General features: G+C 48.7%; 2 protein-coding genes across 3 annotated transcripts; one reads left to right on the top strand and one right to left on the bottom strand.

The window, feature by feature from the left end:
- Window positions 1-11083: 11083 nt before the first annotated feature.
- CFAP100 (cilia and flagella associated protein 100) lies at window positions 11084-36280 on the top strand. Of its 2 annotated transcripts, XM_005866939.2 has the most exons (17): window positions 11084-11775; window positions 12646-12752; window positions 14138-14218; window positions 19134-19234; window positions 21408-21609; window positions 23244-23311; window positions 23392-23555; window positions 23772-23852; window positions 25611-25786; window positions 26116-26148; window positions 26224-26332; window positions 29953-30004; window positions 30139-30290; window positions 31593-31728; window positions 32854-33059; window positions 33972-34065; window positions 34926-36280. In XM_005866939.2, exons 2-17 carry the CDS (start codon window positions 12725-12727, stop codon window positions 35037-35039), a joined length of 1797 nt encoding a protein of 598 aa, XP_005867001.1. In that variant the 5' UTR covers window positions 11084-11775; window positions 12646-12724; the 3' UTR covers window positions 35040-36280. The 2 variants fall into 2 exon arrangements, with proteins under 2 accessions (XP_005867001.1, XP_005867000.1); XM_005866938.2 differs by having other exon boundaries at window positions 26116-26332.
- ZXDC (ZXD family zinc finger C) lies at window positions 35488-60278 on the bottom strand. Its single transcript, XM_005866937.2, has 10 exons — window positions 60192-60278; window positions 60016-60094; window positions 58935-59065; window positions 57457-57627; window positions 53573-54156; window positions 52355-52414; window positions 51615-51699; window positions 40551-40720; window positions 38206-38307; window positions 35488-37135 (listed from the first exon to the last, which is right to left on the bottom strand). The coding sequence occupies exons 2-10, from the start codon at window positions 60039-60041 to the stop codon at window positions 37049-37051; spliced, it is 1416 nt and encodes a 471-aa protein (XP_005866999.1). The 5' UTR covers window positions 60042-60094; window positions 60192-60278; the 3' UTR covers window positions 35488-37048.
- Between the last annotated feature and the right edge of the window lie 2646 nt (window positions 60279-62924).

The raw sequence follows: 62924 nt of genomic DNA on the forward strand, positions 1-62924 counted from the left end.
CTGAGAAAAAAATAGACACCAATTGATGTCCAACAAAAGGAAAACTGATGATGAACTATGTCCCAAATGTGCAGTGGAATATATTTTTTTCCCTAAGAGCCACTATGGAGGAAACAAAACCATTTTTTTTCACCCACATCCAAGCCTCTGCCGTCCATATTATCCAGGCCACTTACACCTCCACCTGCCACCCCTCCTCTGCCCCCTGCTGTGTTCTGGAGGCCCCTTGAGTCTCACTCTGGGTGTCTGGTTTGGTTTGACCGATTGGAGGCTCTGGCAGGCAGGCAATGGGTGGTGGGAGCAGAGAGAGGTGGGGAGGCGGATCCTACTCTCACACCCCACCTCCCCACTGCAGTGCCCAGCTACTTCTGGTCCACCACCTCCCCACCCACTGTGCTCAGGGGAGGGGTGTAGGGCAGGGCACAGCCAGGCCTGGGAGTAACTGGGAGCTGCACGGCCCTTCACCTGCCCTGCCTCCGTCAAGAGCCCTGTCTTTCATTCCTTTTTCAGCCCATTTGAGTGCATTGTCTTGTCCCTCCAGGATGCTGGCTGGCTGACTGATGTGCCCCACAGCCCTTTTTTGCATACAACAGCAGAACAGTCTTCTCAAAAACCGACATCAGCCTCTCTCTTGCCTCAGCACTTCAGTGGATTCCCGTTGCTCCGAGAATACAAACACAAATCTTTATTACCATCTACAATAGTGTTGGTTACATTGTCAGTTACATTCCTTAGCTGATCAGGAGGTTAATTGATGGTTGCATTTCTTCCCTTTCTCTCTCCCTCTCCCCCCTCTTCCAAGGACACTAGAGCAGATTAGAAGGGGCAGGGAATGGAGAGCATTAGTGCTTACTGCCAGGGCCTGGGCTAGGGGGCCTGTGTGGTTGAGTCAGAGGTGATCTCTGGGCCTCCCCTTGGCCCTCTTTATGGCTCCTACCTTACCCCCATATCCATCCGGCTCACAGCTTAGCCTCCTGATAGTGACTCAAACATCCTGGCTCTATCCATTTTACTGATAATGACACTGAAGTCCAGAGATGGAGCATGGCCTGTCCAGGGCCACCTAAAAGGACCTCCAAGCCCCTGCACTGCCTGAGCACACAGGCGAGGTGCCCAGGGGCGCCCCAGTGGGACAGAGTGGGAGGGAGGGAGGAGCAGTAGGAAGGGAGGCACACTCCTGGGGAACTGAGAGTAGGTCGGAGCCTGGAGAGGACCTACTGACTCCTTGGGCTTTGAGACCAAGGCTCTATTCTGGGTGCTGGGCAGAGGGCAGCGAGCAAAACCAACACAGCCCCTGCTCTCAACATTTAGATAAATAACTGCCCGAAGGGAACTTTTTTTTTTTTTTTGCCCATTTTTTAAAATTTTATTTTATTGTTTAAAGTATTACAGAGAGTAGTGCATATGTCTCCTTTTTTTCCCCATTGACCTTCTTAGCTGATCAGGAGGTTAATTGATGGTTGCATTTCTTCCCTTTCTCTCTCCCTCTCCCCCCTCTTCCAAGGACACTAGAGCAGATTAGAAGGGGCAGGGAATGGAGAGCATTAGTGCTTACTGCCAGGGCCTGGGCTAGGGGGCCTGTGTGGTTGAGTCAGAGGTGATCTCTGGGCCTCCCCTTGGCCCTCTTTATGGCTCCTACCTTACCCCCATATCCATCCGGCTCACAGCTTAGCCTCCTGATAGTGACTCAAACATCCTGGCTCTATCCATTTTACTGATAATGACACTGAAGTCCAGAGATGGAGCATGGCCTGTCCAGGGCCACCTAAAAGGACCTCCAAGCCCCTGCACTGCCTGAGCACACAGGCGAGGTGCCCAGGGGCGCCCCAGTGGGACAGAGTGGGAGGGAGGGAGGAGCAGTAGGAAGGGAGGCACACTCCTGGGGAACTGAGAGTAGGTCGGAGCCTGGAGAGGACCTACTGACTCCTTGGGCTTAGAGACCGTGAGGATCAGAATACAAGGGCAAGGAAGGGCATCAAGGAGACACCAAGTACGACCAAGGCTCTATTCTGGGTGCTGGGCAGAGGGCAGCGAGCAAAACCAACACAGCCCCTGCTCTCAACATTTAGATAAATAACTGCCCGAAGGGAACTTTTTTTTTTTTTTTGCCCATTTTTTAAAATTTTATTTTATTGTTTAAAGTATTACAGAGAGTAGTGCATATGTCTCCTTTTTTTCCCCATGCCCTTACCCCACCCCACCCCCAGTGTCTTGTGTCCATTCTTGTAACGTGAATGAAGAAATCGGCTGGAGATAAGCAGAGGCAGTAGGAGGCTTAGCTATTAGTAGACTGGGATGTCAAGACAGGCATGTGAGTGGAGGCCTGAAGGATGATAGCACTTAACCAGGCTGAGAGTCACAGGAGAGCATCCGTGGCTGAGAGCCAGGCACGTGCAAAGGCCCTGAGGTGAGACAGACTGAGAGAAGGCCAGTGTGTCCACAGCACAGTCTGCTAAGGAGCCAGTGCAGGTGGTGCAGTGTAGGTCAGCAGGAAGCAGCGGGGGGGGGCCACAGAGATTCTTTCCCTCACTGACACTGACTCACTTATTCAGCACACACTCGTGTGCTGGTACTGTACATGGCCTGGGACAGGCCTTTCCCAAGTGTCGTCATCAGTGTTTGTGGCGTTTATTCCATGGTTTTGCCAGTGATTACTATCGCCTGTAGGATTGCTCTCTAAATCCCAGTCTTCTCTTTCAGCCACCTGTCTGCTGTCTCCACGTGGGTGCACCTCAGACACAACCAAACCTCAGTTATTCCCCTAATAGTTGTGGAACCCAGGGCACCCATCTCTCCGCACCCCAGCTCTATCCAGAGCTGTGGGCCTCGCTCAAACGTGCATGACCCCCAGGACTGAGCACAAGCTCTGTACACAGCAATGTCTGCCCCTGCAAACAGCAGCCCTGCCTCTCCCAGGCCTACGGGAGCACACCCATGGCACAGGTCCCTTTGGGAGGGTCAGGCCTGGGAACAGGCTCCCAGTTGTCTGGGCAGGGAACTCTGAGGCCCAGAAACCTGAGACGTCGCCCACAACACTCCCTCTTTTGGCCCGGCAGTGGCCTAGCGGCCTGTCGCCTGGTCCAGCAGATGCTCTTCCTGCCTCTCATTTCCACGGTTCCTGGGGCCGGGTCCAAGCCACCCCTCCCTCATCCTAGGACAGGGCAGCACCTCTTCCCACATCTACTCCTGTCCACTTCAATCCATCCAATTTTTGGAAATTTTAATTAGATTAAGTCTTTCCCACTTAAGCCGTTTCCCCTTGCACTTGGAACCACATGAAGAGTCCAACCCCTGTGGCCACACCACAACCCTGCTCTCAGCTCCAGCTCACTGGCCACGGTGCATGCAGCACAGCCACCATCCCCACAGCTCCTCCTGTCCAGGTGTGGGGACTGCTCGCCCCTTCCTCCCTGAGTCTGGGCCAGCCTGTGACTCATCTTGGTCCACAGACTGTGCTGCTCTGAGCCTGGGGCTCACCAGGCCTGGCCGCTTCCTCTCACACCCCTGCTCCGCTGCGTGGGACAGGCTCAAGCTAGCTCTGGGGAGCAGACACAGGCTCTCACCCGAGACCTCCAGGGGTTCCCACCTCCAGCCCACCTTCCAGTCGACCTCAGACGTGCCAGTGCATTCAGTTGGGCCCAGCCTGAGACCCACTTGGGAGAACAAAGACCAAATGGCTGACCCACGGAATTGTGAGCAAAACCAGGGGTCATTGTTTGAGCACTCCATGTTGGGGTGCTCTCTCTCAGTGCGGAAGCTGACACTGGTGCAGGTCCTCAAGCTGGCCAAGGCCTTCCCAACCTCGGGGCCTCCTCGCAGGCTTTGCCCACCTCCCCAGCCTCACCCTGATCATGCCAGCCCGGCTCCATCTCAGCTTTATTCCTCAAACACCTCCGTAAAAAGGCCTCGCTGACCTTCCTCTGTAAGCTCCCTGTTGTCTCTCTCCTCGCCCCTCTGTTCCTCCGTGGCCCCATCGTCCCTGCCATTGCACACACCCCGTGCCTTCCTCCTCTCGTCCTTGACCTCTCCGGGCCCGTGCTGGACTGTGGAGGTGAAGGGAGGGACCCCCCCCCCCCCCACCCCCAGTGACTCCCATTTCCTCCACAGTCAGGGCAAAGCCAGCAGCCCGGACAGGGCCTCCCGTCCTGTCCTTTCTCACTCGCTGTGTCTCATTCCTTCATCAGATGAACCTCCCTCTCCCCTGTTGGGCTGTAACTCCATGGGGACAGAGACCATCTCACAGCCCCAGCTCCTTCCTCATTCCTGGCACAGAACAGGAGCTGAATAAACATCTGCTGAGTGAATAAATGACTGAATAAATTATCTGGATCTGAGTCCTTCACATGGGAATGCATCAGTGAGCTGGAGTCCTGCTGAGTGACAAGCAGGCCCAGGGGCCTGGCAGTGAGAGCACTTGCAGAGCCCAGCACACTCTCCCACCTGCTCTGGGCCCGCCCAGGTGCTCAGGCCCTCACAAGCTCCTTCGCCTCATGGCCTATCCCAGCGAGTCCCTCACAATGTATCTAGGACTAGGCCACTTTTCACTCCGTGCACTGCTACCTCCCTGCCCCACAGTCAGGATCCTCCTTCTCCTGGACCATTGCCACGGCCTCGCGAAGGCCGCCTGAGAAGTTTTAGGGCACGGCATTGTCTAAAAAGCAGGGTGCAGGAACGCATGGCTAGGATGACCCATTGGTGAAAGGATGCAGGTCCAGCTGCAAAGCTGAGCGTTCTGAAGAGATGGCGGGCAGGACACGGTGGCTGGTGAAGGGAGACACTGCGGCCAACCTCATTTGTATCATTGGGACGTTAACACCCACAAAGTATTCGTGCATTTCCTGTCTATCTTTTTAAAAACAGCATTTTGAAGTGTCTATGAGTCCATGGGTGGGCGTGGAGTTGGCCCATACCGGGGTTGAGTTAGGTGGTGTTGCTATTGGTTGAAGAGGTGCTGTGATTAGAGTTAGAAGATTGGGGTTTGGGTTTAGGAATGGCATTTGCACAAAAACGCCCTGCAGAGTGGGAGTAAAGGCGCCTTGGATTAGTTAGTGTTTGGGGAGGATGGGGTTCAAAATGTGAGCCTGAATCAAGTTCAAAATAAATTCAGATTCTGATGGAGCCAAGGCAAGGAAGGGCTGGGGTGGGGTTGGAGTTTGAGATAGGATGTAGCTTTCCCAATAAAGTTGGAAATCAGGCGATTAGAAGGCGAGGGCGTGTGCCTCTGGCCAAAGGAACTGCTTAGGCTTTGAGACATCCCCATCCTTAACCCCACCACCCCAACACCTTCCTGCAGCTTGGGAAATGTGGCCGCCTCAGCTCTGCAGCCGCAGGAGCAGGGAGGACTCCTGACCCCGCGCTCAGCGCATCCCCACCAATCCCACCCCGGAGCCCACGAGCAGGGCCAAGGTCGTGGAAGCGCTGTTTGCAGGTCTCGCTTTGACGTGCACTCGCTGCGCAGCGTCTTCTCAACTTGTTTACAAGCCTGCGTCACCGGGGAACCTTTCACCGCTGCCTGGGACAAAAGGTTCCTCTTTTTAAAGTCCACTTTGGTCAGAAACAGCGTTCACCAGGGCCCAGTACTCCAACTGGTGCAGGGCGACACCCCGTGGTGGATTCAATCAGCGCACACACCCATTCACCCGTTCCCCATTCGCTCACGGACTGTACCCACACCTATGATCTGCCCATCATACATCATCTATGCGGAACATCCATTCACCGTCCACTGCAGGCCCCCCATCCATTCACCACATATAACTCAGCCACTCACACACTTCCCCTCCGCCCAGTTACCCATCCACTCACCCCTCCCCTGGATTTCCATCCTTCCATGTAAATGTTTATCTTTCTAGTCACTATCCATTCACCACCCACTACCCCGTGACTCATCTGACTAATATCTATGAAGCACTTTCTGTGTGCTAGACCCTCCACAAAGCACTGGGGTCAAGGGGTCACAGGACAGTTCCTGTCTTTATGGGACCCACAGGGCCGCAGAGGAGACCACCGCCCCCCGCCCCACACACACACACACACAGAGGCCCTTGTGAAATGGCCATAGCACTCACAGAACACTATGAGGACGTATCGCCCAGGCTTGGGGGCCAAGGACGGCTAAATGAGCAAACAATTTCTAAGCTGAGATTTAAAAGGGGCTGGGACAGGCCAGACAAAGAGGAGGGAGGAGGCCAGAGGCCAGTCCCCTTGGAGTTCACCTCAGCGTGGACTCTGAGCAGAGGCTGTGAGGAGCCAAGGGGAGAGAGGCCAGGCCCCCGGGGCCTTGTCAGCCCCTCCGAGGGCTTGGACGTGCCCCGGGTACCTGTGCCGCAGAAGAGTGTCTTCTACTTTTAAACCTCTTTATTTTTTACAGAAATAATACATTTCTACAACTTCCTTGTCCCAAATAGAGACCAGCAGGGAAAAAAGAAGAACCCGCAGTCCTGCCACGCAGAGCTAACACTGCGGTGTAGGTGCACATGTGCATCCGCCTGTGCATCCACGGGCAGCCCGTGCCGTGCGCCTCCGTGCTGGACGGCAGGGTGGCAATGAGCAAGGCCGCAGCCCTCGGGTCTCACAGATGCCCCACTGGGAGGATGTTTTGGAAAGGAGAGCTATGGGTATAGCAGACGCCATTGGGGACCAACCCATCGTCCATTCGAATCACCCCATCTCCTCGATAACACAACTGGTGGTGTCCAGTCACCTGCCCTTGTCCCTGGGGCCATAGGCCCTGAGGCAAGCTCTCCCGCAGTGTTCCCATGTCCACGCCTGGGTTGGCTTAGGCGCGCATAAACAATATTTTTGCTAGGCAGACATGACAAGCAGTGCTCTGGGGAGCCTCTCATTATCTGAGGTGATATTGCCTTATCATTTAAGTCACTTCCTGTGGGACTTCGTTTCTGGCATCAAAATGCAACCTAAGTGATATTAGGAACTACTGTTGAGAAGTTCCTTATCCTGGGCTCCTGAAGCTAAGTGACACCCTCCCATGGGGCACAGTCCAGAAGGTGTCACCCTGCCACCTCAATCTCACAGTGGCAGGAATGTCCTTCCCCTCATACCTGGGCCCTACCCCTGGCTGCCTCAGCACCGTGGTCCATCCATCTTGCCCTCTTCCTTCCCCTCGTTTCCTTCCTCCCTCCTGCTCTCCCTCCCTGCCTCCCTGCCTCCCACCCTCCCTCCTCTGTCTCTTTTGTTTCTCTATGCCCTGAAGCATAGTCTAGTCTCAGCCCCCCTTCCTGGCTGACCACAGTGCCATAACAGCCTGGGACCCCCACCCCACCCCACCCCCAAGCCTGAGGAGCCCAGGCACTGAAGCACCACCTCTGATCCAAGGCTAATGCCACTTTCCCACCCAGTGTGCTGTACCCTCAAGCCTCGCGATCTGACTCCTGGGCATTGGGTCTGGCTTTGATGACCTAGTCTCCACACTGTGGGTCAGTGCCAGTCTCGCCCCTAAGAGGGCAAGATAGGGCCTTGGCCAAGACCCTCATGTGTCGTCTTTCTCATCACCCATCCACACTCTGCCCACCCCCAGTACTTCCTGAAACTAACTTCTCTCACCCACCTGCCAACAGTCTTCTATTTGGCAAAGCCAATGAATACATTTCAATCTCTTAGCCACTGGAGAGCATTTCTTCTTTTTAGCGTATTTATTGGGCTATAATTCACATACCAAAAATTTTACCCATTTAATATGCATTTAGTAAAGAGTTGTGCCAACATCACCATAATCTAATTTTAAATATATGTTTATCGATTTCAGAGAGAGGAAGGGAGAGGGAGAGATAGAAACATCAATGATGAGAGAGAACCATTGATTGGCTGCCTCCTGCATTCCCCGCACTGGGAATCGAGCCTGAAACCTGGGCATGTGCCCTGACCAGGAATCAAACCGTGACTTTCGTTCATAGGTTGAGGCTCAACCACTGGGCCATGCTGGCTGGGCACCATAATCTAATTTTAGATACTTTCATCACCCAAAAGAAAAGCCTACATATCCCTTAACTGTCACTGCCACCTTATGCCAAACATCATTCGACCCCCAGCCCCTGGCAACCACTAACGTGCTGTCTCTATGGATTTGCTTACTCTGGACAGTTCATATAAATGAGAATCAAAGATATGGGGTCTTTAGTGACTGTCTTCTTTCACTTAGTACAGTGTTTTCAAGGTTCATCTGTGGTATGGTGTTTATCAGGACTTCATTTCTTTTTATTGCCAAGTAATATTACATTGTCTGGGCATGCCATCTTTAGTTTATCCACTCGTCCATTTATGGAAATTTCAGTGGTTTCTACTTCTTGGCTATTATGAAGAATGCCGCTATGAATATTCATGTACAAGTTTTTGTGTAGACATATGTTTCATCTTTCTTGGATACATACCTAGGAGTGAAATTGATGGATCATATGGTAACTCTATGTTTAACTTTGTGAGGACCTGCCAGACTGTTTTCCAAAGCGGCTGCACTATTTTACATTCTCACCAGCTGTGCATGAGGATTCCAATTTCTCCACATTCTCACCAACTAGTGATGTCTGTCTTTATTATGGCCATTCTAGTGGGGATAAAGTGGTACCTCATTGTGGCTTTGACTTGCATTTCCCTAAAGATTAGTGAAGTTGGGCATCTTTCATGTGCTTATCAGCCACTTGTGTACCTTCTTTGGAAAATATCTACTCAGCTTCTTTGCCAAGTAAAAAAGAAGGAAATCCTGCCATTTGTGACATGGACAGACCTGAGAGCTAAGTGGAATAAGTCACACAAAGAAAGACAAAAACTGTATGACCTCACTTATGTGTGAAACCAAAAAAAAAAAAAAAAAAAAAAAAAAACAAAAAGATGCGAAGAAAAGTTGTCCGAGGTAGGAGTTGGGAGAAAAGCAAAATGGATGAAGGGATTCAAAAGGTACAAAATTCTAGTTATAAAATAAACAAGTCCTTGGATGTGATGTACAGGATGGTGACTCTAGTTAACAACCCCTCAGACCGTAATATGATATTAGACAAGCATTCTCTGAGGCCCAAGAGATGCCAGGCTCTGTGTTATCCACACCAGGCCCCTCCCAGGTCATTATGGATATTCCCACTTTATAGATGAGGAAACTGGCCCAGAGCACTTCAATAACTTGCCCAAAGTCACATAGCCAGTGAGGGACAGAGCTGGGATTGGGGCCCAGCCCGGACTCATGCCACTGCCCCTCCTCTTAGCCATCATGCTCTCTCGCCTGTCTTATGAATATCAATCAGTCTTCGGTCTGGAGACAGAAGGACACATTTTCTAGGTGGTTTTCTTTCTAACCTTCTAAATGACTCACAGCTAAACCAAAGGCAGAAACACACTGACCAGAGAACGTGTCTTATTGTGAACTACGCCATTGGACTTCTTGGGCTTTTATCACAGTATATGCATAATTGCTTTTTGGTAATTATATAAAGTTATAGGACAATTCCCGGTGAGAGGCAGTGTGTGTCTGGCTAACAGCAAAGATGAACTCCCCTGCCCGCGAATCCTGTCTCTAGCACCCTGGCTCTGCTGGGCACATCTGTCAGCCTCACGGTGACTCGTCTCCTCCCTCGCGTGATGGTGACGGAATCACAGGACCTACTGCCCTGGGGGGTCTGCGTTAAAGGGGCTGCGGCACAGAGAACAGCGCCTGGCACACAGAAAGACCATGGGAGGGCTCATGGGAAATTCACAATGGTCCATAAACTTCCTGGTGATAGCAATGAATTGCAAGTATGCCTCGTCGCTCTTCTCTCTTTGGGTTACCTCTTTTCAAGATTCCTAAAAGTCTCATCAGAACTTCTGGTGCTTGAGGTAAATCATTTCAAAACTGTTTGTTAACTAGTGACTGAGGTAGGAAAGCAAAGTACTTGCTGAAATATAACTAAAAAAAAATCTAACTTCAGTTCACAGCTTCCTGTGCTGCTCCTCTGTGACAGTTAGAAGGGAGGTAAGACTGTAGAGACAGTCAGGGGCTAGATCAGGGGTCCTCAAACTTTTTAAACAGGGGGCCAGTTCACTGTCCCTCAGACCGTTGGAGGGCCAGACTATAGTTTAAAAAAAAACTATGAACAAATTCCTATGCACACTGCACATATCTTATTTTGAAGTAAAAAAACAAAACGGGAACAAATACAATATTTGTATTTGCATGTGGCCCGCGGGCCGTAGTTTGAGGACCCCTGGGCTAGATCATCGAGGACTTTGGGTGACAATGTAAAGAGCCTCTATCCTGGGGGTTAGAGGAGACACTTGTCTGTTTAGGGCAGTGGTCGGCAAACTGCGGCTCGCGAGCCACATGCGGCTCTTTGGCCCCTTGAGTGTGGCTCTTCCACAAAATACCATGTGCGGGCGCACGTACAGTGCGATTGAAACTTCGTGGCCCATGTGCAGAAGTCAGTTTTCGGCCTGGGCGAGTCTGTTTTGAAGAAGTACTGTTGATATTTGGCTCTGTTGACTAATGAGTTTGCCGACCACTGAGATAGACGAAACAAGTGTGGATGGAAGAGTTGGAAGGGGTCAGAACTCATGGAGAGGTCTCTGGCTGCTTTTTGGGGACCTGGGCCCAAAGTTTCTGGGAAAGAAATAAGACCCTAGTGCAGTGGTTCCCAATGTGGGGCACATGCCCCACAGGGGCAATTTGACTTTTAATGGGGGCAATTCGAGAATGACTTATTAACAGTGAATTTTTTGCATTTCTATGGTTCTAGGGGCTTCATATACAGTATATAAATATATATTGTAACATATTTATGCATTTCAGTTCTCTATTATGTTTTGAAACTTTGCCATTTTTTCATATCACTTCATATTATTTTTTTTTAACAATTTCTTAGTGATTTCTTCCTCAGTACTTCAACTGTCCTTTTGTTCTTTTGTTTCTCTTTCATGGATGCCATGTTCTTTGGAAGCTTGTTTAGACCAAGTTAATGGCCTTTTAGGCTTCCTCCACGTGAATAGGAGTTCACTTTTTGGATAATAAGAAATATAAGTCACTGAGGGCTCATCATGGGGGGGGGGGGCGTCAGGATTTTAGCGATGCTTAGGTGGGGCGTGGCCAAAGCCAGGTTGGGAGCCACTGCCCTCTGCCTGTAGCTCAGCAGCTGGCGGATCTGGCGAGATAAACTGGATCCCAGCTCTTTATCACCTTGGCCCCCCCTCTGTTGACTGACAGCTTGTTACTGTGTCTTCATTCCTTGCCTCACACAGCCTCCGGAGCAGTGGTTCCCAACCTCAGCCAGCTCGGGAGTCCCAGGAGGGCTGGCGACAACTCAGATGCTGCCTCCGCCCAGAGCTGCTGCCCACGGAGCCGGCGAACACTTGCTTCTCTAAGGAATTCCCGGCATTTCTGAAGCTGCAGGTCCCAGGACGACACTTTCAGAGCCGCCCCTGGAGGAAGTGAGGTCCGCGCTGCAGAAAGGACCCCTTACAGGCGAAGGCGCACTTTGAGTCAATGAATGGGGGGATGAAAACGAGCCGGAGGACAGTGAATACAATGAAGGACAGAGGAAGGACACTCGCGTTCACCAGACCCCATCTTGGGCCCGGCACCGACCCGGTGGCGCCCCAGGGAGTCTGGGCTTGGTCCTTACCCGACCCAGCGGCCCACAGGCCCCGCCCCGCAGCCCTCCTCCGCGGCTTTTGTGACGTCACGACCCCAGGGGTCAGGAGAATGGTTGCTGTGGCAACGTAAACCGAAGGCCGGCGCGCTCTGAGCCTTGGAACCGCGGCGCGGAAGCTTCGGATCAAGCCGGGTGCGCGAGGCTGGTGGGTGCGCCCGGGGCTGTGATGGGGGGCACGCGGGGTCAGGGTGAGCTCTGGACCAAAGCGCAAGACCCCTTTTGCAAGGCTCCCCGCCCCTCCCTCCTTGTCGCCATACTCGCTTTTCAGTCACCTAGACATCCCTCTGTCCTAGGTCCCCGCCGAGCTGGGTGGGGAGACAGGTCCTACTCACCCGGGCCTCCCTGGATTCCTGTCCGGGAGAACCGAGCAGGACTGTGGCTGGAAGGGCGCAAGCTTCGGAGTCAAGGAATTTTGGACTGGAATCCCAGCTTCGGCCCTTCCTGGCTGTGGGACTTAGGACACCTCTCCGGATCTCCACTTTGTTTCTTCCTTTGCAAAATGAAAAGACATTCAATGTTAAGGACGTGCCAGGCGCTTTGATACAGCTCAGAAAAGACACCTGTTCTCATGGAGCTTAATCCTAAGGGCAATACGCTAATTTTTTTTTAAAGAGATAAACGACAGTGGGTAATTGCAGAGAAAATAAAGTGAGGTCACATGGGGGTGCGGGTAAAGAACCCACTTTAGATGGGGGATGAGGAAGGCTTCTCTGAAGGGGTGACCTTTGAGCTCAGATCTGAAGAGAGTGAGGGAGCTGGGTGTGGGAGGACAGTTTGGGCTGAGGAGGCAGCAAATGCAAAGACCTTGGGGCAGAGCATGGTTGGTGTGTTCTAGCGACAGATAGAAGCCAGTCAGAGAGGGGGGAGAGGATGGGGTGGGGGATGGGAAGAGAGGGAGCTGCATGTGTTGGCCCCATGGTGAGCCCTCAGTAAATGCCAGCTGTTCTCAGCCCCGGGGTGGAGGGAGGCTGTGGACCTGGAGACCATCTGGCTCAAGCTTCGTGTCATTCCCCAGGTTGGAACCTCCTCTAGCCGAGGTCCGGTTTTGCAGCAAGCCCTTGTCCTCTGCAGGGACGTCCAAGGTCCTGTCTACTATGGTCTCCAAGGTCATGGCGAACACCAGTAAGTACCCAGTACCCAGCTGGCATGGGCTCTCTCCGGGCCCAAAGGCAGCCTTGGGACCTGGGACAGTGAGGTCTAGACTTAATCCAGGGTTCAGGTGATGCTAAATCAAGCCGTGAGGCAGAAATCAGTTTGCCAGGTTCCTTAGAAACCCCATGTACCAGAGTCCTAAGGTTGCCAGGACAAAGTACCAAACAGACTGGTGACTTAAACAGCAGAGATTTATTGTCTCATGGCCTGGCCCTTGGGGTATACCTATCTCCCAGGCCCTCCCTTTCCCTTCATCATCCCAGCTCACCCTCCCCCACACTGGTCCCAGAGGACCAGCTCCCTGAGCTTTCCACCAAAGCACACCTCTACGCTCTCCAGCAGCCCCCACCCATCTGCCCTCCCAGGCTGGCATAGACTGGAATCTCCAAGCTACAAAAGATTCCCGAGTTGGGGTTGAAGGAAGCGTGGGGCCAAATGCCTCCTTCCCTGTGGGTATCCGTGGAAGAGAGAACAAGGAAATGGGGGTCTCTGAGGGCCCAGCCCTGATGGAAGAACCTGGTCAGCTCACAGCAAAAGCACTGGCAGGCCAGGAAGAAGACGCGTAGGGCCGTGACCTCCCTGTATAACCCCGTGCTGCTCTTCGGGGATAAACTGAAGGGTGTGCAAGGGAAGGCGCCTTCTGTGTGCCAGGCGCGTGTGCTAGGAACTTCTGTGGCCATTTTCTTGCACGAACCTTACAACTTCCCAGCAAAGTAAGCATGATTATCTCAGATATGGAAACTGAGGCTCAGAGAAGCTGAGTGGCTTGCCAAGCCCACTCAGCAGACAGGTGAGGATGCTGGGGCCGGAGCCCTAAAGTGTGCCGAGCCGGCACGGCCATGGGTGAGCCTGGGCAGGGGCGGTGAAGGATGGAGAAAAGACAGACAAGAAAGCTGGGCGCTAGGTGGGACGTGTCTCTCTGATGGAGAGACAGCGCCACAGCCTGCAAGGCGAGTCTTTATTTTATAGCCAGATTCCACGGGACAAAGTAAGGGCGTAGTCAAGATGATTACAATGTGGGTTTCAAATCTACTCAATTACATGCACCTGATCAAACTTTGTTTACTTGCTGCACCTCCCGCAGCCCATATCACTCAGCCACGTGGGACCACAGGTTCGGACCATAGGTTCAAGCTTACAACCCTAGCCCCTGGCTATAATTGTGCTGGGACTTGCACGTGGTTTTTCCACGAGAGGATCGTGCCCTCTCATTAGTCCCAGGCTTGAACCTGTCTGAATGCTGTAGCCACTTTCCACACTAAAGCATGTCTGCGTCTCTCCCCGGCCTCACGCTGTGTTCACAGCTATCACAAAATATGTCATTTTCTGTGGCCCTCACTTTTGTGTCTCCCCAGAGAACCACCTGGACTCCACAGACGAGAGCTCTCCTTCAGTCATTGAAGAAAAGAAAAAGAAACATAAGAAAAAAGGCAAAGGTACCTCTGGAGCCGGGAGCTGAAGTCCCAGGTGGTGGGGCACACTCTCTCCCTCAGCGGCAGGTGCCTTCAGACCTGGTCTTCGGTGTGAAGGCAGAGGCCATGCTTCTGTGTCCATGAGGAGACGGGTTGCTGAGACCTGAAATCATGGGAACATAAAGTAGGATGTGTTCCTCCAGGAATGGGGATGTGGGAAGCAGGCCACAGCTCCATAAGGCTCCACCAACAGCAGTTCTACAAAATCATCCAGGCGGCCACATCCTACGTCTTTCTCCCACTGTATCTGTAGGGCTTTCAACCGCAAGGTTGTCACATGGTCACACACTGGCTGCTGCAGATGCAGCCATCACATCTCATTCCAGACAGGGAGAAGGATTGAAGAGAAGGGCAGAACTGCCTGCCTGCCACTTCAGCCCTCCCTCCCTGGGAAAAGATCCTTCCCAGAATCTCCACCCAACAATTTCTGACTACTTTTTTTGGGGGGGGGGGCAGGGGGAGTCACAGGGCCATTAGGATCTGCAAGGGAGGCTGGGAGTATAGCTTTCAGCTAGGCGCATGGCTGCCATCTATTAGGAAGAAGAAGGGTAGGTAGCTAGCTGCATATGCCTCATCCTCTGAGCCCCTGCTCTGTCACTCCGCACCCTAGCTTCCAGGACTCCCTCCTGGTTTCTGTGCTGCCCCCACCCACCCCCAAGACTCCTGGGCTTACAGGCCTGCCTGTCTGATCTTCCCGCAGAGCTGTGCAGATGTGAGCATGTTCCCTGAACCTGTCCTTCACAGGCCAGCTCCCACCTCTCAGCCCACCCCACCCCCATTTCCTCTTTCTTTTAATTATTAAAATCCCACCCTAGCTGGTTTGGCTTAGTGGATAGAGTGTCTGTCTGCAGACTGCAGGGCCCAAGTTCGATTTCGGTCAAGGGCACATGCCCTGGTTGTGGGCGTCTGTCTGCAGACTGCAGGGTCCCAGGTTCGATTTCGGTCAAGGGCACATGCCCTGGTTGTGGGCTCGATCCCCAGCGGGTGGCGTGCAGGAGGCAGCCGAGCAGTGATTCTCCTCATTGATGTTTCTATCTCTCCCTCTCCCTTCCTCTCTGAAATCAATAAAAATATATCTTTTTAAAATAAAATCCCAACCTGCCCACAAGTAGAGACTAAAGCCCAGTGAACTCACATGAACTCACATGCCTATCACCAGATTGGGCAGTGGGCAAGATTTTGCCACTTTTGCTTCATCTATCCCTTTTCTCCTTTTCTTTTCAGTCTTTGACAAAATATAGGTGTCCCAGAAAAATGTATACACACACTTTGATTATAAAGGCAGTGTTTATTAAAATACATGTCATTTTCAAAATTGAGCTATCAGCTGTTAAAGTGTATGTACATTTTTGGGGGGGATACCTTGTATTTTAAAGTAAAATCCAGATGTGTCATTTCATCCCTATATACCTCAGTGTGCATTTTTCAAAAACAGGAACATTTTCTTACAAGCCCACAATGAAGTGAACCAGACCACCATCAGATTTACCCAATTATCTAAGAAATGTCTCCCTCCAGAAGACTTCTTTAATCGGGATTCAAATGAGATTGGAACATCTTCGGTCGCTTTTGATCTAGCACAGCCACTCCCCCACGACCTTACATTTTCTGTGCCTTGAGTTGTTGAAAAACTGGTGTTAATTATCCTGTAGAAGGTCCTTTATGATGACTCTGCTTCCTGGTGCTGTCGTTGTAATGACAGGAACATCTCTGTTCCCCATATTTCTTTTAATTGGACACTAGATGTTTGATAGGATGGATCCATGTCCCTCTGTGTCCACAGACTCCTTCCTAGGTGGGCTGTGTGCTTCCTACCCCGTTTCATTAGAAGCCCACACACCCAGCTGCCTCCCCGTTGGCCAAACTCCAATGGTAGGTGCAGTGTTAGCCACCTGACCCTCCATCACAGCTCCCCCTCAGCCATTCACCCAATAGTTTCTTCTGCTTATGGGTGCTTGTCCCCTCACGTAAGGGTGAGGGCCCTGGGTTTTGGATTTGTTTTGTTTCTTCACTGAGATATAATTAATATGCAGTGAAAAGAACAAATCTCTAGTATACAGTTTGATAATTTTTTTTAGTTTTATTGCTTTTTAGAGAGGAAGGAGGGAGAGAGAGATAGACATCAATGTGAGAGAGAAACATCGATTGGCTGTCTCCAGCATGGACCCCAATGGGACCCAAACCCACAACCTGGGTATATGCTCTGACTGGGAATGGGGAGAGAGAGATAGACATCAATGTGAGAGAGAAGCATCGATTGGCTGTCTCCAGCATGGACCCCAACTGGGAACCAAACCCACAACCTGGGTATATGCTCTGACTGGGAATCGAACCCGCCACCTTTTGGTGTACAGGAAGACGCTCCAATCAACTGGGCTGCACCAGCTAGGGCCAGTTTGTACATTTTGACAGATGAATACAACTTCTTACCCTCCACCCACTCACCATCTGGAACATTTCCATCTGCTCAGTTCTCTTTCCCCCAAAGGCAGCTGTCTGTCAGGGAATCTGCTATCCAGGAATCACTTTATTCGATCTCGGGCCTCACGTGTATGGAACCACTCAGTGCTCTTTTGATCGGGCTTTCTTTACTCGCCATCATGTCTGTGAGACACATGCTGCGGGCGTCCCTGCTCTGTTGCTCTGTGTATTCTGTGCGTGCAGACGCCAGCAATGATGATTCTCTCTAGAACTGAAGCACATTTGGGTGGTTTCTGTGGATTTTAGCCATTACAGATAATAGTACGATGCATTTGCAGTCAGATGAGTAGGGGATGTTTAGTATTCCTGTGAAGACAATCAGTGTGTTAATGTGAAGATGAGCCCACAACCAAGAATGGCAATCATTTGAAGCCAGTCATCCCAGAAATGCAATTAGTTTAACATTTATAAACCAATGTGGTACATACCCCATTAGAGAATGAGAGAGAATTCTATCATTTCAATAGATGCAGTATAAGCATTTGATAAAATTAAAAACATTTTGAATAAAAGTCTTAGCACTTAGGAATAGAGAGGTCTGATAAAGGGGCCTGAGGTGGACTGAGGAGGGACCCCCAGAGACGTCCGCATCTGAACCCCCAAGCCTGTGACTAGGTTCCCTTATATGGCAAAGGGGACTTTGCTGGGGTGATGAAGGGAAGGGTCTGGAGATGGGGAGAGGACCCGGGACTATCCAGATGGGGTGCTCAGTGTCATCCCAAGGGTCCTTCTAAGAGGGAAGCGGGTGGGGGGAAGAAGGAGAAGGTGTGACATGAGAAGCAGAGGTTGGGGTGCAGGCCCTGCTCCCTCCTCAGGAGCCAGGCTAAGGCTGGAGGCCCTTCTGACTCCCTCCCGTCAGTGGGCCAAGGAGCAGATAACCTTTATCCTTCCCATTCTGAGCGTAGCTCCATTTTCTCAACTCCGTGTTTTGAAAGGATTTAAATCTGACAGAAAAGTTGAAAGAATAGTGCAAAGATGCAGAATGCCCATGACTTTAGGCTTTTCCGACCCCTCCTCGGGATGGACTGCAGATGAAGCGTCCTGGGCAGGAATGCCTGAGCAACGCGCTGGGCTCCCTCTGGAGAGAGTGCCAGCTCCTCTCTCTCCTGCCAGTGCTCACTCTGGGCGCTTGCCGGCCAGGCTTCCCCACAGCACAGCCCCTTTTCTCTTGGGAATAGTGTCTTGTGCAGAGGTATTTTGGGACGAGCATAACTCTGAACCCCTTTAACAGTGCCCTCCTTTGCTGATGGGGGTGCAAAATGAGATAGACCTCCCTCCAGAGGCAGGTCAGCGTGTTTCCGAAGCCTGGAAACTGCCCACGGCCCTTGGCCTCTGGTCTTCCTTTGGAAAATCAGTTCCCAAGAGCTGGCCAGTGCGGGTAGTGATGTCCTCAGGATGTCGGGGTGCTATGAATTGTTACACATCCCAGGGCGAGTGCACCCTGATGGCACGGTGTGTCACTGCAGCCCTTAATGTTTGCTTACAAGGTCCACAAAGAATTAGTAACTTCACAGGGAACTGCTGATGGTAAAGTGTTCTTTTTAAAGGAATATATGGAATTATTAAAATTCTATGTTGAAAAGTACTAGAAGAAAACACCCTCAGAAATGTTACCAGCAGCTAATTCAAAGCGAAGTTGTTTTTTATTTTATCTCATTCTCTTTCACTTTCAAGAATGTTTTGTTTTGTTTCCAATGAACCCTGTTTCTTTTCTATCAAGGGTAGGGGGTGGGGGGAAGCAACCATATTAAGTCCTTTGTTTGGTGCCTTTTGGCTTCTGTCCTCCCTGACATGCTCTGAGCTGAGCTGTAGGAACCTCTCCCTAAGCCCTGGGGGTGGGGGTAGCAGAGTTGGGGTCCTTGGTAGTCCTCACCTCCCAAAATCTTACACTGCCTCTCCAGGCCTCAGCCACATTGCCCTTACCCACCCCCAAGCCCAGTCTTCCCCTGGGCGGGGCGGGGGCTGCGCTGGTGGAGACTCCTGCAAGGACAAAGCATATTCACCTAGAGTGCTCACTTCCCACTGACAGGCAGGCGCCTCAGCACTGGAGTCAGCAGGCTCTCGCTTCCCCCCTCCACACAGTAGGAGTTCCTGAGACTTTAAATGAGAGGACAGAGGGCCAGGGGCATAGCACATGTCTGAGACGGAGGGGCTGTGTTCATCAGGTCTCTTTCAGATGCCAGGAACAGAAGCCCAACTCCAACTGGGTTGAGTTTACGGAGCTGGAAGGTCCAGGAGTGGACTCCAGGCACAGCTGGGCCCAAGAGAACACTTGCCACTTGCTCATGCTTTCACAGAAGCTCCCTATACTGGGCTGGAAGGGTGCTGGGACCCAGAGGCACAGGCCTCAGCTTGGAAGAGCTGGCTCGTCTCTCCAATGAGTTATTTCCCTCCCCAGTGTCTGTGGTTGTTCCGGACCGTTCAGCTAATCCTTTCCATTTGTCTGGGAACGTGGATTTCTTCCTGCTCAGAGATCAGGAGCGGGATAAGTTTCACGCAGTGAGTATGCAGGACCAAGGCCTGCCCCAGCGCTTTCTTCCCTTACACAAGCAGCAGCAGCCAGATTTCCGAAGAGCACTTCCCCCGGTCACTCTCACTCTAGAATGGCTCACCATTTCCTACAAAATGAACTGGAAACTCCCCCTGGCTCTCAGGTCTCTGACCTGTCCCACGGTCACCCAGTTTCACCACCATTGTGCCTGGGCCTTTGTCAGGCTGGGCTCCTGGGAGCTGCTGTGGCCACAGCCTCTGCTACCACGCCTTTGCTTCTGCTGTCCCTTGCCAGAGATGCCATCCCCTTCTGAGGCTTTTCCTGTCCTTCAAGGCCCATCTCAGACCTCAGGGACCCTCTCACCTCCCCCAGGAAATCCCCCCCACAGCTGGCCCCACTGCTCTTGCCTTGCACAGTCCCCTGGTTGGAACTCTTAGAGGCCAGATATGTACACAGGCATGCACACATGTGCACATACACATTGCATGCCCCTTAGCAGTGCCTGGGAGTCCTGGGGCCAGGCCTGACCCCCAGGCTGTGCCTTGTCTCCACCCCAGCATAGTCTCTCTTGCTTCCCAATCCCAAGAGCCCATGTACCCAGACAGCTGCCCCCCCTGCCCCCCCTCCACCTACACCCACACACATCCACCCTGCCACGGCATGGCCAGCCAAAGCAAGCAAGCCTCATTGCAGCCAGGCGTGGGGAGAGCTCACCAGGTGCGCATCTTCCCTGGGAAGTGGCTTGTGCTGGCCATACTCTCATGGCCAGTGTCTCGGGCTCCCTCCTGGGCTGGCTCTGTCTACCCCACTTCAGGGCTCAGAGTCTGAGATTGCGTAGAGCTGTGGCTTCCACTGCAACTCCAACCGGTACTGACACCCCAGGCCTCGGGCCTAGAAACTGGGAGGGCCACCATCCATTGATGTTCCCCCGACTCGTGCCATGCTGTGCACCCACTCATGCCCTAGAAGGAAGCTCATGAGAAGCCACACTGAGCAGCTCCCACTTCCCTGAGGCCTCCAGAGTAGGGAGATATTGCAAACACACACCCAGACTTTCTCTGACCTTGACTTAGAGAGCTCACCAGTGCAGAATTCCATTTTCTTCTACCAGCTTGGCCCTGCTTCGGGGCTACCTCCATCTTCTTCCAAAAGCCCCTGCAACCTCACCCTCCACCCCACGCCCCAGCTGAGCTCCCCAATCTCACACTCCTCCCCACCCTGCCCCACGGAGCCCCCCAACCTCACCATGATCAAAAGCAGCTACCCATTAACTTCTAAACACAGGTCTTCAGCCACAGGGATTCTAGAGGGTGACATTTTCCCAATTTTATTGTTATACAGGGCTCACACTGGATCCTGCCACAGCTAGGTTTTCCCTAAGCAGCGTTCTTTAGAGGCTGGATTGGGTTTTGCACCTTTCAGGCCCAGTAGGAAATAGAAGTTCACATGAGGCCCATCTGACCCAGCCCACCCCATGAGGGATGTGGAGACCCCCGGGTCTGAACAGAAGAGTCAGGGCACCCCAGAAGCCAGAGATCTAAACGAGGCCTCTAGGAAGAAGAGACCCCAACCCCCCTCCCATCCTGGGATCCTCCGAAGTGAAAGGCTGGGGCCACAGGTCAGGGCAGGTGGAGAAGAGGTGGGGAGGCGCAGAACCCCAGTGACAGCATGGCCCCGACACTGGCCGACAAGGTTGCAGATCAAACTCAGGGTTTCAAGTTTCTTTTGGAAACTCAGATCTAATTTCCCTGGACCTTGGGATGTTGGATTTAGCAAATCACAATACAAGTTTAAGTGTGAGTTTCAGATACACCAAGAGTCATCTTTTAGTAAGTATGTCCCTGAACTACTGATCCAGAATGCACATCACTTGGCAGGCAGCCTGTGCTGATCTGGCTGCCCTCCTGCACCTGGCTCTCCAGAGGCCAGTCCTGCCCACTCCCTCTGAAACGGGGCAGTCGTGGGCAGAACCCCAGGGTGCTCCCACACACACACAGCTCCACCATCTTTCCTGCGCTTGGCACATGGGCACCCCCACCCGACCGACTAAGTGCGAACCACCTCAAGTCCATACGACCGTGGCATGGGACAATGCAGGAGGAGGCAACCGGGCCCAGGAGAGGGGGAAGGTTGTGTGGAGGCTGGCACTGGGAGGCCTCACCTGATTCGCCCGCCCCCCAGGAGCGGCAGAAGAAGAAGATGCTGCGGTTGCACCAGAAGATGACCTACTCATCCAAAGTGTTGGCCAAGCACACCAGCCTGCTGCATGAGCTGCAGCTGCAGGACCGGGCTGATGAACAGGACGCGCGTGCCCTGGCCGAGGCCCAGCAGATGAGCGCCTTCCAGGAGGACCACCCCTCCTGGAAGCTGGCCATGACCAAAGGTACTGCTCCTCTCTCCCCGACATCGGGTCTGTGCCTCCAGGCGAGGGTAGAGCTGCAGAGGAGGGGCTGCAGTGCAGTGGGGGCGTGGGGGGGGGAGTGCTTTCCCATCTGACCCCTGCCTCCCGAATCACAAAGACCAGGTCCAGGTGGAGTGCAAATCTAAAAGCCTCTGGACCCCAGTACTGCATGCACTCTGAGTGCTGATGAGGCACAACAAGTGCAGGTTGTATAAATATAGGCATTTAACATGGGGATAAAGAGTCGGTGTAGAACTGATTGCCTGGGTTCAGATCTCAATGGCTGCCCCGTCCTGGCCAAGTTAGCTAACTCCTTTCCTGAGTTTCCTCTCCTGGCTGATGACAGTAGCAACCTCATGGTTGGGGGGTTCAACCTCGTCAAACACAGCACATTGTGAGAAAGAACTGTGTGGGTGTGTGTGCGCGCATGTGTGTGCGCGCACATGGGCAGTTATTTTTGTAACCCAGTAGGAAATCTACAGTACTGAAAATGAATTAATATTCTACCAACCCAGGTGATAAAGTCTACTATCACTCGGCTAGAAAGTAGTAGTTGGGATCAGAGAGTTCGGGAACCCCCGGGGCTACAGGTGTACGGGATATGAATATACACGTAAGGAGACCCCAGTCTCCACCCTGACACCGTGGCTTGTTCTGTGGGGTAGGAACCCTGTGCTTGCTCCGACGACTGTGCGCCAAGCTCTGCATGGGGGGAGCAGCACGGCATGTGCTTGCTTTCTGCCTTCGCCCTCTATTCCTAAGCCCTAGGAGAGGCAGGTGGCGCCTGGATGGGGAAGCCTGGACCCAGGGTGTTTGGACAAAAGACTTGTCAGTGTCCAGCTTTGGCTTCCAGTGAGGAGCTGGGTCTCCTTGAGGGCAGGGACTCCCCCAGGGTGGACCAGGTGGCAGGGGCCTAGTGGGTTCGCTGCCAGGCATCTAGACCTAAAGCAGGACCCCTGCAGCACACCAGCTTTTGGAAAGGAGAGGACTGGAGGGAAAGACAGAGCCACGCGGTTCCACAGTCCTTCCCACAGTCTCTGCGCTCTCCAAAGCTGGGGAGTGTTTAGGTCTTCCTTTCCAGAAAGGCCCAGAAAAGAGCCCCCACGGCCTGTGGCCCCACCGTGCTGCCTCTCTGCTTGTCCTCTGGAAGGTCATCCAGGAGCCCACCCTAATGTCCCCCTACCTGGGGAAACCCTGGCAGTGCATACTTAGCTGCTGCCCAAATTGGGCCCTGGGGGCTTAGGGCACCCCCGGTTGAGATCATCCTGCCACATTTTTCTCTCAGGTCCTGGGCAATAGGCCTTCTGTTATGAAGTCCAGTCGGGTGAAACTTCCAGGGTAGCGGTGTCCAGAGTCTCATTCCAGGTGAGAGGAGCGCAACAGCAAGAGAGGCTCTTCCCACCTGGACCCGCTGCAGGCATGGAGGTGTGACCTATCAGCTGGGCCTTCTCCGCCTTTGCAGGAGACAGGGCTGGCTCTCCCACGCCCCCTGTGACAGCGCTGCATTGCACCAGGAGCAGCTGACCAGCCCCCCCTTCCTGTGCACCCATCCTCAGCCACACCTGAGTCTCTCTCCCACTGCCCACCCCCCAGATGCCTCCCTCCTCTCATTGCAGAAAAGAAAGAGGATTCTGACAGCATATACAAGTACATCAAACAGAAGCGGCAAATGTTCCTCCTCCAGGTAGGCCCGTCTGCTCCCTTGAAGGGGACCTGGGTGGGCTGTCTGGTGGGGAGTATAATCCCTGCTCTGGTGGCCATTAGTATGCCCTGGATATGAAGCGGAGCGAGATCCAGCGGCTGGAGATGCTGGCAACAAAGGAGGAGGCAGAGCTGGAGCGGGCTGAGAAGTCCCTGGAGAAGGATTCGACCCTGTTCGATGAGTTCCTCAGGGAGAATGACCGCAGCTCAGTGCAGGCCCTGAAAGAGTGAGCCTGTGGCCAGAGGGGCTGGTTGGCCATGCCCCCAGGGTCCCCTGGGCCTGTGCAAACCACCTGACCTAGCCTGCACCCAGCCTCAGCCCCCGCCTCCACCCCTGACCCAAACCAGGCTTCTGGGAACTCCCCCACCTCCAGCCAGGCCTGAGAGCGGTTTGGCCTCTTTAACAGTCTGAGATTGGCTCCCTGCCCCACCCTACCCTTCAGGGCAGAGAAGGAGACCAAAGTGAAGATAGAGAAGATCACTGAAATCCGAGATCTGACCACCCAGATCATGAATATCAAAAGGTAAGGTCAGAGGCTGCCCGGTGGGCGTGGCTCAGTGGTTGAGCATGGACCTATGAACCAGGAGATCACGAATCAATTGCAGCCAGGGCTCAATCAACCAATGATGCTCTCTCATCATTGATGTTTCTATTTCTCTCTCCCTCTCCCTTCCTCTCTGAAACCAGTAAATAAATAAATAAAAATATAAATATTTATTTATTTATTTATTTATTTATTTATACACTGAGTGGCCAGATTATTATGACCACCTGATGTTTGTAGGCAAATTAGCCGTACACTGCATCGTCTGGGATATGGAAGCCAAAGGCCTGTTCGAACACCTTTGCTGTCTGCAGTTACCAAGATAAAGCGTCTCCAATTCGCACAGGAACACAAGGATTGGACAGTGGAGCATTGGAAAAAAGTCATGTGGTCCAATGAATCATGTTTCAAGTTGCATCATGCAGATGGCAGAGTGAGAATTTGGCAGAAACAGCATGAAAGCATGCACCCCACATGCAGGAGTACAACCCTTCAAGCTGGTGGGGGCAGTGTTATGGTTTGGGACATGTGTTCCTGGAATGATTTGGGCCTTTTAATTTGTGTGGAACAGCGTCTGAAGAGCACATTGCTGATCAGGTTCATCCTATCATGTTGATGGTGTATCCCAATGGAGATGGCTTCTTCCAACAAGACAATGCGCCACGCCACAGTGTTCATATTGTGCAGGAGTGGTTTCAAGAACATGAGGGAGATGTTACCTAGCTTAGGTGGCCCCCACAATCACCAGATCTCAATCCAATTGAGCATTTGTGGGGCAAAGTTAGAAGAGCCATGAGGCAGCTGGTCCCACAACCATCAAATCTCACAGAACTGGACAGTGCTATTCATCAGGCATGGTGTCAGATTCCTTGAATCACCTTTCAACATCTCGTGGAGTCAATGCCAAGAAGAATCGCCGCAGTATTGAAGGCAAAAGGTGGGATATAGATATAGATATAGATATAGATATAGATATAGATATAGATATAGATATAGATATAGATATAGATATAGATATAGATATAGATATAGATATAGATATAGATATAGATATAGATATAGATATAGATATAGATATAGATATAGATATAGATATAGATATAGATATAGATATAGATATAGATATAGATATAGATATAGATATAGATATAGATATAGATATAGATATAGATATAGATATAGATATAGATATAGATATAGATATAGATATAGATATAGATATAGATATAGATATAGATATAGATATAGATATAGATATAGATATAGATATAGATATATTTTTATAGGTAAGGTCAGAGGCAAACTTGGCCTGGGCTAGCCTGCCCACATTTCCCTTCATCACTTCTCCCCTGGCCAAAGGGTGCTTCCCCACAACACAAAGCTCATCATTTTCACTGAGCTCTAAACGTCTCAGGGTTTCAAATCCCTACAGGCTGCTGCCCATCTTACAGATGAGGTGACTGAGGCCAGGAGAGGTTCACTGACTTTCCCAAGGCCACACCAGCAGGACATAGGGCTCACATGGGTCTGAGGATTCTGGGCTCCACCCTGGGAGGGGCAAGACAGTCCCTGAGGGCTGTCACTCTGGGAGGGATTGGCTCCTGCAAGGTGGCATCCTCTCCCTGGCACAACAGTGCTTCTGTGCCCACCCTTTTTGACCAGGGTGCATTGGGGTCCCCTCTGGAGGGGCTTCCCAGTGGGCAGAGCCTGACCTCGTTGTCCCCTCCCCCGGCTCAGCGAAATCTCCAGATTTGAAGACACTCTGCAACATTACAAGGTCTGCAAGAATTTCCTGTACAAGCTGTCGCCCAAGGACTGGTTGGAGGAACAAGAGAAGAAGCACTTGGCTATCAGACAGGCCAAGGAGGCCGCCAAGGCCAAGGAGAACGCTCAGTTGTCACAAGGTGACAAAGGTAGCTGAAAAGAAGATAGCTCCCTGGGTCCATCTGCACCCTGTGCCCACCAGCATAGGCCTTGGAAGTGTCCAGGCCGAGGGACTGGTCACTTCTACACCCTGCAGAGCTCCAGCTGGGGCAGTCGCCCCTTGACCATCCATGGCTCAGCACAAGCACCTGCTTGGGGAAATGGGGCTGGCTCTCAACTCAAACCCAAGGGGTTTTCTCCTATGCACCTGCCTCCTTCTGCCACTGAGGGGTCCCAGGGAACCCTGTGCCCCAAGCAATGTTGCCGCAGGCCTGGTTCCAGCCAAGGCCATCAGGGACCTCTCCCTTTCTTTCTATAGGACCGGGGACCAAGGGCAAGATGACCTCCAAAGGTATGTGGCTGCCCCGGCTGGAGGGGCCCCGCCCTGGGTTGGGGCAAATAGAAACTCCTCCTCTGCTTCCCCCAGAAGTGCAAAGCCCAAGGAAGCCCTGGAAAGTGCTGAAGGTGATCCAGGTAGGGCAGGTGCTGACCAGCTCCGCCCATCACGACCATCAGCCTGGGTCGGACTCCAAAAAGTGAGTGGGCTGGGGGAGCTGCAAAAGTGGCTGGAGCCTGGTGGGCGGTGCTCCCCAATGGCTCCCGCCAGGGGCACCCAGATTAAGCCCAGACCCTGAGCGGGGAGAGTAGGAGGAGGGTACATAGTCTGACTTAAGCTGGAAAATCAAGAGGTTTTCTAAAGAAAGGTTTGTTTCTGCCTGATTCAGTAAATGTACTATTAGTAAGCCTGGGGTGGCCCATTCGAGTGCTAATAGACTAGTCAAATGTGAACAGACGAGGGCAGCCAGATGGGCACAGGGAACAGGATGGCACATGCCCCCTGCGGGTCCTCTGTGGCCAGGGAGTGCTGGCCCAAGGGCCAGAGCTCCAGAGCTGTTCAAGAGAAGCCAGACATCTAGACTTCTTGATAAAATTACCCGGATTTCAGTGTGACAGTCTCTTTCAAATCTTTTAAGAAACACAGTGAGGTACCAACAGAAACCCCACTGTCGATCCATGTACCAGTGCAAACCTGATTCTCCACGCCTTTGCCTGCAAGGCCGAAGCTGTCCCCCACCCACCCCACCTGGTTCCTATGCTGACCTGCTGGGTCACCTAGTCACTCCTCCCTCCCGGAAACGCTCACAGGAATCACAACTCTAGCTAAACGGAGAAATCTCAACGCCCAGTTCCTGCGCACCTCCTGCCAGGCTGTTGGCCAGGAAGCCACAGGCAGCGCTGTGATGAGTTTTATTATTTCCTGCATGTCCTTTCAGCCGTGTTTAAGCAAATAGTGCATTGAACCATATGAAGTCGCTGTGCAGGTCAAAAGGGTACTGGCATGCCCTTATGATTCAACCTGCACATAAGCAAAGGCGATTTTCTTATGCCCAGCCTTCCTTTCACAAGGAGCTAACCCTCCCATCTCACCACTTCTCCATTAACAGCATTGCCAGGGGGCCCCCGTCGCCAGGGTTCCATTGTCCTGGTGTCTGCCGAGCCCCTGGCCTCTTGATACTGACTGGGGTGAACTTCACAAGATGTAACATGGAGCAGGGCACAAACACTGCATCCCAGGGCTGTCTGGCATTTGCCTTCATAGTGCCAGGGCCACCGCCAGGTCTCGCCTGTCCCATGAAGTCTGGACCACCTCGGGCCAGAGGGATGAGGGCCTGGAGAGTCATGTGGGGAGCCAGAGCAGGTGGCTGGTAGGCTTGGAGCCAGGGCAGAGGAGAGCTTGATTGGCCCATGCGATTGAGGGGCTGGTGAGTCCACAGCCTGCAGGCAGGCTGGCGGGCTGCAGACCCAAGGAGGCAGAGCTTCCACTTGAGTCCAAAGGCAGTAGGCTGGCAGCATCCCTTCTTTTTCAGAATACAGAAAATCAAAGACAGAGCTAAAGCAAGCGTGAGTGATAGCTCATGATTTCTGTGACATTTTCATGACGAAAAATACGATGGCCATTCGGATGTCCTCCTTTGTGAAAAGTGTTCAATCTTTGTACATTTTTATTGGATTGTCAGCCTTTTTTTTTCTGGTTTCCTATTAGCACTTTATATATCCTGGGTGCTAGTCCTTTACGTAATACGTGTAGTATAAGTATCTTTATCCAGTTTCGCTTGCCTTATTACTCTTAATGCTATCTTTTGAGTCCAGTTTACCAATCTTTACTTTTATGATTGGTGCATTTTGTGTCCTACTTAAGAAATCTTTGTGAACCCCAAAGTCACTAAAATAGTCTCCTGTGCTTTCTTCTGGAAGCTTCATAGTTTATCAGCTTGGATGAGGGTGGTGGTTGGGGAGATGGGGAGAATGGGTAGCCCTGGGGCTCAGGAGCCTCCCCCTCACTCTCCCTCTCTGAGTCTGTCTCTTCTGCTCATCCCTTTATGTGCTCTGTCCTCTGCCCTTCCTTCTCTACCACAGCCTGGCCACCCCCTCCCATGGTTCTTCTCCCAGTTTCTTGAGCTCCAGGCACCTATGGGTGTCTCCCATTAGATGTTCTCTACATTCAACCTCCCAAATACCAAACTGATACTTCTCAGGCTGAAGGGAAGCCAAGCACTACCAATTTGCAAGCTTACGTTCATCTTTATGAATCATGGTTTGTGCCTTATGGAGAGGAACCACTAGCCAGGCAAATGCCATGGGTAACTCTGAAGCCTGCGACCCCTGCTGGTGGGGGCTGGTATTCCGATTGAGTGTTGAATGGAGGCTCCAGGTTAGATATGCATGCTTCCTCTGCCTAAGTTGTCCCTCAGCCCTAGAACTCCCACTGTGAGGCCCCTCCCTAAGAACAGAGATCTGGGAGCACACTGTCCTGGTTAGGATCTGGGTTCCTCGGTCTATTGGTCATGTGACAGGTCTCTGCACATGACACTTAGCCAAGAGGTTGAGTGGGGCTTAAAGTCCAGTCCACACTTCAGGCTATGTCCATCTTGAGGGCAGATTCTCCAAAACGGCTTATGGGCCAACAGTGTCCTGCAGGTGACCTTGGGTAGGTGACTCGATATCTGAGTTGCATGTTCCTTAGTTGCCAAATGGGCATCAATGTGTATACAATAGGAGGCACAGGCCCAGTGAGTGTTTAGTAGCCTCTCCCACAGGGCCCTGCATTTATCACCTGTTGGCTGCAGGTAGGTCAGGGCCTGGAGTCTCTCTGGCTGTGAGCCTGCCCTGGCCCTTCTTTAGCCAGCAGAACCTGCAAATCCAGGGTGGGGGCCAAGGCTGGAGCAGGCACAGAGGGTGATAAAAGCAGGTCTGGATGTGGGGCAAGACTGGGTCCCACGCTGAGTGCTCCAAGCCCACACAGCCTTTTCTGCACCCCTGAGGGCTGGCCCAGGATGGTCTCACCCTGTGGGGTGCTCAGGGTCAATTGAAGGTGGCTGTGTCACAGGAGCACTATGAGGGCCATCAAGGACAACTGCCAAGGCCAAGTCTAGATAGAGGAGATGGGCAGAAAAGGCTCTGAAAGTGGCTTTTAAAAAAGGACGACAGCCGAAACCGGTTTGGCTCAGTGGATAGAGCGTCGGCCTGCGGACTGAAAGGTCCCAGGTTCGATTCCGGTCAAGGGCATGTATCTGGGTTGCGGGCACATCCCCAGTGGAAGATGTGCAGGAGGCAGCTGATCGATGTTTCTCATCGATGTTTCTGACTCTCTATCTCTCTCCCTTCCTCTCTGTAAAAAAATCAATAAAATATATTTAAAAAAAAAAAAAAAAAGGACGACAAATGGAGAGGGACAGCCCCAGTAGTGGGAACCGCGGGTGCGAAGGACCTGAGGCAGAGTCGGCACCTAGAGAGACAGGAAGGGAGCTGGCAGGAGCAGAGTCCCCTTGGACAATGGGGGAGGTAAGGGTTGGGAGGGTAGCAGAGCCCCCACAGCTCCCGGGTGGAGGCTGAGTTTTATTCTAACTAGAGAGAGATTAATTGAATTTTGAGAGTTAATTGAATTTCGAAATGATACCCCCGGTTGCTGTGTGACAGCTGGGGGACCAAGAGGAAGCTGGTGCCACCACCTGGGTAACTTGCGTGATGGACAAGGGGACGAGGGTTATGGGGTTGGAGAGGAGATTCTGTGGAAATGCCAGGAGTCTACACCACTGAGATGGGGCACAATGGCCCAGGCTGGGCCCTGGCGCCCTAAACCCACATCTCTCCGCAGGTCCAGCTCTTCTACCTTACCCAAGGAAGAGGACCCAGACAGTGACGGGGAGGTCAGTGGCCCCACTCTTGGCAGGGTCTGCGGGAGCCAGGTCCCCTTGCCACTGCACTGCTGGGGGCCCCTCGCCCCCCCACCCCCACCCCAACACACACACACACATCTACACACACACAGCTCTGGTTGCAGGGGCTGGAGCTGTACTTCAAGGAGCCCCACCAGCTCCTGGAAGTCTTTACAAACCTGGAGGAGCAGAACCTCTCGCTGATCCAGAACACACAGGAGATGGAGGAGGCCCTGGAGGAGCTGAGCTTCACCCTGAAAAATACCCAGATCCGCATGTAAGTCTTGAGTGGGGCCACCCTAGCCAGTGAGGAGGTGGACTCTATCATTGGTTGTCATCCTGGGACCTCCACAGCCACTGGCAGCTGGACCGTGGGCCCTGCCCCTCCCTGTCCTAGCCCTGACTTCTGTTTTCTGGAAAGCTCCATTTGACGTTGGTGCCTGGCTCTGGTGAGAAGATGTGTCCTGTTGGGTAGGGAAGTTGAGGGTCATGGGGACCCAGGAGTGGCCTGGGAGTTGATCATATTGGTGGACTGGTCCATGCCTGCCCTGGAGCGGTCTGCAGCCAGAGGGAGGCATCTTAAGGACCTCTCACCCCAGGTGCATTCTGCTGAAGCCAGGTCCAGGAGAGCTGGGCTGGGCAAGATCAGTTAGGGCACTAGGTGAGGTCTGTTGGGAACAAGGAATTCACTCCTAAACATAGACTGAGGACCTATTCTGGGTCGGGCCTGGATCTAGGTCCTCCAGGATAAAGGCCCTTCCTCATTGAGCTGACATTCCATGGGGCCCACAGATTTGACTTGTAGACACTGACACATGCTAGGAGGGAAAGTGTGAGAATGATATGAGAAGAGGCTACAGAAGAGGGTGGCACAGATTGACAAGGGCAGGGAGGCTCCCTGGGGAATATGTCCTTTGAGCCAGCTACTTCCCGAGTGATGGGAAGCCACATGTGATCTGGGAAGAGGGTGCCAGGCAGAGGGAAAGCAAGTGCAAAGGCCGAGGTAGGAGCCAGCCCAAGGCTTCAATGTCCCCCGGGGAAACCGTGTTCCTGAACATCCATGTCTCGTTGACCCATGTCCTGCCATGGAGAATCTCCTGCTGGGAGTCTCCAGACTTAGGTGAAACTACTAGCTCTCAGGCAATATTGTTTCCTAGAAAGCAGGAAGGTAGCAGAGACACACATAGACACGAACTGGGAGAGGCAGGCAGCCTCCCAGGTTCCATAACCCCTGGGCATGTAGATACTTTGCAGTCACAGTCCCTTAGCCCAGTGGTCGGCAAACTGCGGCTCACGAGCCACATGCGGCTCTTTGGCCCCTTGAGTGTGGCTCTTCCACAAAACACCACGTGCAGGCGCGCACGTACAGTGCGATTGAAACTTCGTGGCCCATGCGCAGAGGTCGGTATTTTGTGGAAGAGCCACACTCAAAAGGGGCCAAAGAGCCGCATGTGGCTTGCGAGCCACAGTTTGCCGACCCCTGCCTTAGCCCTCAGGACAGCAGCAGGAGGGGTCAGGTTCAGAGGTGAAGTGCCCAGGGCCACACTGGTGAGCAGGGCCCTACTGATCCCCCATCCAGGGATAGGGAGGTCAACCAGCTGAAGCAGTGGATCACCACACTGATGATGTCCATCACCAAGGAGGAGGAGACAGCTGCTGAGCTGGAGCTCAAAGCCCGAGTCTTCCATTTCGGCGAGTACAAGGGCGCACAGGAGGTAGGCCCCCCCGGGCGGCAGCCAGCAGGCGGTGGGTATGGAAGGAGTGCAGGTGGCCACAGGCTGGCAGCGGGGGAGGGGAAGGTCCTCTTCCAGGCACCTGCTGGGAGGAGGTCCAGTGCCTGGAGCTCTGACAGTGGGAAAGTAAGGCCCGAGATTCAGCCGTGCTCTGGGGCTGCAGGCCCCTCACCACCTCCAGGCTCTGTGGACCTGACCAAGGGGCACCAGCTGAAGAAGGCCCTTGGTCCCCAAATCCAAGGCACCCTGTGTGTTTCTGCTCCATGGCTATTCATCTGCCCAACACACCTCCTCCATTCCTTCCTTCCTTTGGACAAATACCTCTGGCTTCTTAAACATGTATAATATCCCCAGAGAGGCACATCCCCAGGCCAGAGTGTGAGAGAATTCTGAGGGCCAGAGATGTTCCAGGCAGTGGGACCAGGGCTTGGCACACACTCTTCTTGATAGCAGCCCCAGCTTCCTAATTCATCCAAATTCCTATTGAGCACCCACTGTGTGCCAGGCACTGGGCTAAGTACATGGGATGCCACAATGAGCAGGCCCGTGTGTCCCTGCCTCTTGCTGGTCATCACTGGACACCAGCTGTGCCCTGTGCTTGGCTTAAGCCTTTTTGCTTGCTGTTCCTCATTTAGTCCACAGGCTCACTCATGTGTCTGAGGGGTTAACTGTTTTCTGAATGTTAGACAGACTCCGAGAGGGGAGTTCATCAGGCCAGGGCCACAGAGAAAGTAGGTCACAGGATGTGGTCCTGTGGGCGCTGAGGTCAGTGCAGGGGCAGCACAGGGAGGGCTCCCAGGAGGAAGGAACTGGAACTTGGTGGACACACTGAGGCAGCTGGGGGAGGGGCCGAGGCACAGGCATGAACCCTAGTGGCGAGTGGAACCCAAGATCTGGCTGACCACAAAAGAGCAAATGGGGGAGAGGGTGTCACAGCTCTGGCCAAGGAAAGTCCAGGTGTCCAGTTCTGTTTTCCCCAGGCTTCCTAAGTGCTCCCCTGGGCAGAGCAGGGCCCTGGGAGGTTCGCCACGCTGCAGTGAGGGCAGATCATGAGAGGGAGTGGACACAGGTCCGAGCAACCCCACTGGTGGACTGCCCGCCTCACAGGACAAACTGCTGGAGAGCCTCAACCGCAAGGTGCAGGACGTGTACCGGCAATGTGTGGGTCCCCAGCAGGAGTCCAGCCTGGGCACCGTGCAGATGCTGACCGTCATCGAACACCAGCTGGACGAGCTGCTCGAGAACCTGGAGCGTGTGCCCCAGATCAAGATCGAGCAGGCTGAGAAGGCCAAGGAGAAGGAGCGGCGCCAGAGGTGAGGCCCAGGCTGTCCTCCACCCCCTGCTGTCTTGCCCTCCAAGAATTCCCAAACCAGGGGCAAGGACCCTGGTTCTCCAAGCTGGGAGAGCCACTGCCAGGGCTCTGGGGGAACCAGAGGGAACCCACACAGCCTCGGTAAGGAAAGCCCTGCTTGTGGAGAGAAGGATGTTGTGGAGTCAGGGAGCCAAAGTGAGGTGCGGCTAGCACAGCCTGGCCTCAAAAAACAGGGGCCATTTTCCTGGCTGGATAGGAGGGAAACAGGCTGGCGTTACAGAGCCCAGAGAGGGAGGGGCAGAGACTCCGGCACAGGGGACGTGGGACCATCCTCCGAGAGGAGGCCCGGAACTCCGGAAAGGCCGGTGGGGTGTGAGGTAGTTCCAGGGACCATGACTCCTCTGGCCTGTGGGCTGCCTGGTTTACTCACTCCTGTGCCGAGCCCTGTAACACAGCCATCAGCAAAAGGCCATCTGCCTCTCCCATGAGCTCTTTGTGTCCTTGGTACCTTGCTCAGGGCAGACCCGGGGCAGTGGTTTGAGGACCCCAAGTACAAACAGGAAGGAGACAACACTACTAATCTTCTGAGGTCTGGGCTTTCAAGGGTGACGATAGGGAAGCATGGGCACATGGACCAGTGACTGGGGATAAGGGTCTAAGAACATGGGCTTCCTGGGGCTATGAGATGACCTTTACATTATCTCCCAGGAGCCCAGAGCTGGCTGCTCCCCAAGGAGCAGGGCAGAACCAAGGCCCTGGCCTGGAAGGAAAGGGAGGAGAGGAGTGGGAGTTTTCTCAGAAGAGGGCGGGCCATGGCCTAAGAACTGTGTGGGAAGGAGCTGGGAAGGGGATTTGGCAGCCTCCCCTGGCCTCTCCAGTCTGTAGTGCATCTCTTGTTGCCCCTGCCACCTAGACTCCGGGAAGAGAAAGCCAGGATACAGAAGCAGCTGCAAGAGGAGCGTCTCCAACGGGCCCAAGCCCGGGCCCAGGCTGAGATCAAGAAGAAGGTGGGCAGGGTGGGCCTCGGGAGCTACTGCTGGGGAAGGGTCCACGTCCAAGCACAGTGTGGCTGGGAAAGCAAAGGGTCTGCAGCTGAGTCTGGTTCACCGAATCCTTTGCAGATGTTACTGCAGGGGTCCTGGGCCCCTAAGAGCAAGGCTAGGATAGAACAGGTCTCCCATTCCTGGGCCTACTGCTCCTCGGGGCTACCCTCGCCTTCCTCCAGAAGCCCTCCCCTGGGGCTGCCCGCTCCCCTGCACACATTCCTGGTCAGTGACTGACCTGGTCACGCCCTCCTAGCCCTGCTGAGAGCTAGCACAAAGAGCTCAGCTGCCCAGAGTCCCACCACACAACCTGCCTCAGAACAAGCTCATCACCTGTCACCAGAGTCCCCTTGATTGCTGTGCCCCAATCCTCCATCCCACAGGGAATGGGCAGGAGCAGCATGGTCTCTAATGCAGGCCCAAGGCTGATCACGGCCATGACAGACAGAAGGGGCCGATGGGCTTTCCCTGCAGTAGACCAGCACTCTCCCCTCTGTGCCGTGGGGAATGATGGACACTGCAGGGTCTCCCTGAAATCCCACAGCAAGAGACGGGTTCCCTGTTTAGCGGTATTTCCCGCACACGGCCCCCACACCTCTAGGGGCTGCTCCAGGGCACAGGCTTTAGTGCTGGACAGACACACTTCTGAGTTGGCTCAGCAACTCCAGCCCTCAGCCTGTGGCTGACCAGGAGCGACCAGAGACTGGGACGGTCCACAGGGCTCCCCAGCCTCCTGACAGGGGTGTGACCCCTCAATGTCTAGGTAGCACCTCTGGTGCACTGAGGCCACAGGCAGAGGGTTACTGAGTCCGCTTCCTCTACAGAGAGGCAGAAAGCTGGTGTCCCGCTCCGAGCCCCCGGCCCTGAAAACCAAGGAGGAGCCTGAGCAGGAGCTGCTGGACAAGGAGAAGGAGGAGCACCTGTTCTTCTTCACCTAGCCTTCCCGGCGCTGCCATGGCTGACGGCACAGGGAGGACGGCAGCGGGAAGCGAACAGGGCTGTCAGGGCAGATGCAGCCCTCGCTGTGCGCCTCATGGTCTCCTGCTGTATGTTTCTTTACTCGTGAAATAAACCCCATGACTCTTTGGTGTCTAAGGGCTGTTTAAGGAGGTAGAACCTATCTCCAAATGCCAGCACTCCTCTTAATCATTAACCCTAAGAAATGCTTGAGGGAAGGAGGCCATCTCGGCTCCCATCTAAAACAACTGCTTTAAGAGACAAGCCAAGTCCACGCTGGGGTGCAGTGTGGGGCCAGCCCCAACACAAAGACAAGGAAGGAAAGCAGCAAGCTGGGCAGATGGGAGGGTTATTATTCCTGACTGAAGGAGAAAGTGATGTCAACACTATATACACAATTCCTTAAAGTAAGTCAAGCGAAGCCTTCAGTATGTAACTATACAAAAACTTTTATTCATTTGCACTAGGGTTGGGTCCACTGCCAACAGGGGACCTCAGTGCCCAGAAAACTGACAGTCAGTACCAATCACTTTGTAGTGGACATTCACTGGGGGACGTGCTGGAGAAAGGTCCAGCAATACGTCCTCCTTCAGGAGGTCAGTGAGGTATGGCCACCCTGGCCGACAGGCCTGGCTCCTTGGAGAGGGAGGGGATTTCTGGAGGACCTGGAGGCTGAGGTGCCACATGAGCACAGAAATTGTTTGTGAAGCAGCACAGAGTTCTGTATGAACCATTTATAAATGGGGCCTAAATTCCTTCAGCTAGAGAAGCACTGAGCAGGAGGGGATGGCACCTCAGAATAGGACAGAGAGGAATTCCAATTGAGTGCTAGGTCACCCAAGAGCCCAAGTCCAAACACTCAAGAAACAAAGAAACACAGGATGGGCAGAGTTTGGATGATTCCAACTCTGAGAACCAAAGTAGCATCTTAATAAACACACACTTCAAAAGGCATAAGGCAAACACAGCATTTCTGAGTGATCGTGTCCAGTCCACTAACCAATTAACAAATAAATATGTGCAAGGTTATCAACTCGTCTCCTTTTGCAAGACAGAATTAACACTGCAAAATACGTGGTGACATGATATGCACATCTTCAACCTCAACAAAAACATATACATGCCATCATTACAATCCTGCACATAATTTATAGTATTCTGAACATGACTTTATAAACCATCGTCAAATTATTATTAAACATTAGTACCCAAATACAGAATTAAAAAAAAATTATTTTGAATGTTTTAATTCTACCGTCTCCAAACTGTGAGCTCAAAATTTGGTCTACACAGAGGGCTCACAAACAGGGCCCCCGATGTGTCCACTTCACCTCAATAATTTCCTCTCACACCAGCAGCCTGCCTGGTCTGCCAGAACATGGATGAGAATTCGGCTTCCTGTGACAACAAGCCCACTTCTGCCCCACAGTGTGACAAAAGTCAACCCCGCTACAAGCACCATTCAAAGGGGTGGGAAACAGCCTGTCACATAGCTCTCAGAAAGGGAAAGCAGGGCATTTAGATCTCTCTCAGGGCAAATGCTGAGACCCCAAAGCTGAAAGACTCCTTCTGGGTTTACTACAGATGAAGTTGTATTTGACTAGGGGACCTGTTCTCTATTTCCTGCACAAGTCTGTTTTTGTAAATGCAACTGGTGCTCCATGGCTCAGATGAATGGGACAAGGGATGTGCGCACACAGGCACAAGTACAGAAGAGGGGTGTGCTTTGCTAGGAAGGCAATCTTTGCCTCACTGAAGCACTTTGCTTAGACAAGGCAGTTTTAAACAGAACGGCCCCTAACTGGTTCCTGATAGAATGTAAGAAAAAACATGTTCAATGAGTGTACCCAAAAGTCTCTGAAGAGCTAGGCTGGCCTTCTGAGCAGAAACCAAGTGGGCTCTCAGCCAGGCCTGCAAGACCACGTAACAGAGTCTCTCGGGGACACAGATGGGAGGCGTCGCCCTTGGGTCCCCCAGTAGAGGGCAGCTTTCACTGCAGGTCCTGTAGGTTGACAGTGCTGCCTGTGCTGTGCGTGTCCTCAGGCCCAGAAGCCCCTCCGGCAGCAGGATGCACCTCCTGCAAAACCAAGTAGAGTAATGAGGAGGTCAGAAAGGGGCAGGTGGGGGGGCGGGCTGAGGCAATACAGGACCACTCACAGCCTCACAGCCGCTCACCAACTAGCAGCATAACCTGCAGGGCCAGCCAGCCAGGTGCTTCTGACTTTTCTGTTAAAAACTACTGCACCTCTTCCTTTTAGATAAATGTTTCTACCTCATTAGATTCAAGGCCACGATAACCAGCGTTTGGCTATTTGTACCCTACCCGATTTCTTTAGGCGTGATCTTGTGAATGGGAACACCAGGCAGCATGTAGTAGACACTAAAGGGGCCTTCTGGATGTCCCCACTGCAGCAGTCTGGGAGCTCCCATCTCATATCAGTGCTTTAGTCAAAATTCATTTTTGACATTAAGGAAAATATTTAATCCTTTGTACACCATAAGCGTCTCTAGACACTTTAAAAACTCATTTTTCGTGAAAATTTTCAACTGAAAATATTCAAGAACACTGGAACTGTGAGTAATAATTTATTTTTATAATATTCATTGCAAATTTATATTTTTAATTAAATTCAAAATATCGTGGCGTGTGGGATGGTTTCCATTTTGGACATGTGGCAGTTATTGATAGCCCAATTTCTATTTGTATGGATTTTTAAGTATATATTTAAGCCTGTTAGAAATTTAATAAGCTAAATACTTTCATTATTTTATATCCAAATCTGAATTATCCACAGCCACCTATGCCCAGCTTATCCACTTAAGAAAACTAATTTGTCTGGGTCTATTTTTCCACAGGTTAAAACTAACTTCCCATTGAAGGAAGTGACTAGAATTTCTCTATATAAAATATTTTAAAGAGTATGTTCACCTTATTTACAAGTAGGAGCTACAATGACAACAAATTTGAGCTTTAGTCTTATCCTTTTATTTTCTGGCCATTTACCCACCTTTTCTAGAAAGCGGCAAACATCCAGGCAACCAACCCAATGGATCTCCACCCGAGGCCTACCTCAGTGCCCAGCCTCTGAAGCTGGAAGCTTGGTGGTAATCTTACTAACAAACCCAAAGACGTGTAAAGCATCAGACCTGGAGGACATAGACGGGCACACCAATGGCGAGCAGGGGGTGGAAGGTGGGAGACTGCGGGCTCAGCACCACCGGCAAGACTCCTTCACCTGAGGGGCCATCCTGGGGAGGGAGGCAACAGCACATGTTTTATTAACCAGGCACGACAGCATTCCTACCTCAGCCTGAGTAGGTCTATCAATGCCACATGCAGGACTGGTCCTACCCCGTGTATCAGGCAAGGCACCCCCTTGACCCAGGTGAGGCCCGAGAACCCAGCAGCAATTGGCATCAGGGGCTGAGAGCTGCTGCCCCTCCTTCTGAGCCTCATCTCACCCTGATCCCAGCCTAAGGCCCAGGGAGCTAAGCTGGGGCTGAACCACCTGCCGTCTGGCTGCTCCTCCCTCCCAAGCCCTTCTTCTGGAACTTTCCTGTACTCGCCCACACTCAATTACCTCCCCGCAGTCCAAGTGCCAATTTCTCTCCTGTGGGTTGTTCTTGAACTCTGACGGAGGCTCCGGGCACCCCTCCCTCAGTGTCTCACTGCTCTCCAGCAGCCTTCTCAGACCACACAGGTAGGCTCATCTCTGCCTTGAATCCAGCCCTCAGTCAAGCTGGGACTATAGATGAAAGGTCTTCCCAAGAGGGGCTATCTGGCCCCTAACTGTCCAATTCAGAAAAGGGAACTGTTTAACATTTCACCTTTCATCTGCACGTCAGCCTGTGCCCATCCACAGCTCCCATCACTCAATCCTGGTGCCACCACCACTCCCATCAGTATCTCTCACTCCTTCCAGTCTCAAGAACCTTCTGTATCAAGCACTGAGCACTCACTATCATTCCCATCTTATTATGTGATAAGACGGAAGCCCCAAGTGCTTAAGTAACTTACCCAAGACTACCCTAGCTGGTAAGGGAAAGATAAAAGATTAAAACCCAGGTTTCTCTACCTCAAAACTGACATCTTTAATTGGTGTTCCTTAGAAAAATAACCACAACTCCTTTTCCAACTAGCTCCAGTGGAACCAGCTTCCTTACAGTCGCCATGTCAAAACCTCGAGTCCTGCAATCTTCACTTGGGACCTGCTTGCTGGCTTTGACCATGTTCAGAAGGCTCAGACTGGGCCCCCTCCACTACCTTTATCTTGGAAAAATCTTTCATTTCTCTGCAGGCAAATCCCGTCCCCACAAAACGCTCACATCTGCTTCTGGTTTGCTACAACCGCATGGCCATCCACTGGGCCCATCTTCCAGGCGCCCTCAGGCTCTGCCCAACCCATTGCTACCTCTCTTTCACTTATCTGAACCCTACAGACGCTCCATAGCCAGCACGGTCCTACCTCCTTCATGAGCCTCTCCCAGGACTAGACTCCACAGACAGGACTCCCTGCTCCCCCTTCCAGATCAGCTCAGGACTCAGATGTTCTATGACATCTCTAACTGGGACTCCCCGGCCACACAGTGCTCTTTGGCCCCAGAGTACCCAGGACACAGAAGACTGCTCAGTGAAGAGGCAGGATGTGATCGGGTCAGGTCAGAGGGGTATATCCTCAGCTTTTAAATCTTTTCTGTCCTAAAACCCAAATTACCTTACGTCTCTATTCTGCCCCTTCAAAAATGAGACTGGAAATAAAGTTGTACACAGAGGTGTGGAGGTGAATGTGTCTAGTGAGCGTTCGTGGAGTGGCTGCCAGCTACAGAGTCTGCTGGGCCCGGGGCATAGTCTAAGAGGTGGCTGGCCCTGCCCTTCAGGGGCTCAGTTTGGTAAAGAATGAAAATGGGAAAAGAACAAAAATTAAAAGCTAGCACCTTTAATATATAAAGGCTACATCCTCTGGTGTGCTACCAGCAGTCTCCAGAGATGAGGATGACCAATGCAGCCTGAGGAAGCCCCTGCACCCCAGCCCTGAAAAGAGAAGTAGGGTCTGGGGAGGGGCAGGCAGCGTGAGCCAGGTGCCACAGCAGCCACAGGCTGCAGTGCCTGTCTGTGGCCACCCTCAGGCAGTCCAAGCAGCTCAAGACAGCTACAGGGGGCCTTGGAATGAAGCAGGCATGTGTCTACACCTCACAGGACTCCCAGTACGTTACAGAAGACAGAGCACATGGGAAGGGGGGACCAGACACATACAGAGAGTTCTGACACAGATGTGTCTATCTTAATGAAGATAAAAGCTTGAACAAATGTAGCTCAGTGGGTGGGATGAAGGGAGAAGTTGGGGTTATGGACAGATGATTTAGGATATCAAACAGGACTTGGAACGGTGGTAGAATGGCTGTTCACTGAGAGAAAGGAGCACCCAGAGACAGAGCCCTGAGGCCTTGCCCACACCTCTGAGCCTGCCTCCTCCCAGCTCGATGGCTCTTACCTGCAGTAACTGGACCTGAACACACTGCACCCCAGCTGCTGGAGCTGGTCCTGGCAGACCTCCGCCGGGCACCACAAGGTTCCCACACAACCAACCACTCTGGTTTGCATACAAGTGAGTAGGAGTGACTTTGCCACCTTTCATTTTTCTCTGAGTAGACCCTGAGGCTCCTAAAATGAAACAAACCAACAATGCACTGTACATTGTGCTGTTCAGGCCCTTGCCTTCACAGAGGCCACACTCTGGGGGAGTCAGCCTTCCCATGACCTGTCACTGCACAGCCTTACAGAATTAAAATTACTGAACAGGGATGGTCATGAGGTAAGAGGTGAAGAAAACAGGAGAAAGATTAACAAACTCATATGTGTCGCTTGGACAGATATCAGACTCCAGCTGCCTGTTTCTTGAAGGTGGAGACTCTTCCTTACCCTCCGACTCCAACAGCTCCAGGCATGCAGGAGATCTGAGACCACTGAGCAAACCAACCATTGGCGCAGCAGAATCACGGACAAAGAAGAGGAAAGAAAACAGGTAATCGCACCCACCCCTTGGACACTTCGGCACATGCTAAATGGCTGCCATATCCTTCAGGCTATTTTTGTCCAGCTTCCTTTACAAAAATCATCACTTCATAAAAATACGGTTTTTAAAAAATTAAGTACAAAGAAGAAAGAAAAATCCTGACACTCTGGAAGGGTTTTTCTGACACTCGCAAGGTGTGTGAGCAGCAGGAAATCCGAGGCAGAAACCAATGGCCTAGATTCAAAGCCTGGCTCCACAACTGACTCTGCTACCTATGTTTTCTTCTAGGGCAGTGGTCGGCAAACCGCGGCTCTTGAGCCACATGCGGCTCTTTGGCCCCTTGAGTGCCACGTGTGGGCACGCACGTATAGTGCGACTGAAACTTCGTGGCCCATGCGCAGAAGTCGGTTTTCGGCCTGGGCGAGTCTATTTTGAAGAAGTGGCGTTAGAAGAAGTGGGGGGTGTCGGTCAGTCGGGCAACGGGAGACGCGCGGCGGGCCGCGGGATACACAGCGCGGGGGAGGCACGCGTGATTCATGTACGAGTTGAGTGAGCCTGTCAGTCAGCAGTCTCATTGTGCAGTGGTTAGTGCTAGTCGCGTCCGCAAATCGTGCGCGGGTGATAAAAGTACCTACTCGGAGCTTAAAGTTACCTGTATTTTTCCAACCAGCTGCAAATCCTACAGGTATTTTTGTCATCAATTTAAGAATTGTAATTCTTTTGTGTTGGTGGCTTTATTATTATAAAATGAAACATTTTTTAGGTGCCCTGTTTGAGATGGCTACAAAGAAGCAGCAATGAAAAACGGAAGACAAAAACCGTGAAATTAAAGTTGAATTTAAACTTGAATGTACCTACCTATATAGTTTAAGTTTAAAAAATTTGGCTCTCAAAAGAAATTTCAATCGTTGTACTGTTGATATTTGGCTCTGTTGACTAATGAGTTTGCCAACCACTGTTCTAGGGCAAAGAACCTGAATAGACACTTCTCCTAAAAGGACATACAGATGGCCAATAGACATGAAAAGATGCTCAACATCACAATCATTAGAGAAATTGAAATTAAAATCACAATGAGATATCACCTCACACTTGTTGGGAGGGCTATCATCAATAAATCCACAGTTGGCAAGAATGTGTGGAGAAAAGGGAACCCTTGTGCACTGTTGGTGGGAATGCAATAGACTGGTGCAGCCACTGTGGAAAGCAATATTGGGTTACCTAAAAAAATTAAAAATGAAACTGCCACTTCACCCAGCAATTCCACAGCTGAGAATTATCTGAAGAAACCAGAAACACTAATTCGAAAGGATATATGCACCCCTATGTTCATTGCAGGATTATTTACAAAAGCCAATATCTGGAAACAGCCCAAGTGTCCATCAGGAGATGAGTGAATAAAACAGTTGTGATACACTTTACACAATGGAATACTACTGGGCCATCAAAAAGAAGGAAATGGTAGGTAGGTAGGTAGGTAGATAATACATACATACATACATACATACATACATACATACATAAGGAAATCTTGCCCTAGCCCGTTTGGCTCAGTAGATAAGAGCATCAGCCTGCGGACTAAAGAGTCCTAGTTTAATTCTGGTCAAGGGCACATGCCCGGGTTGCAGGCTCGATCCCCAGTGGGGGGTGTGCAAGAGGCAGCTGATCAATGATTCTTTCTCATCATTGATGATTCTGTCTCTCTCTCCCTTTCCCATCCTCTCTGAAATCAATAAAAATATACACACAAAAAAAGAAGGAAATCTTATCCTTTGCGACAACATGGATGGACCCGGAAAAAACACTATGCAAAGTGAAATAAGCCAGTCAAAGATAAATTCCGTATGATTTCACTCATACGTGGAATCTAATTAACAAAATGAAGCAAAACAGAGACAGACTCATAGAGAGCAAACTGACAGCTATCAGGGGTTGGGGGGGAAGGTGGAGGGATTGAGAGGAAAAAAAGAATCCATGGCACATGGACAATAGTGTGGTGAATGTGGATGGGGGTGAGGGGTGGGAATTGGGAGTAGAAAGACGTGGAGGAGGGTATAGGAGGGGTAAATGGTGATGGACAGAGACGACTTGGGGTGGTGAACACACAATACAGTGTACAGATTATGTGTTGTAGAATTGTGCACCTGAAACCTGAATATTTTGTTAACCACTGTCACCCAATAAATTTAATAAAAAGGGGGGTGGAAGATATACTATAAAAATATATTTATTCACAATGAAAAATTTTCATATTAATAGTAAAAAGCAGATAAAAACATGCAAGTGCCATTTCTTCAAAATTAGGCTGTTTATACACATAGGAAAATGTTTAACATCAAAACATTAGAAGTAATTTTCTCTGGGTGGTGGAGCTGCAGGGGAAAGTGCATAAAAAATGCATCTTTATTTTTTCCAAAGAGTAAACCATTTACTGAACACTAGTCCTTTGCTTAATGACTTCTGTGCCACACTCCAGCTGTCCCCATTTGTCCTGCTGACCAGCCCTCCTCCAGGGCACGGGCCAGGCTTTCATCACCCATATTCCTCAGCATGCCTAGGTCACAGCACAGCTCACTGTCTCCCCACCTCACTGTTTCTCCTTTTCGAAGCCTGCATGGAGATTCTCACTAAATTATTCCTCCAGATGAATTTAAAACTGACAAGTTTGGGTTTTTTTAGGTTCCTTTGGGATTTAAAGGAACTGAACAAAGATGTAAATTAGTAAGAACTGAGTGTTTCTATCCAAAGTACATGGTAGGCCTTAAGCAGGACCTCATTCAGGCCCAGTATACTGTATATTCATCGCTGGTGATCCCAAGATACTTTATTACTTTTGTTATCATTATGAGATCTATTTTATCCATCTCTACCCACTGGCTCAGTCACCACTCTGATCTCAGCTACTCTCATTTCCCTGCTGGAGGAAAATGAAGAAACCTCTACCTGCTCTTTTTGCCCCTAACTCCCCCCGCCAGAAAAACAGCTGGAACCATCCCTTAAAAAATATCACATCACCTTTTAATTATGCCTCTGTTTTCCCATCTGACTCTGAGTGAAAGCCAAATGACAATGACCTCGAGGCCCTAAACAGCCTGGCCTCCTACTGGCTTTCTACTTCCCAAAACTTTCCCCTAACTGGCTCTGCCAACAACCCCCTTTCCACCGACCCTCTCAGGTGCTCATCAGGAGTCCTTCGCCCAGATCTGTCCATGTGTTCCCTTCCTCACCTCCTGCATGTGTCACCTTCCCTGTGAGGCCTCTGTCTACCTTTTTAAAACTGGAAACCATTACAGACCCCTTTCCTTGTTTTGTTCACATTTATCACATGATTTACTGTTTTATCAAATGCTCCACCCCCACGCCACCTCCAATCAGAATGCAAGCAGTGGTATCTGTGTTGTTTCAGACACGCAGCAGGAATATTTATCAGAAGGAAGGCGTCCCCATCTCATTTTCTCAGTCAAGTTTTATGTCTCCTCCATTCAGGTTCTACACAGTTGTGAAATTTCCTCCTGGATATTTTGTACTTTTTGTTGCTATTGTGAGGTATTTTCTCCATTGCATTTCCTAATTAGCTACTGCTGCCATACAGGACACTCCAGGTGGTTATACATTTGTTTTATAACTGGCCACTTAAATATCTTATAATTTCTAATCATTTTTTCAGTTGATTTTGGGGGGTTTTCCAATAAACAATCAAATCATATTTAAGTTACTATATGTCTCCTTCCTATGGTTCTTATTCTTTCTTGCTTTATTTCAATACAAGAATCTCCAGAACAAAATTAAATACCAAAGGTAATAATGGTAACAAAAGTAATTCTTACGTGCATCTAAAATGCCTGTTAGCTCGCCATTAAGTATAATTTTGACTCTTGGTTGGGCTACAGAATCTTTATTATATTCTATTTCCATCAGTAATGGATATCAATTTTTTAAAATAAATACAGAATCTGTTGAGAAAAATAATAAAGTTCTTGACCAACCTATGATAACAAACCCAGTAGCAACATTAAATCATCCTTAAGCTATGGACTAAACCTCACTGTTCAGAATATGAGGTTAAATATATTGCCAGATCCTGTGTTTTGAGAACATTTCCATCATTTCCATCATCAATCTACAGCTCCCATTTTGGGGAGTATCTTTGTCAGGCTTTGGTATCCAGATCATGGGCGTTCCCTATTTTCCACAAAAGTCCTAGAACAGTGACTACTATACATGTTCCATGGACAAGTAGAAGCTGTATAACCAATGGCAAGCATGAGATTCTGAAATACTAACTTCATCCACAGTTATTGGTCATTTTTGAATGATGATGATGTTTTCCTGAAAAATATGCATTTTGTTGCAAGCTCTCCAATTTATTATCATAGAGTTTACATGATATTCAGTTATTTTCCATTGAATCTGTGAAATTTAATTATGCCTTTTTTTCTTGGTAAAACTGCTCAAAGTAGAAACTGACAAGTTAGAAGCTGTATCCACATACGATTTTTTGTTTGACCCACACAGAATGATTTTTTAAAGTATGAATAGGTTATCATATTTTAGCATCAAAATCCAGATTTCTGATTCTTCTTAGATTTGTTCTTTTTCCCTCCATCCTGAAATAACAGCTTATTCCACTTAGCTTCCTTTCTCTTATTTAATAGGAAGGCACCCACAGGCTTAAACTTGCAACTGGCTTCAGCCACATCCCCTACTTTTCAGCCTTAACAAGTGGCTAAGATTCAAAGTGCTTTAAGCATTTTACCTGTATTATCTCACTTAACCCCCACAAGAATCCAATATAGCTGCTTTTATTACCATTTTACAAGGAAAAAAATTGAAGCACAGAAAAGCTGCTTGCTCAGAATTCAAACTTTTAACCACATGCCTATCTATCTTTTCTATAAGTATTTGTAATTAGCTTTTACGTCTTCATTAACCCAAGAGTTTGGTAAGTTTTCTTTTGTTTTCCAAGTAATTTTTACTTCCTATTTTACCATAGTATGGTCAAAAACGTATAGTCAGGCTGGGGGTTTGTGCCTGAAGACTTTGTAATGCTTTTCCTGATGGCCTAATTTGTTCAGTTTAATTTCTATAAATATTCCATAGTCATAGAGTAAGATCTATTGAATCAACTTTACTACTCCCATTGTAAATATCTTTCAGATCTTTTGCCGTTTGATCTGCAAATAATGAGTTAAATTAACCACTTCGGATGTTGCTAGGTTTTTATTCATCCAACTCTAGATTTCCATCAGTTTTTACTTTGTATTGTTTGATATTGTAAGCCTTCATATAAATATTCACATAGATGGTCACAAGTCTCCTAGTATTATATGTGAACAGCAACCAAAAACAGAGACAACCTTCTCTGCCTCACGTGCTCGTCTTTAAATTGTGTGCTTCCAATGCTAGTAGTATTAACCCTGCTTTGTGATTTTTGCTTGCTTTTCTTTTATTTTCTTATCTTAATTTTAACCTTCCTAGATATTTCCACCCAGCATGTGCCTCCTCTAGACAAGACATAGTTGGGATTTTGCTCTTTGACTCAGTAAAAAAAAGTTAGAGGAGCTCTGGCCAGTGTGGTTCAGTTGGTTGAGAATCATCCCATGCACAGAAAGGTCACCAGTTCGATTCCCAGTCAGGGCACATGCCCAGGTTGTAGGTTCCGTCCCCGGTCAGTGTGTGTTCGGAGGCAACCAATCAATGTTTCTCTCTCACAAAGATGTTTCTTTCTCTCTCTTCCTCTCTCTCAAATCAATAAAAAAATATATTTTTTTAAAGTCAGGGGAATCATGTTGCGGGCACATCCCCAGTAGGAGGTGTGCAGGAGGCAGCTGGTCGATGTTTCTCTCTCATCGATGTTTCTAACTCTCTATCCCTCTCCCTTCCTCTCTGTAAAAAAATCAATAAAATATATTTAAAAAAAAATAATAAAGTCAGGGGAATCACACTTTTACTGTAAATGAGTGTGACTCCCAACACTGCTGTTTACTGTCTCTTCCCGTAAGTACTGTATTTTCTTTCCTTTCCCCTGCCCTTAGAGAGCAGAGAGATATAATTTATAGTTCTGAAACTACAGCTTATTTTGCTAACTATTGGCTTCAAGAATAAAGTTTCTCTCTACTTTTTATTCTTGGTTTATTTTGAGGATTAAATATTGAAGATTAAAAAAAAAGGCACAATTTTATTTTCCACACTCAATAGCAAACCCATGGGAAGTATCTTAGATTTTAGACCCTGTATCTTATTTTTCAAAACATTTCAGATTGCACATTTCCTAAGAACTGGCATATGCACTTTAGTACACAGACAAATGAAGTCCTGACTGTGTTTAAATTACTTAATTCCACTAACAGTCCTGTTTCCCTGCAACTTCACTGTTCTTGGACTTATTATACCATAATCCCTTAATCACAATCACAAAATGTCTATTTTGCCCTCTAGTAGCAAAGATCAACGAGCACAACCAGAGCCCAGACCTCAGTTTCTGATATCACTCTCCAATAAAAGGATCAAGGCTCCTTGGAGAAGTGGCAGACTTCAGGACTGAGCTAAGGCTAATACAAGATGAGCCTGGTAGGACCAAAAAGTAAGATGTCTCCCCCAAAACACCAGGATGAAGACATGTCGAAAAGGCACAAGAATCCAACCAAAATAACTCCTAGTAGCCAAAGCTGGAACAATTTGAGCAGCAAAATAAATATGGATAATATTGTAATATTGTAAAGATTATAATACAATATCGATTATTACAATATTGAAATGGTTATAATACAACTAGAGGCCCGATGCACGAAACTCGCCCTCACAGCCCCAGCCTCGTCCAGAAGGTCGTCCAGAAGGACGTCAGCTCTCTGGTCTAATTAGCATATTATGCTTTTATTATTATATTGATAATAACCTAAAGGATAAATACCTTTGCATCTATAACTAACTAGATAAATGATATAACTAAGTAGATAAATGGGAGAGAAGGGACAGTTCTTCCTTATAGAAGAATTCTAATTAATAAATGTACAAGAAATGAAGGAAACAGAAAATCACCTTAAGAACACCACAGTAATAATACCACAGGCAAATCCACCCTTGAGTGTTGAATTAGTAAGAGGTTGAAGGAGAAAAAAGGTATCTGCACAGTGTGGGGGAATAGATTAACCTTGCCCAAAGTGAGATTGGTCTTTACTCCAGATTCCTAGAATGAATCTCAAGGTCCTTGAATGTCCTGCCTGGAAAGTATGTTTACCTGGGGGCCCTGGGTCCCTCCATAGAGTCTAACAATATGACTTATAGTGGAGGCCTTGGGGCCCTGATGAATGGCTGGAGAATATGACTCAGGTGAACTGCCCTGGTTGGCAATACCCTGTGTGTTGTCACACAGTGGGTGAAGTAGCCCTGTCCACGACTCCAGGGAAAGGCTAACTGGAAGCTTCACTGTAGGAAATCCCCTGCATCCTGCCCTATTCCCTTGGCTGACTTTATTCTGTATCCTTTCACTGCAATAAACCATAACTGTGAGTTCTGAGTACTTATAGAAAATAACTGAACCTAAGAGTGGTCTTGGAGACCATCAAACTTGCAGTTGGGTATCAGAAGTGAGGGTGATCTTACAGACCCTTGAGATTTGCACACCATCTCAAAATATCTACCTCAAATATTTATTAATTAAAAAGGGAAAATAATAATTTCATAATGGGAAAATCTGGCAGACAATACCTTAATCCAGTGACCAAGGTTATCATAACCTGTAACAATATGTAATTACATGTACCTTGATACGATGCAATGAGAAGAACATCTCATTTTGGTTCCAAAGGTTCCATAATTTCAGTCAAATCAAAAAAAAAGCATTAGACAGACCCAATGGTGGGACATTTCAGACTAAGGGACCAACACTCTTCACAGGCACCATGAAAGTCAAAGAAGGGTTGAGGAACAGACACAGACAGGAAGCTAAGGCACTGTGACAACCAAATGCAACGTGGGATCCCGAACGGGATCCTGAAACAGAAAAGACACTGGTGGGAAACTGGTCAAATCCAAATAAAGCCTGCATTCTATGATCATGAGTTAGTAAATGTGCTGTCACTGTGGGAGAAGCTAATACAAGGGAGGCTGGGTAAAGAGTGCCACAAATGGAGGACACAAATAGGTGACAATACATAATATTGCCAACAAGGGAAGCATTTTTCTACAAACTAAAATTCTATCAAAATAAAATGTCATGCCCTAACCAATTTGGCTCAATGGATAGAGCGTCGGCCTGCGGACTGAAGGGTCCCAGGTTCGATTCCGGTCAAGGGCATGTACCTGGGTTGCGGGCACATACCCAGTGGGGAGTGTGCAGGAGGTAGCTGATCAATGTTTCTCTCTCATCAATGTTTCTAACTCTCTATCCCTCTCCCTTCCTCTCTGTAAAAAAATCAATAAAATATATTTTTTTTAAAAAAACAAAATAAAATGTCAGAAGAAATAAACACAGTCCCAAGGGTTTTGGAAAAGGGAATGTGGGCCCATATTTACATTCCTCCATCACAAGAGTGCTTTGCAATGACGGTATGTAGGTGGCAAAATGTGAGCTTTTGAACTTAAAGAAAATTCTTCTACTATCTTCACATATGAAGGCTGAATACTTGACAGGTCCCATAAAAGTCTATAGAATGTTTAAAGCACTTTGACCACTATTATAAGATGCTAAGAAACCAGCTCATTATTTTGAAAACTGATAAACAGAAATATTTAGACATTTATCCTGACTTTCCTGTATGAACTGTATCAGGGTAAAAAACAAAACAAAAAACTGATGAGAAGTTGCTCTTTACAGAAGTATTCTAGCTAGTAATGAGAAAGGAAAGACAGAATATCATCTTTCTGCAACCTCTAATAGATCCAGTCACTGATCATCAACGACTACTAACACCACAGGACAGACCACCTGACATCAAGACCCCCTGGAAGAGCCCCCAACTGCAAGAGAGTTTCGCTAACCCCCAGCTTACCCCAAGAATCAAACTTCAACCAGATCAAGCCTACTGGTGTAATTACTAATTTATAGGAAACATAGAAGACAGGAACCTGTTAAACTATACTATACTGAATACAATCAGCAAACTCCACACTGGCCAAATTCTTCAACAAATACACAGGAGAGAGATAAAAGAAGAAACCTATAAAAGAAACTTAAGACATGTCAATCCACAATAACATATGAGCCTTATTTAGATTCTGATTCAAACAGTTATAAAAACATTTATGGGATTTGAGACAAAAGTTGAATACTTGCTAGATATTGATGTTAAGGAAATAGTGTTAATTTTTAATGAAGCGATGATAGTATGATTAATATGTAGCTATTTTTATTCAGTGTCCCTGAAAAAATATAAAAGATAATGCTGAAATATTTTTTTAAAAATATAAAACCACATGTATAATGCTGCTTCAAAACAATGCAATGGATATAACATGTATTATATTCCTAAATGTTCATAGTATTTTTTTTTCCCTTCAAGCTGAGATTACCTATCAGGTTAAATAAATTAGTATTTGGTTTTCTTCATCAACTTTGCCTAATTATGTGCTGAACTCTTTCATTCTATAGATCACCACCACCACACTTTCTTTTATTATTATCTCTAAAAAGTCCTATTTGGGTACTTTGTGAACTATATGGTAACCTTCCTCAGTCACAATAAACACTGATATATACAACATTCCTTATAGGACAATATTTGCTTTAAGAGAACTGATCAAAAGAAAACAGGGAGTTGTTATTATTTTAAAGAAAAAGCCCTATGTTAATAAGTACAGAAAGACATAAAATTATATTGCTAATCCTACATACCTCCTGACATTTTATAAATACATTTTAGATAAATATAAAAGACAAATTAAATATATAAAATAATAATATTAAGAAGAATTCACTGTTACCTTTACAAAAGAATTTACCACAGTTTCCTTTAAGCACTACATCCCACTATTCCACTTTCAGGATAGATGGACAAATAGGCACATGAGGCCACAAACTAGCAAGCAGGTCTTGTTGGATCCACTTAGTGTTATTTAAAAATTCAAAAAGTTGCTGACATTTTAAAATTAAATTTCAACATAACTTTGAACTGGGTGCCCTTAATGCCTCATGCCACCCAGGGACTGTCTCTGTGGACAGCAGCAGCCGGTCCTCAGCATTTTCTTAACGCTAAGCTCAAAGGCCAGCAGCCATTTAGCATCAGATTTCTACCTATATTTTTCTGACACCTGGTCTGCTTTGCTCTTTACTTTGCAGCCTACCTGGTAACAACCACTAATATTCACTCCGTTTTTTTAGGTAAATAAAATATGTCCACACTGATGCTGAGAATTTTGCTAGGAACTTTTTTTTCCTTAAATTCACATAAAAACTAAGGAGTTGATGAAAGGGCATTTTGAGCATAAAAGGAACACAAAGAACATAGAAACACCCATTCTATGTGTTTCTTCTGTCCCTAATTCAGTCCCAAGGTAACACTCAGAACCCTCACTCCCCCAGCACTGCAGCACACACAGCCTCACCTGCATTGCTCCCAGTTCCTTTCTGCTTTTTTTTCTTGGCTAGTTGAATGGCTCGGGAATCAGTTCTTGCTGAGCCCCCACTTTCCTGAGATCAAAGAAATGTGTGTCAGTCACTTGACCCAAACAGCAAAGGGAGGGTAGCAAAGGAACTAGTGAGATGTAATAAGTCTGCTTCCTGAACAGAGTGGAGTCCAATACTCTTTGAGAATCTCCAGCAAAGGCTCACCAAGAATCAAATGCTACATCCAATTGTAATGACAGCTACACAAAATCAGAGTTGGAACAATATACATAATTTTATTATCCAGAGAAGCCACATTTATTCCTCCAAAGTCTAAAATACTAAAATATTTTACACAGAAACTCTTTTAAAAAAATGAATTACATACTTCTCTGCTGTCTGAAACAAATAACCACCCTTCCTTCGGTGATAATTTACTGCAGCATTAATTCACTCCAACATTGTTCAGAGCCTGCCACACAATACTTGTATGGCAGACCTGGGGAGGTCCTATCTCATATACCCACTGCAGAGGCCGCTCTGGCGGCAGGTGCTTAACTCAAAACCTTACATACCAAAATAATAATTAGTTACTGAATTCAGGAAGATTACTGAGGGAGCCAAATAGTATTTAAATGGGACTTCAACTGTTGTAAATTTGTGAATGTTTTTATAAGAAAAAGTTTGTACTTATCACTACAAAAAGAAAAAGAACACCCCTAAACAGCTCATGGCATACCTGTAACCCATTCACCACACACCATCTGTGCTCAGAGAATCGAGGCAGCCCGTCACTCAGCTAGCAAGAAAATGAACAAGGGTCAGGATCATGGTCATGGTGGCTCCTCCTACCTCCACCCACAGTTACTCAGGTAGTGACTCCCCACGCCATCTCCCTTTCTGGCCCAGGCACCTGCACACCTGGCAACTGCTGCAGCCACCAAAGCAGAGGTTAGCACATGTGGCTATGCTCCCACAACAAGTGAGACACCAGAAGAGGCTTGAGACAGAGCTGCTCTCAGACTCAGACATAAAAAAGCTGGCTCTATGGTATATAAGTTAATCACGTCCCTCAAAATTGATCCTAATTCAAAGGATTAAACATTTTTTTTAAATGTGGTAAAATAAGATTTAACATTTTGAACAATATCACCGTCAAATTTAACCTGTGTCACAGAGAAAAAACCTATTTGATCATTCCCATCTGAGCCTGAGGAAAGTCAGATTCAAAGAATCTTTAAATTATTTTTTAAACTAAATTGTTAAATGTATACCTGACAAATATAATTAAAGTATATTCACTGTCAAGCTTCAATACTGTAGGACTACTCCCAACTTTCCAGAAACAAAGGTTCACAAACCACTCCCTTTTCCCCCCTTAATTCTAGTGTTGTTGTTTTTTAATTGTTTTGAGTGATTTTTAAGTTTTCATTAAAATTTTAAAGACAGCTGATGTCATGATTCCTCTTCCTCTAGTTATGAGTAAGTCTAAGGACTTGTTTTATGTGAAAAGCACAAAGGCAGGATATTTCAACACTATGAAACACTCCCAATTTTTTCAAGAAAAGAAACACATTATCACATAACGAACTCAAAAGGACTTAGAAATCATCTAACCAATCCCCCTCATTTTAGAACTGAGAATTTAAGGCTCAGACAGGTCAAGTGATTTGCTCAAGATCGTAAAAACGAAATCAGTTCAGACTCAGGATCAGAATTCAGATTTCCAAACTTGTAGTCCAGGGCTCCATCCTTTCGCAAAGAGTAAGAAATGTCTACACATAAATAATTCATCCAGAACATCCTCAAAATTGAGTGTTTAAGAGAAGTAAGCTAGGTGGTAGTGACTGAAGATAGCACTTCATATCAAAGAGAAGTTGCCAGTCCCTGCACTGAGGCATGTGTCTTTCTGAGGACTGTGCCTTTCTGGAAGGCTGGAAAACACAGGCCAAGGTACCTCTCTGTTTCGTTCTTGCTGCCTGACAGCACCAGGGCCAGGAGGCGAGTCTGGTTCCACTTTGATTGAAGTCAGCAGTTCTGGGACACTGGTGTCTCCTGGTGGGGTGCTTGAAGAGGTCAGTGTGGTGGTGTTCGCTGGTAAACTGCTGGAGGTCAAAGCCTGTGGGTCCTGACCCAAGTTCTTCACAGGCAGAGCTACCAGACAGCCTAATGATCCTGCACTTACAGTCTGCACATCATCCATAGTGAAATTGCTTTGCTGAAGAACTGTGGCTGCTGTCCCGAGAACAAGAGGGCTGTCCAGGCTGGGAGGAATGTCACTGTGGGCCACCAAGACCATCGGCCCTAAGGAACTATTATTAGGGAGGTTCCCTCTGAGAGAGGAGCTCACAGAAGTCACATCAATAGTCAGGATTCCAGAGGTCAGCGCCTCGTCCGAGGCCCCTGCTGCACTACTCCCATCAGCAGGTGCATCAGAGAAGAGCGCGGCCAGGTCAATGTTGTTGAGCTCATTTTGGCCTGGGCTGCTTAGTTCACTGCTGGGTGTAAGAGAACTTGGAGCTCCTAGCTGAGGGAAGAGATCTGAAAAGGAATGAACGCACTAGTTACTACATGCCCTTAAAGATTAAGAAGTTTTATTTGTACTCAAGATGTTAAGCAACCCATTAAAGGCACCATCTACTGCCTTCTTCCTGCCCCTACTGCGTGGCACATCGAAAGTGGCCACATGCTGAACGAAGGCAGCATGATGACATGTCAGGCATTTTACATATGTTGTCTCAAATCCTCAAACTGACAGGGATTTCTCCAGACAGAGGAAGTGACTCGAGTCTAAATAACATTTTCTGAAGTCACATTAATTGGTAACAGGACTTGAACCATGTTATTCTGGCTTTAAATCCTGTACTCCTCCTGCTATACCACAATAACTACACCTGAAAAGATTAAAACTTTCCATGGCACACCAATCTTCAGAAGTCAGATACAAGGTGAATTCTGGTGCTGAGGATATTTTTGGAATCAGCTTGTATCAGCTCATTCCTCTTCAAACTCTATGCCTCACTCATCAACTAGCTGCCAATCCAAAACAAATTTGAGTCATCTGGGGGTGATCAGTGGTGAAAAATTGGGTCTGTGGGACCCAGCTCTAGGGAACTGCAGAGAACTGAGATTAGGTCCCCCAGGCACTCTGGAGGTGAATCCCTTCCCCTTCCACCATTGTATTCCCAACCTCTAATACTCTTCCACCCACCCCTGCTATGATCATTTTGAGGGTGCAGAGTCTGTCTGACCAACTTTGTCCCTCAACACTAGGCACAGTGCCTAGCCCTTAAGCAGCATTTAATAACTATAGTACAAACAATTCCAGTAGATCCCTCTTCATTTTGTCTTATGTACTGGGACAATACTATAATTATTTATTTGTTATCCAATTAAGTAACTTAAATGATCAGAACACCCTTGGGGGAATAATGAACATTACCATAGTTTTAAAAAATTTCAATGAATATTCAAGTTGGGGGTTTATACACAAGTGCACCCAATCATCCCAAATCCGAAAACAAGCAAGGACCTGATGTTACCCTTTCTTAAGAAATTCCTACCTGCAGCTTCTAGAATGTGCCAGGGCTTAGCCAGAGGGAAAAGGCTCTCAGTTCCTGGCTCTATTCCTTCCACACCAACCATTAAGCCAATCCCAAACTCATACTTTCTGGTTGTGGACACCACATCAGCGTGCCTATTATATTTTTCATGCAAATCTATGAAAGAATCTACTCTAGACGTCTGCCCCCAAAATAAATTTTAAAATAATCAAATTTAGAATATACTTTCTTTAGTTGTCATATTACTTCATAGTTTAAAAATAGGATCAATATATTATTGCGTCTTCATTAATTATCTCTTAGTACTAATGAAACATTTGAAAGAAAATGATAGTGATTCTTTGGAGAAATTAAAATAAAAACTTGTCTGTCTCAAAACTTTCCAAAAACTCCCTTGACAATCTTGAGGATTCAGCTCCCTATAAAACAATTAATAATAATCTGAGTGCAAACAGATACTAATTTGTTCATAAATTTCCTACTTAGCATTTTAGTAATTCCACATATATTTACTGGAGACCTGCTATGTGTAAGAGCCAGGTATTTAAAAAAATCACTAAATAAACATTAATTAATAGAACATCTAGCCTAAGGTTACAATCATGCCCTTGCTCCAGTCCTTCTTTGCCTATGTGACCCAGGCAAATCCTTCTCATTTCCACCTCAGCCTCTTTTGTCAGTGACAGAGTAATGCGGAACCCCCAATCCCAGGACCACTGTGAGGAGGAACTCAAACAGCTAATCCAGAGACTGCCATAGCCCCTGGCAAAGTCAGTCCCTAGTATATAGGCGTTCCAAAGCATCTATTTCTCACAAGGCGAGCACTAAACCAACACCTGGTCATCTACCCCTAACTTGTGACAGGGAATAATGACACACAAGTAAGTCAATGTCACATCATAAATGCGGTGTGGAAAAAAGGCACCACAGAAGCACCTGAGAGGTTCTCACACCCAAAGAAAGAAACTGCTGTTGCTGACTTTTGAATGAGCCAGGCTAGGAAAGGGGAAGGAGCAAAGAGGCTGGGCGCATGGTATCACAGAACACCAGCTCGGAGCTGGGCAGGTAGAGACAGAGGCAGGAACCTGTTCTATCACCGAGAGCCTCTGAACACCAGCATAAGGCACTTGACTAGCTTCTGTGAGCCAAGGAGACAATCTCTACCATGAGTCCTCAAGACACTTAGTGTCTAGAGGGGCAGCTTCTTTAAATACAAAGCTGAATAGCAATCACTGTTACAGCCAAAAAAGGGAAGAAATGACCACACTAAATAGGATTAAAAGAAGCCAAAGGACACAAATATTCACTGAACTAAACTACTCATCAAGCTCTGCTCTAGGCACTTTAACTCGACATTTCATTCTGAGAACCACTCAAATTCTGTGTTTAAAAGATGAGGAAACCAGGGCTGACAGACCTGTGCCCTGCTTAGGATCACACAGCTGGGAAGTTGGCTGCACCCCAAGGCTGGTGCTACCTGTCACACAGGTGACAATGAGCAGGGCCTGGTTAACAACATGCTCAGGTAACTCTATGGCTAGCCAGGATTTCACTGGCCAGGACCTGCCAGGCACAGCAACCCCTCCATGCCCCAGAGAGCAGGGTGATGTGAGCAGGGGAGGCAGCCATGTAGCAACCCAGACCCCTCAAAATCCTAACTGTAGGACTGTGCATGTGGCCTCAAGAGGCAGGATTCTAAGTTCCATGCCACCATGTAGCCAGATGAACAAGCCCTTGTGTGCCCAGACTCCCCCTCTGGAGAACTGTCATGGTTCCCTCTCAGCCCTCACACCCCTGCCCCAGCCACATCCTGAAACACAATTCTGTTCTTGTTTTCAAGGACTTTCCTCAGCAGTAGGATGGAGAAGAAACATAGAGTGTGCTCAGAAAGATAGGACTTAGAAAAAAGATCCAAAGACAGAAATGGTGGAGAAGCAGGCTTAGAACTTAGGACAGAGATCACAGGGGGATACAGATTTACGAGACATGTGCAGGAAAAGCCAACAACATGGAATACTGAACACTCTTCAAGGTAAGCACTTCAGACAAGGATTAGTGAGGCAGAAGCAAGTGGCAGCAGAATCCAACGAGGCCACTAGGCTTGGCAGCCATGCTCCCTGCGCTGGTAAGACCTCACTGCACTATAGAGTAACTTAACCTAGGACTCAGCCAACTTCTGAAAGGAGCTAAGGAAGGAATGACACCCTTTTGCTTCTCTGACACAGGTCAAGCTTACACATCTTTGTAGCTCCCTAAGAAGGTCATAAATCAAGCCGACCTGAGTGCCGGCTGTGCTGCCTGACCACATGTGCCTTCATACTGTGCTTGGAGGTGAAGAGTCTATTACAGCTGGACACCGGGCAACGGCTTTTTGGAGCAACCACGTCTTGCAGGTGTTTCTTGGAGTGAATGTAGAGACTGCTACGAGCGGAGAACCTGGCACAGCACCCTGGAACAAAACGAATGATAAGTGTTAAACCTATAGATTATCAAGGAATCAATGCTGACATTTCCTCATCATCTATATATATAAAAGCCTAAGCAACTGGTCGCTATGACACGCACTGACCACCAGGGGGCAGTTGCTCAATGCAGGGGTTGTCCCCTGGTGGTCAGTGCGCTCCCACAGCCAACCTCCCCTGGTCCCTCCCCTCCTCCCTCCAGCTGGCCCCCATCAGCCCTGATCAGGACTGGACTGGGCGAGACAGCCCCTATGGGCCCTGAGGCCAAAGGACCCCACCCATACATGAATTTGTGCACTGGGCCTCTGGTATCAGAATAATAAGACAATGCATGCCCATGTTTTGGCCACTAACAAGGGACATACACTGAATACCTATTGGAGCAGCATCATAAGAAATTAAATTTGAAAGCAAACTCTGTTTTAAAAAGGAGATTTGAAGTTCCACATCATTTGTGTGCAAGATGTGTGACCCTGAACAAGTTAACTCTGATCCTGTTTCTTTACCCATTACACAGGGCTGCTGGAAATATTAAGTTAAATTAAGTGTTTAACAACTCCTTTAATGTTCAAGTGCTAAAAAATTTATACTAATCATCTCTATCAAGCTACTACTAAAAAAACAGCCATAATTCTATGACATTTAAGGTTAGAAGCTATCTCAACAGATCTCTAAGGCCTATTCCTCTCATTTTACCAGTGAGAAGTTGATGCCCAGAGGGACCAAGCAAATGGCCCTAAGTCAGGGACATAAGCCGAGCCTGGAGCTGGCACTGCCTTGCTGACTACTCAACTGCTTAACCAGTCAGTAAGACCACAAACCTACATGCAGGTCAGAGGGAAAACAAGACAGATTCAAAAATACAGCCACCTTCCTTCATGCCCTGATTTTCCACTGTTGGAGCTCTACACCAAGGTTTTCTCACAGTCTGAACAAAGAAAACACAAACCTTCTCACTGATGGGGTTCTTGGCAGCTCATGACCTGGTAGGGACATGTAAACAACCAGCTGTCCTCACAGCCACCAAATTAAACAGGTAACTAACTAGAGCCACAGATCTAGTAAGTGCACTGCAGGGCCAACAGTCAAAACAGGTCTGATTTTGAAGTCTGTTCTTTCCAATACAATGCTCTCAAGATACAGCAATTAACTAAAAACCAAGTAAATCTAATGCTACAACTTACACTCACCTTGCCCTTAGGCAACTAAAACTTACCTTTAAACAGCTAAAAATTACAACATCAATGTGGATATGGTGCTAGTTTACAGCTCAAAATAACGTATTAAAATCTACCTTCCACAGGACACTCGAACGGCTTTGTGCCCAGGTGGGTGATGCTGTGGCCTTTCAGATGCTCTGCTCTCGTGAATGACTTCCCACAGCCTTCCACGGGGCAGATAAACCTCCGATCATCATCGTGTTTCCTGCCAGGACAGAAAAACATGACACGGATTACTCACATAACCCAGAGGCACCAGGCCTCAAAGGTGATTCTTTGTTTAAAATTCTGCAAAATATACCAAACTACAAATGCTTTGCATTTAAAAAAAAAACTTTTATCAGTACATTTCAGAGAACCTTAATTGTGTCTCTAGCCCACACGGGCAGATTTGCAATTTAGCCACCCTGTAATTAGAAATTCTACTTTAATGACCTAGCCAACCCCAGAATCAGACACAGAAAAATCAGTGCTGCTTCAATCTAGAAAGAGCTGAGTCTCAATGTACTGATAAAGCTACCTCCAGTTTAAGAATCCCAATAATAAACAAGCTTCCCAATCCACAGAGGGCAACAAGAAGTGTGCACAGAAAATCCACTAAAAGGCGAAAGAACCTTCTCAAGCCCATGCATAAACACTGTCTTTTTCTGAGTAACATTTGTATATTAAACACTCAAACTTCAGCTATGCAAGCATGGACAAACTGCCCAACCTCTTGAGTCCCACTGCAAAACAGAGAGTAAGAACATCAGAGTCAGAGTTCTTGGGAAGATTACATGAAATACACAGAAGTGCTGAACAGCACCTTCTTATAGGCTAAGCCCTCCAAGGTCGTCATTATCACCATGGAAAGTTTGTATTGACATGAGGAAAGCTTATTCCACACCATAATTTTCTTAAAAGTATAGAATTGTACACAACAGGTACCAATTAAATTTAAAAACAAGTATACAAAGAAAAAAACTTTGGGTGACTTTGGGTGATCAGGGTTCTCAGTGTTTTCCTTCTTAAAGCTTTCTGAACTTCCAAATTATCTACACTGGGCTTTCCTTATAACTTAAAGAAATCTGAGATAGTTTATCCATAGGCTTCTGCTACTAAGAAATAATTCATTCATTTTCAAAACTTGTAATTCAACCAAAATGTATAAATTACCTTTTGTGCCTCAGGAGTTTAGACATGCTGGTAAAGGTCCAGCCACAACTGTCAGAGTCACAAATAAAAGGTCTTTCACCTTAGAAAAGAAAAAGTTACACCAAGTAATTATAAATACAAGCTTCTACAAAGACAGATCTTGGATCCAAATTACATTGCATTCCCTAGCTCATTACCTGTATGACTTCTCAGATGAATTTTCAGGCGACAGGCTTTGTCATACTGTTTGCTGCAACCAGGAAAGGAGCAGGAAAAGAGTTCCTGTTCTCTGAAGTGGGCTCGGTTATGGGAAAACAGAGCACTCACCGTGATGAAGGTCTTCTCACAGCCTGAACAAAGAAAACACAAACCTGCTCACTGGTGTGGCAAAAATCACAGAAGACAGCCACACTAGCCACCATCCAGGACACTGCTGGCACTGAAGCAGACAAGGGAAAAAATGATTCAGAAGCACCTCTGTAAAGTTACTACCATTGACATCTGGCTTTGCAGTAGCTAAAGTAGGATTGGCTAAGGGTAGCCAACAAGCACACGAAAGCCACCTGTTTTAAAATGACTTAGAGATGAAGGATCTGATCAAGGGAAAGTCCTCCAATTGCAGCCATCTGCTCCATTCTGTGGCACAGGTCTTGCATACATTTTGAGAACTCAAATGTCAATGCTGTCGGTGTGAGATCCAAGAAAATCCAATGGGAGAAATTACATACTAAGGAACAAGATTTTGTCTGTTAGGGTTGGGCTTGGAAGGGCCACAAACCATCGTAATATCTGAGACTTTCAAGCCCTTGGGGTGATGCTGCATCCTCTACACATATAATGTCATCCCTGATATCCTCTGCAACAGGCAGCCCCCACCTGTCATCTGGCTTCTCTTTCTCCTTTTGCCCATTTCCTCAAGGCTCCCTACTTTGTCAAAGGAGGTTACTGGGGTCATCTTCATTCACATGGTCTTTCCCATCACCTCCATCCTCAGCCCCCAGTTGAGCCACCATCCACAGGAGCCTGCCTGAGCAACTCCCAGACTTTCCACACCAATTGTTATCCTCTGACAAAAACATCCAGTGCTCAAATAGGGTGGAAAATATCAGGCTGCAAGATGCCTATCAAGTGTCTTCATAGCCGCTCTTCTCAGAGCCTTTAACATGCTACCACAGTGCCTGTAAGCCACCCAGCAGATACAAGCTGCATAGCACCACACAAAAGTACTGGCCCAAAGAAACCTGTCCCTGGCAACACTGAACTGGGAAAATCGACCTCTCTAAATGCCCTAAAATCATACTCTTTGCCATAAATCTACTCTTCCTCCCTTCCCTTCCTTTCCCTGTTTTGGGCTTTGGTGAAGTCATACACTTGTTCAGATAAATCGAAGCATGCTAAATCTGTGCCTCCATAGAACAAACCCCCATCGACAAACCAGCCCTTTATTCTGCCTCTGCATCTGGCGCCCCCTCACCATTCCACTGCCACTGCCTCTGCCTCGGGCAGCCCTAAGTTAACTCAACCTGGAACATTTCTTGGGACTTCACTGATTCCTCTCCTGCTTCTACCCCATCTCAAACACTGACACCCCACAGATCATTGAGCTCAAAACTTCAGGAAGACCTCCCGGCCCAACGCAGGCTAGACCCCTGATTTTCCTAGTAGTATACGCAGAATCATGCCCTCTGTGCAATCTTTAAGCCACAGTAGATTCCCAGAGTGTATGACAGAAAAAGGTTTCCAATCAGTGGCCTGAAGCCACGTCCTCCAGGAAGAGGGCCACATGAAACCACCTACAGCACATGGAAGGGAAACTCTAGAACCTGCTGGCATTTTGCATTTCACTCTTTCAAGCTCTCTATACTTGAGTATATTTTATATTTTACATTAGGAGAGCATCGAATGTGTGATACATGTCAACACACCCATGGGACTCACGCTAGGTGCGTGCTTGCCTTTCTGCTTTAATGAGTTGGTGGTGGAAGGTCCTTCACCCTCTGCCTGGCCCTCCCACACCCTCCCCACAGCCCACAGGCCCTGCCTCGGTTCTGCAGCTTTTCCCACCAGCAACGCCTCCTACCCTACTTCCCCAGGCCAGCTCCTTCCCAGGAAGGAATTTTCTCTTCCCTGGGGCACTTTCTTTCTCAGAGCACCTACACCGCCAAAGAATTCAAGGTATGGAAGCCTTATCTCCCCGCCCCTGCAGGCAATCACTGTGGACAAAGAACCACCACCAGATTTCTCTTCCACCTTGCTAGGCCTCAGTCACTTCATCTGTCACAGGAGGATAATTTTAAGAACTTGACAAAACTGTGAAGTCCAAAGAATAGTATAAAAGGCACAGAATCGCCCTAACTGGTTTGGCTCAATGGATAGAGCGTCAGTGGATAGAGCATCGGCCTGCGGACTGAAGGGTCCCAGGTTTGATTCCAGTCAAGGGCATGTACCTTGGTTGCAGGCACATCCCCATCAGGGGGTGTGCAGGAGGCAGCTGATCAATGTTTCTCTCTCATCGATGTTTCTAACTCTCTATCCCTCTGCCTTCCTCTCTGTAAAGAATCAATAATATGTGTGTGTGTGTGTGTGTGTGTGTGTGTGTGTGTGTGTTTTTAAGGCACAGAATCTGTGCTACACCATCTTAAGGCCTTACATCTGGACGGCTCCACCAGTTGGTGTGCCCCACCAATATCTGCGGAGTGAATGTTTCTAAATGAGGAGACAGAGGGAAACAAAGACCTGTCTCCTAACAAAACTCCGGGAAGACGCGTTCTCTCTTTCACTAACCAGAAGCACCTTCAGAGCCATCTGCTGCCGCCACCCTGGGGAAGGACAACTGTGGTCACCTGTGCCAGCTCGCGGTCCTGATCCCCACGGCCAGGCAGGGGGTCAGGTGCCCTGGGAACAGCTAGGACACACACACCCGGCACAGG

Source organism: Myotis brandtii, unplaced genomic scaffold, assembly GCF_000412655.1.
Source record: "Myotis brandtii unplaced genomic scaffold, ASM41265v1 scaffold240, whole genome shotgun sequence".
Lineage (NCBI taxonomy): Eukaryota > Metazoa > Chordata > Mammalia > Chiroptera > Vespertilionidae > Myotis > Myotis brandtii.

Bases quoted from the DNA above. Each gene is read 5' to 3' on its own strand.
- ZXDC (XM_005866937.2), bottom strand. From the start codon at position 60,041: ATGTCTAAACTCCTGAGGCACAAAAG. The intron at 57,628-58,934 runs GTAGATTTTAAT...GTTTTGTTCCAG, and splicing joins GTTCGAGTGTCCTGTGGAAG to GGTGCTGTGCCAGGTTCTCC. The intron at 51,700-52,354 runs GTATGCCATGAG...CTTTGATCTCAG, and splicing joins GTGTGGTGAATGGGTTACAG to GAAAGTGGGGGCTCAGCAAG.
- CFAP100 (XM_005866938.2), top strand. From the start codon at position 12,725: ATGGTCTCCAAGGTCATGGCGAACACCA. The intron at 25,787-26,115 runs GTAGCTGAAAAG...TTCTTTCTATAG, and splicing joins GTTGTCACAAGGTGACAAAG to GACCGGGGACCAAGGGCAAG. The intron at 31,729-32,853 runs GTAGGCCCCCCC...CCCGCCTCACAG, and splicing joins AGTACAAGGGCGCACAGGAG to GACAAACTGCTGGAGAGCCT.